This window comes from Neoarius graeffei, chromosome 22 (assembly GCF_027579695.1).
Source record: "Neoarius graeffei isolate fNeoGra1 chromosome 22, fNeoGra1.pri, whole genome shotgun sequence".
Classification (NCBI taxonomy): Eukaryota; Metazoa; Chordata; class Actinopteri; order Siluriformes; family Ariidae; genus Neoarius; species Neoarius graeffei.
Window position 1 is genome coordinate 735,367 of NC_083590.1, and position 72,089 is coordinate 807,455.

The window sequence follows — 72,089 nt, forward strand, 5'->3', positions numbered from 1 at the left end:
TAACCACTACACCACCGTGCCGCCCCCTATTGTCAGTCGAGTCACAAAATTTAATATTAAATATTTCTGACAGCAAAAAAAGTTGTGAACGTAAATTACATCCACTATGTCATGTATGTCCGTTACCGCGTCAACTGTGTTTACATCCTCGACACGAGTGCAGCCATTACTGCCGCCTGTGTTGCCAGATTGGGAGGTTTCCCGCCTAATCTGGGCGGTTTTAAGTGCATTTTGGCGGGTTTTGAACATATTTTGGGCTGTAAAACGTCAGTAGTATCTGGCAACATATTTTTTTACTTAATACAAGAAATTAATGGATGCCAATGTTTTTGCCAAAATTGTATTTTATTTTCCATTGTTTAGGCAGCTTCAGCATCATACTGTGAGATTCTGTTCAAATGTTTTTTTTTCTTCTATGAAGCCTGAGCCATTTATTTTATTAGTTTATAATTATTGTTTAATTTAGTCTTCAGGAGAGACTGCCTGCACACAGTACTAGTATTAATAGTTTTTTTTCTTACATGAAAGCTGAGGCATTTATATTATATTTTAAGGTAACTTCATGTTGTGCTGTGAGGTTCTCTGCACTTTAACTTTTGAACCAACAGGTGCATTTGGATAAGTAAAGCCTATTTTTCTGCATTTTTGTAGTCCTCGTAATCTTTTATATTGGTAAAGTTGTTTATAGGATCATTTCTCAGTGTCTGTTTTTTTAATCAATAGTTTTTCAGTAATAATTTAATATTTAACATATCACTAAATTTTAAAGGAACAGTCCACCGTACTTCCATAATGAAATATGCTCTGATCTGAATTGAGATGAGCTGCTCCGTACCTGTCCAAGCTTTGCGCGACCTCCCAGTCAGTCAGACGCAGTCAGACGCGCTGTCACTCCTGTTAGCAATGTAGCTAGGCTCAGCATGGCCAATGGTATTTTTTGGGGCTGTAGTTAAATGCGACCAAACTCTTCCGCGTTTTTCCTGTTTACATAGGTTTATATGACCAGTGATATGAAACAAGTTCAGTTGCACAAATTGAACCGTGGCGATTTTCTATGCTATGGAAAGTCCGCACTATAATGACAGGCATACTAACACCTTCTGCGCGCTTCGGCAGCGCATTGATACGGAGCTCAGATATCAATGCGCTGCCGAAGCGCGCAGAAGGTGTTAGTACGCCTGTCATTATAGTGCGCACTTTCCATAGCATAGAAAATCGCTACATTTCAATTTGTGTAACTGAACTTGTTTCATATCACTGGTCATATAAACCTATGTAAACAGGAAAAACACGGAAGAGTTTGGTCGCATCTAACTACAGCCCCAAAAAATACCATTGGCCATACTGAGCCTAGCTACATTGCTAACAGGAGTGACAGCACGTCTGACTGCGTCTGACTGACTGGGAGGTCGCGCAAAGCTTGGACAGGTACTGAGCAGCTCGTCTCAATTCAGATAAGAGCATATTTCATTATGGAAGTACAGTGGACTGTTCCTTTAAACAACCCCCGCACCTCCCCCATGGGCTGCCCCCATAGTCTCCAAAATTTCTGTGGGAAACACTGGCATGCGTAACAATGCTAATCAAGCTTAAGCTAGACGACCCGCCTCAAATACCCGTCCCGGGTAAATGTTATCCCAATTTTAGATGGCCTGTTCCAAACCATCCCACCCCATGAAAAATTCGTACTTGCATCTCTCTCTCTCTCTCTCTCTCTCTCTCTATATATATATATATATATATATATATATATATATATATATATATATATATATATATATATATATATATATATCCCTGCACGCTTTGCGTGCATTATGTCTGCCGCTGGCAGACATTTTACCATTTTGCACCCTGCTGTAAATTATTTGTACCCTGCTATTCTCCCAAACTTTGAAGCCCCTGATATATATATATAAAACTACCTCTTTGTTTCTCTCTCCATCTCTCTTGATTTTGCCTTGACCCCACCCTCAGGCCATATGCACAAGGTGCTAGCACATCTTGGGGTTCTTTTTGGTAATTTTGTTTCATGTTCGTTGAATGTTTCTTTTTGGTCTGCATATCAGGCTGGCAGTTCTTGTTTATTTTGTGTTTTCATTCATTTTCTTAGTTGCCTTTGCTAGGTGGGGGGGACTCTGGGTCCGACCTCCTATTGCAGGGGGGCCCAGACCTCTCCTTTTTGCTACATTTGTTGATTTGCTAACCAGTCTGTTTCAGTCTTTTCTTTGTTTTTGGAGACATTTCTTTCGTTGATAAAAGTAAGTTTTGGTGTTTATCTTTACAGCTCTGGTTTTCTTTGATTATGGTGGCTTTATCTTATGGCCAAGTTAAGACTATGCTGTAACAATTCATATACCCCACTCTCCTCATACATTCTCCACTTGTATACCCCCACTCTCATCATATACCCAACAATTAGCATATATCCCACTCTCTATATACCCCCACTCATCATACCCTCCTCATCTTATACCCACTCTCATCTATACCATGTATACAGAGTTAACAAAATGCCACCATAATATGACTATTTCAAATTTGCACTCTTGAGCTGAAGATAATTGGCTCCCTCACAGTGGTGCTAATTTCTTAGAGACTTAGACAACCTTTATTGTCATTCAGTATGCAACAAATATACACGCAACGAAATTTTGTTGCAATTAGGATCAGCACGGAATTAAATATGAAGTGTATTAAATTAAATTATGCAGCAGCAAAAATATTATAAAGTGCAATAATATAAAGTGACCTGTGGAATTAGGAAATGTTCACGTTATAAATAGAAGTTTAGAGTTTGGATTTGGAGTTCAGCAGTCTGGGGGGAAAAACTGTTACAGAACCTGGTGGTCCTGCACCTAATGTTGCGGAACCTCTTTCCAGAGGCCAGGATGGAGAACAGTCCATAATGGAGGGTGTGAGGGGTCACTGATGATGTTTCTGGCTCGAGACATGCAATGCCTTGGTGCAATGTCCTGAATGGAGGGAAGAGAAGTCCCAGTGATTTTCTCTGCTGTCCTCACCACTCTCCTCACAGTCTTCCAGTCAGAGGCACTGCAGCCTCCACACCACACAGAGATGCAACTGGTCAGAATGCTCTCTATAGTGCTTCTGTAGAATGTAATGAGGATGGGTGGGGGCAGGTGAGCTCTTCTCATCCTATGCAGGAAGTGCAGATGCTGCTGTGCCTTCTTGACCAGTGAAGCGGTGTTCACAGACCAGGTGAAGTTGTCTGTGATGTGCACCCCCAGGAACCTGGTGCTACTGACCACCTCCGAGGCCATGTTGTTGATGAGAAGTGGAGTGTGGCTGGGTTGTTTTTTCCTGAAGTCAACAATGATCTCTAGTTTTGTCCACGTTCAGGATTAGGTTGTTTTCCCTGCACCAGCCCACCAGCTGCTCCACCTTCTCTCTATAGGCCAGGTCGTCATTGTCCCTGATGAGGCCCACCACTGTTGTGTCATCCGCAAACTTCACAATGTGGTTGCTGGCAGCCCTGGGGATGCAGTCGTGCGTCATCACAGTGAACAGCAGAGGGCTCAGGACACAGCCCTGAGGGGAGCCTGTGCTGAGGGTGATGACCTCGGAGGTGTTCTGTCCGACCCGCACTGACTGTGGTCTTTCAGTGAGGAAGTCTAGCAGCCAGTTGCATGGGGGGTGCTGAAGCCCAGGGGACCCAATTTGTTCACCAGATGCTGTGGAATGATAGTATTAAACGTTGAACTGAAGTCCAGGACCAGCATCCACACATTAGTGTTCTTCTCCAGGAGTGCAAGGAACAGGTGAAGAGTGGAGGAGATTGTCTCTTTAGTGGAGCGGTTTGGCCGGTAGGCAAACTGGAAGGGGTTGAATGTGGGAGGGAGCCTGGAGGTGATGTACTCCTTTACCAGCCTCTCAAAGCACTTCATCATAATGGGAGTGAGTGTGACGGGCCGGTAGTCATTGAGTGATGTGATTTGAGGTTTTTTTGGCACTGGGATGATAGTGGCAGTCTTGAAACATAATGGGACTTTGGCTTGATCCAGTGAGGTGTTGAAAATGTCCGTTAGAACATGAGCCAGCTGGTCTGCACATTCCCTGAGCACCCCGGGGGGCTGCTTTGAATGCATCCTTCATATTGGTGTAGGTTAGATCTAATGTGTTCGCTCCCCTGGTTGCACAATCCACATGCTGGTGAAAATGAGGGGGAACTGTCTTCATGTCGGCCTGGTTAAAATCTCCAGCCACAATGAAAAAGCCCTCAGTGTGAGTGGATTGTAGAGAACACTCACAGCCTCCTCTGTGTTAGCACTGGAGGGCACATACACAGCAGTGATGGAAACTAAAGTAAACTCCCTGGGCAGATAGAATGGGCTACAGTTTACAGTCAGAAGCTCAATGTCCGGTGAGCAATGGCTTGAGACAAACTTAGCATTTTTACACCAACTGTTATTGATATAAATACATAAACCACCCCCTCAGGATTTACCGCTTAGTGCATGGTTCCTGTCGGCACGAACTGTAGCTAGCCCCTCGATTAGGGTGGCCAGACGTCCGTCTTTAGGCCGGACCGTCCATCTTTTCAATGTCTTGTCCGGCGTCCGGCGCAGCATCAAGCCGGGGGCACATTTGTCCTTTGATGATCTTCCTGGCGCGTGCCTAGTGCCCTGCCCCCCTGGCCCTGGCTGGGACTTGGAAACACGAGTCTGTCCGGTAGACCAGCTGCTCACAACTGAACTTGTTAGGATATGGATGACAGTGCAAATGCACATCTACTATATCTACCTTAAGTTTAATTTCAGTGGTTTGTTCCTCCACAATGTTTTAAATAAATATAAATATGGTGTTCTAGCCAATTAAGAGCTAATTCATTCATTCATTCATTCATTATCTCTAGCCACTTTATCCTTCTACAGGGTCGCAGGCAAGCTGGAGCCTATCCCAGCTGACTACGAGCGAGAGGCGGGGTTCACCCTGGACAAGTCGCCAGGTCATTACAGGGCTGACACATAGACACAGACAACCATTCACACTCACATTCACACCTACGGTCAATTTAGAGTCACCAGTTAACCTAACCTGCATGTCTTTGGACTGTGGGGGAAACCGGAGCACCCAGAGGAAACCCACGCGGACACGGGGAGAACATGCAAACTCCGCACAGAAAGGCCCTCGCCGGCCCCGGGGCTCGAACCCAGGACCTTCTTGCTGTGAGGCGACAGCGCTAACTACTACACCACCGTGCCGCCCCAGCTAATACATTAATTATAATAAATACTATGAATGCTTTAAAACATTTTATAATGTTGCTGGTTATGTTGCCTATTTGTTCTTTGAGAATCTACAAATGATGTGCTTTTTGGTACTCAGCACCTTAAGTTTAATTTCAGTGGTTTGTTAACTCCACAATGTTTTTAATAAATATAAATACTGTGTGTTCTAGCCAATTAAGAGCTAATACATGAATTATAATAAATACTATGAATGCTTTGACCTTACTCTTTTTTCCCCACAATCATAATCTTTAACCCTACAAAATTGCGATGTTGATTTCACCAAACTTGAGTGACTTGCATAAAAATAATCCATTCTCAATCTTGCCACTGTGGTTTACATAAAAATTTGAGGGCTATGAATCAGATGGGATTTGCCATTATTCACCCTAAAATTGATTAGAATGCAGGAAATTGCATCTAAGAAATACAAAATTTTCTGGGGGAGGGCCCCCCGTCCAAATAATGTCCTCCTTTTTGGTGTTATGGAAACGGTCACCCTACCCTCGATGCTAACAACATTGTCCGGGACTGAAGAGTTAAGCCTTGTCTCTGTCAGAATTATAGCGCAGCAGTTCCTCATCTCTCGTTTTGATGTTAATTCCAGCTGCAGATGATCCATTTTGTTCTCCAGGGAGCAAACGTTAGTGAGAAAGATGGATGGAAGCGGTGTTTTATAGGGGTTAGTGTTTAGCTTAGCTGTTAGCCAGCCCCCCGCCGCCATCTTGGTCCATCTTCTGGACTGAGAGGCTCACAGTGAAGAAATACTACAATGATACCACCATACTGTAACACCACTACCACAAAATGACTCATTGTTATTGTCTTTGTGCAGAAATAGGTCTGAACAGAGGAATGATGTTGACAAAAAAAGCAAAAACAGGATAAGTTTATAACATACTTTATTAAATACCACCATCTACAGGTGACTTAATACCACTTCAGACTAGTTTAAATGTGTAAATTCATATCGCACCACTCATACAATAACTTCAGTCTCTCAGGAACAGAGGTTTATTTTCTCCTCATATGGTGAAATATAGTGCAGTATAAATTAATAGGGAAATTATACTCTTCAAACCATTTGTTTAATATTTGTCTATATTTAAAATTTAGTTTTCTGTTAGTTTACTGTAGTTCATCACAAGAATAGAAATAATTACAATTATTAAAATAATACAAAAAAGGAAAAAAAAATCGTTTAATAAAAACGACTTAAAATCAGAGCCCATGTTTAATTTTAAAGCCATGCAGCTTGTTCTCAGGAGTTAATGCAGAAGAGTGATATGATGAATATATGCAGAAAATAGAATTAATAATGAAAAGAAATAAAAACAAGAGGTCAGAATTAAAGTAACATGCAGTATTGGGCAAATAAAAATAACAGTAAAACATAACTGTAAAATATATCATGAAAAGTGTGTGGGAATTAGAATAATTCTATAATAAATAAAAGTAGGATTTCATTAAAAGCTAATAATAAAAAGTGATAAACGCTAGTTGTCACATTTGAAGTGAATATTGTATATTTTATGTGTTTTGTTTGGGGAGATGGTCACTGAGGCCTCAGGCTCTGAGAGGGAGAAAATCAGCAACGGGAAGTAATGCGCATGCGTGTCGGACACCAGAGCTGCGTTACCAAGGCGAGGGGGTTCCGGTGAGTTGCCGGAAGTACACATCTCGAGAGGGATGGAACAGCTGGAAACATTTCTAATCTCCGCTTTTATTATAATTCAGAAGTAAAGGCGTGTGTGGTGATGTGTTAATAACCAGGGCTCGCTGCGCTCCGGATCCTCCGTCACCAGGCGGTTTACGGTAAGAGCGTCAGCAGGAATCACAGTGGAGTCTGACCGGCTCAGCTCAGCTAAGCGAGCAGATATGAGCGGGCTGAGGCTCGGCTCTGTCCCTCACGCTAACGGGCTGAGGCTCGGCTCTGTCCCTCACGCTAACGGGCTGTAACGGCTGAACTAGCTGCGGGTCAGACCCGAAGGCAGTGCGTGCAGTGTGATGGAATATAAAGCAGCTGTTGTCGGTTCTGTGAATTAGCCTGCTAGCAGTGTGCGGTTACTGACTGTGATTATGATGTGCAGGTTTTATGGAGACAACCCTGTACCCTGGAATGTACTCCGACATCATGGACTACGAGCTAGAAGAAGATAAGCTGTGAGTGAGGCTGTGCTCCCTCTCTCTCTCTCTCTCTCTCTCCCTCCTTCACTGTGAAACGCATCAGCGACGCCTCAGATTCACCTGTAACACGGCGGTCTGTAGGACCCCGCAGGCACGGCATCAGTTGTACGCATGCGTGAAAACAAGTTAGCAGAAGCTAACCTGACAGGATTTTTGAGGGACTCTAATGTTGTTAATTATATTAATAAAATACTTAACTCGAACTAGTTACCATGCGCTAATCTCACCAAAGCTTTTCGAATTGTTAATAATCTTTATAACCTTCACATGAGCTAACCTGACAGGATTTGTTTATAGAATATTAATAATTGTAAGTGTTAATGCTCACTAGCTAATCTGACAGGATTTTCCAGACGGTTATGGGGGAGAAAGAAAGTACACCTTCCTGCAGGTCTGTGTTTTTATCTACCAGGGCCTGAATAACATCTCTGTGGTCCTCAGTAACTTTTATAAACAAGCAAATAACCTCAGGTAACAAAAACAAAACAAAACCCCTATAAAGATCTGTGGCTGGTTGAAGAGAGCAACTGGACCTGCCCGATGATTCCTCAGTTCTCTCTGACTAATAGGGAGTATCCAGTATTTATCCTCTCATGGATCATCATAGAATCCGAATGCTGATGGCTGCATTGTAGGTGGCTGATAAAAAGATGTCATAGACACCCACCTCTGTTCAGTGATGGTCGTTCCAGGTTGACAAAAATGAACGATCCTCTCTGGCTAAGATGTCTGCCAGTTTTCTGGAAGTCCTCTCATACTCCCGCACCAGTCGAAGGGATCTCATCCCAAAGTGCGTAGAAACATATCTGTGAAGATACTCAGTCGTCCAGGTACATAGTAATCTGTGGCTGGTTGAAGAGCGTTTCTTCACAGATATGTTTCTACGCACTTTGGGATGAGATCCCTTCGACTGGTGCGGGAGTATGAGAGGACTTCCAGAAAACTGGCAGACATCTTAGCCAGAGAGGATCGTTCATTTTTGTCAACCTGGAACGACCATCACTGAACAGAGGTGGGTGTCTATGACCTCTTTTATCAGCCACCTACAATGCAGCCATCAGCATTCTGATTCGGATTCTATGATGATCCATGAGAGGATAAATACTGTATACTCCCTATTAGTCAGACAGAAGTGAGGAATCATCGGGCAGGTCCAGTTGCTCTCTTCAACCAGCCACAGATTGCTATGTGCCTGGACGACTGAGTTTCTTCACAGATAAACCCTATAAAGTAAATCAAAACTCCAAGAACATAACCCCCCCCCCCCCCCCCCCCCCACACACACACACACACAAAATAAGACCAGCAAACTGTAAAAACAGTAAACTCAATGTCTGTACAATGCTCTTTATAGAGATCTTGCAGTCACGTGACCGGAAAGTACACAACCGCCATCGTGTCGGTCAAAAACACCGCTAAATACTGCTGCACTCGTGTACAGAATGGATCAATTTCAACCGACAGACTACACGGCTCATTTTTCTAATGAACAGATAACTAGATATATGTCTAAAATAAACGATCTACAGATTTGTGACCCTTATGGCTTACCGGACGGAGTTTTCACGACCGGATTTTGAACTGCCAGCGGAATACCCGGACGTGTATGATTACCTCATCAACTTTCCCTCGCTGTTCAGTGGTGAAGCACTGCGTGCTTATAAATCTCTGGACAGTTATCTTTACAGAAATTCAGGATTTGTCAGCGACTCAGATGTGGCATCTTGTGAACAAGAAAATGATCCTCATTGGATGGGTAAGTCACTTAAGTATTGAGTATAGCACTGACCAGCTGATTATAGAATAAGGTAATTCCAAATCGTCCGTGTTGTTTACATGGATCTGGCGTTGGAGAGGTAGAGGTTTGGCAGTGGAGATTTGAGTGGCTGTTTTCTGAGCTTAGTCAACAGGCCGGCTCTGCCTGTAGCCTCGCTTTTGCTTCGGCTCCCGGCGCTGCCTCCTTCGCTTTGCTTCCAATAACAATCCACGGAGACCCCGCTGGTCTCGCAATCTGGTCTCGTCCGGAATGTTTGTTTTTTTTTCTCGTCCGGAATGTTGTGCATGCGATGGAAATCGCTACGAACCGTCATTTTCTGCTGGAAACCAATGTCCAGTAAGTCCATACGGTTGTAGTGGATATTGAAGTCCGGTACAGACGAACAACACGCAAAAATACACACAAAAAACATAAAAACCGTGCACAGGTAGGGAGAGCTTGTAGCCGCAGCCGTTGTAGTAGAATTGTATATAGTAGGGTTTTCCAGAAGAAAAGGTAGAAGTAAAAGTAGAAGTAGAAGGCGGAATATGGCGTTTGACCTACAAGATGGCGTCTGTCACAATCTGGATCGGCTGTGACGTCACATGCAAGATCTCTATATGCACATATGTCAATATTCTTTTTTGCACAAGAACATACAAGTTTACAATACTTATTTATCTCCATGCTGCTATTCTGCACCTTGTACTATTGCACCCCAGTAACATGCTTCAAACTTTACATTTCTGGAACTACAATTCTGGACTACATTACCTCAAACTTGACTACATTTCTGGATATTCTGGGAACTGTATGCCCACTGTCTGTCTATGTTGTGTTAATTTGCTTACCGTGGTGCTTGAAAGTTTGTGAACCCTTTAGAATTTTCTATATTTCTGCATAAATATGACCTAAAACATCATCAGATTTTCACACAAGTCCTAAATGGAGATAAAGAGAACCCAGTTAAACAAATGAGACAAAAATATTATACTTGGTCATTTATTTATTGAGGAAAATGATCCAATATTACATATGTGAGTGGCAAAAGTATGTGAACCTTTGCTTTCAGTATCTGGTGTGACCCCCTTGTGCAGCAATAACTGCAACTAAACATTTGCGGTAACTGTTGATCAGTCCTGCACACCGGCTTGGAGGAATTTTAGCCCGTTCCTCCGTACAGAACAGCTTCAACTCTGGGATGTTGGTGGGTTTCCTCACATGAACTGCTCGCTTCAGGTCCTTCCACAACATTTCCATTGGATTAAGGTCAGGACTTTGACTTGGCCATTCCAAAACATTAACTTTATTCTTCTTTAACCATTCTTTGGTAGAACGACTTGTGTGCTTAGGGTCGTTGTCTTGCTGCATGACCCACCTTCTCTTGAGATTCAGTTCATGGACAGATGTCCTGACATTTTCCTTTAGAATTTGCTGGTATAATTCAGAATTCATTGTTCCATCAATGATGGCAAGCCGTCCTGGCCCAGATGCAGCAAAACAGGCCCAAACCATGACACTCCCACCACCATGTTTCACAGATGGGATAAGGTTCTTATGCTGGAATGCAGTGTTTTCCTTTCTCCAAACATAATGCTTCTCATTTAAACCAAAAAGTTCTATTTTGGTCTCATCCATCCACAAAACATTTTTCCAGTAGCCTTCTGGCTTGTCCACATGATCTTTAACAAACTGCAGATGAGCAGCAATGTTATTTTTGGAGAGCAGTGGCTTTCTCCTTGCAACCCTGCCATGCACACCATTGTTGTTCAGTGTTCTCCTGATGGTGGACTCATGAACATTAGCCAATGTGAGAGAGGCCTTCAGTTGCTTAGAAGTTACCCTGGGGGTCCTTTGTGACCGCGCCGACTATTACACGCCTTGCTCTTGGAGTGATCTTTGTTGGTCGACCACTCCTGGGGAGGGTAACAATGGTCTTGAATTTCCTCCATTTGTACACAATCTGTCTGACTGGGGATTAGTGGAGTCCAAACTCTTTAGAGATGGTTTTGTAACCTTTTCCAGCCTGATGAGCATCAACAACGCTTTTTCTGAGGTCCTCAGAAATCTCCTTTGTTCGTGCCATGATACACTTCCACAAATGTGTTGTGAAGATCAGACTTTGATAGATCCCTGTTCTTTAAATAAAACAGGGTGCCCACTCACACCTGATTGTCATCCCATTGATTGAAAACACCTGACTCTAATTTCACCTTCAAATTAACTGCTAATCCTAGAGGTTCACATACTTTTGCCACTCACAGGTATGTAATATTGGATAATTTTCCTCAATAAATAAATGACCAAGTATAATATTTTTGTCTCATTTGTTTAACTGGGTTCTCTTTATCTACTTTTAGGACTTGTGTGAAAATCTGATGATGTTTTAGGTCATATTTATGCAGAAATATAGAAAATTCTAAAGGGTTCACAAACTTTCAAGCACCACTGTATCTGTTGATGTCTGTGTGCACTTTTATGTTTTTTTTTTTTAAATACTGTACATTTGGAGTTTGGGGAAACGCAATTTCAATCCTGTGTGTAATTCTGTTACATGGTCTGATTGACAATAAATTTGACTTTGGCAACATTTAGAAACCAGGCCTGAGAAAGTAAGTACACCCTATAATTCCGTAATGTGCAGAAGCACCTTTAGCGACAATTACTTAAAGTGCATGTCTTCTGTCGGAGTTTATCAGTCTCTTGCATCACTTTGGGGAAATTTTGGGCCACCCTTCTTTACAACTTTGCTTCAGTTTATTGACATTTGAGGTAATTTTGTTTATGCACAGCTCTCTGAAGATCCCACCACAGCATCTCAATGGGGTTGAGGTCTGAACTTGGTCATTACACCACCATGATTTTTTTCCCCTTCTTTAGTCATTCAGATGTTCATTTGCTGGTGTTTCTGATCATTGTCCTGTCACATGACCCATTTTCATCCCAGCTTAAACTGCTGGACAGATGGCCTCACATTTGTCTCAGGAATCTGGCATAAAGTGGAGTTCATCATTCTCTCAATAGCTGCAAGCTTCACAGGTCCTGTGGCTGCAAAACAAGCCCAGATCCTCACCCCTCCAACACCATGCTTTACAGTTGGTATGAAATGTTTCTGATGATGCATTGTGTTGGGTTTGGCTGTTCATGATGACCAAACGGCTCCATCTTGGTGTCATCAGTTGAAAGGATATTTTTCCAGAACTTTTATGGTTCGTTCAGATATTATTTTGCAGACCCAAGTCATGGTCCATGCCCTTTTTGGAGAAAAGGGGCCACCCTTCCATCAAATCCGTACTTGTTCAGTCCTTTTCTGATTGTGCAGTCATGAACATAATGTGCTTCCAGAGGCCTGTAGGACACATGATGTAGCTCTTGGGTTTTCTTTTAACATCTGAGCATTAAACAGTCTGACCTTGGACTGAATTTGCTGGGATGTCCACTCTTAGGAAGATTGGTGACTGTCTTGAAGATTCTCCAGTTGTAAACAGTCCTTCTCACTGTAGAATGGAGAATTTCAGAGTGTCTGGAAATGCAACACGTACTTCTCCTGAGGTCATAGCTGATGTCCTTTCTTCTTGGCATTATGTAGTCACACACCTGAGTGCTCCAGAACGGTGTTTCTCAATCTATGGGCCATGGACCGGTACCGGTCCATGAGAAGATTACCGTCGGGCCGCAAGCCTGCCTCTGCACCAGTAGTCAGTATTATAATTTCAAACTACTGGTCACTGTCAATCAGATTATGTAGAAGAGCGATTGGCTGGCTCTGCTGTCAGTGCTTTTGTCACTGTGTGCCACGTAGCGTAAGTCCCCCCCCCCCCCCCCCCCCGCCCATTCTAGAATGTTAAGCGTTCCCGCCCGCACAAGGTTGCACAGTTTCACTCACTCACTCACTCACTCATTCTGTCCCAAGTCCAGTCATTCGCGCGCACACGCTTTGAGAGCGATATCATAGCATGTTCAAAGCAAGCTACTCTTGACTCTTTCTTTGGAAAGCGCCAATCTGACAGTGCAGATGCACATGAGCCAGAGGCAAAAAAAAATATCGCCCATTCACTCGCAATTACGACCCTTCATACATACAGTTCGGCTTTATTTCAAGTGATAGTTGTCCCCCGAAACCAATCTGTGTTATCTGCCAAACCATGCTAAGCAACGAAGCTATGAAGCCATCCAAATTATGCCGGCATTTGGAAACTAAACATTCGCATCTCAAGGATAAATCGGAGGATTTTTTCAGAAGAAAACGTGATGAATTGGCCACCCAAACTAAAGTGTTGAAAAGTAATTTGACCGAGAATGAAAAGCTAACAAAGGCATCATACATGATTTCACACCACATTTCCAAATGTCAGGCACCCTTCACAACTGGGGAGAAGCTAATTATGCCTTTGATTGTTACTGCTTGTAGTGAGGTGTTGGGTCCGGCTGCTGCAGCCAAAGTAAAAGAGTTTCCTCTGTCAAATGACACGGTCTGTCGTCAAATTGACAATATGGCGGCAGACATCGAAATGCAAATTTTAGAAAAGGCAAAGTCATCTGACTGGTTTGCCATTCAATTGGATGAGACCACAGATCTCTCTAACTTGGCTATGCTTCTGGTCTACATCAGATATGCTCATGAGGGCCGGTTTCATGAGGATTTTTTGTTTTGTAAGGTGCTTCCAGGGACCACAACCACTGGAGAAATATTCCGTATGCTTGATGGGTACATCTCTGGGCATGGGTTGATATGGGGGCGTTGTGTCAGTGTCTGCATAGATGGGGCAGCGGCTATGACCGGCAGGCACAACGGAGTTGTTGCTCGGGTAAAAGCCATTTCACCATCAGTGCAGGCAACGCACTGTTATTCATCGAGAGGTACTTGCCTCTAAACACCTGTCCACAGAGCTTCATGACGTTTTAAATCAAGTGGTCAATAGTGAACTTCATTAAGGCCAATCCGACAAATTCCCGTCTATTTATAGCTCTGTGTGATGAGATGGGTGCAGATCATGTTCATCTGCTCTTGCACTCTGAGGTTCGTTGGCTGTCACGGGGTAAAGTGGTGAACAGAGTGTACGAGTTGAGGCATTCTTGACAAACAGTCCAATCTTGCCGATCACCTGCGAGATCAGTCTTGGCTTATAAAGGTAGCTGATCTTTCTGACATCCTGGACCATTTCAATATGCTAAACCTGTCGATCCAAGGCCAAGCGTGTGACATTTTTCAAGCCAATGATAAAATCATGGCTTTCAAAAAGAAGCTCTCAGTCTGGACCAACAGAGTTAAGAGGTGTGTTTGACATGTTCGGCTGTCTGTCGTCTCTGGCTGATGAAGGTGTGGCTTTGGGGCAGGTGCTGGCAGTGATCGCGCAACACCTTACCGAAACACTGCGTCATTTTGATTCATACTTCCCCTCAAAATGTATTTATTGATTCATACTTCCCCTCAAAATCCCATCTCATGGAAAAGCAGTGGGTAAGAGATCCGTTCACCAACCCAGAAACGAGCGCTCTGCCACCTGTGGTGCGGGATAAACTTCTGGAGCTTTCATGCGATGCTGGTCTGCAGTTTAGATTTGGTTGACTTTCTCTGTCTGAATTCTGGCTGTCATGCTGCGATGAATATCCCCAGCTGAGTGAGATGGCAGTGAAAACACTGATGCCTTTCCGTTCAACATAACTCTGTGAGACTGCATTTTCACATTTGACAGCCACAGAGACAAAATCCCGAAACAGGCTCAACTCAGAAAACACGCTCCGAGTGGCCTGGTCACCCTGTCTTCCTCGTTTCGACCTGTTGGTGGTGAGAAAGCAGGCACATCCTTCGCATTAGAATGCTGACTTTTCTTTTACCAAATCTCTGTGGGTGACTGGGCCTGTCATGTGAGGTTAAGTCAGCACGTAGCTTGCGTTCAGTTCTCCCTTCATACTGGGACTGTGTAATCAGTCAGTATTAGGGCTACAGTGGGTCTTTAGGTTTCTCGGTTTGAGGTCCCATGTTTCTGGTAGACCTTTTTATAAGTGTGTGTATGTTACTGAGGCACTGTTTGGCAGTGCTTCAAGTTCAAAGGTGTAGTTTAAAAAAAAAAAACTAAAACACAAGTTTAAAAAAAAATTCTTGTTTTAATGGTTTTTATGCAAATGGTAATAGTAGGTTATTTATTATTATTATTATTATTATTATTATCAAATTATTGGGCCTACATATCAGTATATTTTATGTAATTTGGCAATAATCTCAAAGTCAAAGCACTTCTGTTAGTTTCCCTTGTTTAATAGTTTAGGCCTAAGCAGCAATAATAATAATAGGCCTACTACTACTACTACTAATAATAATAATAATAATAATAATAATTAGAATGGCATATCTTTGGACAGTTACTGGTCATTTGGCAATTTTCTACAATTCTGCCAATGCACTCCTGTTAGGTCTTATTTAGCCAAAATATTATGCTGGTATAAGCCTGCTACTTGTAACAAATACTACAACCCTGATTCCAAAAAAGTTGGGACAAATTGTAAATAAAAATGGAATGCAATGATGTGGAAGTTTCAAAATTCCATATTTTATTCAGAATAGAACATAGATGACATATCATATGTTTAAACTGAGAAAATGCATCATTTAAAGAGAAAAATTAGGTGATTTTAAATTTCATAACACATCTCAAAAAAGTTGGGACAAGGCCATGTTTCCCACTGTGAGACATCCCCTTTTCTCTTTACAACAGTCTGTAAACGTCTGGGGACTGAGGGGACAAGTTGCTCAAGTTTAGGGATCGGAATGTTAACCCATTCTTGTCTAATGTAGGATTCTAGTTGCTCAACTGTCTTAGGTCTTTTTTGTCGTATCTTCCGTTTTATGATGCGCCAAATGTTTTCTATGGGTGAAAGATCTGGACTGCAGGCTGGCCAGTTCAGTACCCGGACCCTTCTTCTACGCAGCCATGATGCTGTAATTGATGCAGTATGTGGTTTGGCATTGTCATGTTGGAAAATGCAAGGTCTTCCCTGAAAGAGACGTCGTCTGGATGGGAGCATATGTTGCTCTAGAACCTGGATATACCTTTCAGCATTGATGGCGTCTTTCCAGATGTGTAAGCTGCCCATGCCACACGCACTAATGCAACCCCATACCATCAGAGATGCAGGCTTCTGAACTGAGCGCTGATAACAACTTGGGTCGTCCTTCTCCTTTTTAGTCCGAATGACATGGCGTCCCTGATTTCCATAAAGAACTTCAAATTTTGATTCGTCTGACCACAGAACAGTTTTCCACTTTGCCACAGTCCATTTTAAATGAGCCTTGGCCCAGAGAAGACGTCTGCGCTTCTGGATCATGTTTAGATACAGCTTCTTCTTTGAACTATAGAGTTTGAGCTGGCAACGGCGGATGGCACGGTGAATTGTGTTCACAGATAATGTTCTCTGGAAATATTCCTGAGCCCATTTTGTGATTTCCAATACAGAAGCATGCCTGTAACGCTACGTTCACACTGCAAGGCTTAATGCTCAATTCCGATTTTTTTGTGAAATCCGATTTTTTTGTGAGGTCGTTCACATTAACAAATATATGCGACTTGTATGTGATCCTCAGTATGAACGAAAAGCGACCTAAAAGTGTTCCGCATGCGCACTGCAGGATACGACGACGTCACACGCAGTGAGCATGGCCAGTGTTTACAGAAGTAAAACCGCCCGGTTGCGGTATGACTCATCCAATCTAGCTTGAATAGCTGCATCCCCCCAAATGGAAATCAGCTCCCTAACCTCTGCGTCCTTCCATTGAGAAGATTCAGAACCTTCACAGCCCGAAGCGTCCCTCGCATTGATGTCATGCGCAGGGGCGCAGATACGTTTTTTTGAACTGGGAGGGACAAAAATCTGGGGGGGGGGGGGACAAAGCTGCCAGCAAACCAACCCCAACCCCGATATGCCTGTCAAACTTGTTGTTAGTAACCATAGCAACCAAGCTCGAGCTCGCAACCTGTGCAGTCTGCGCAGCTCAACCAACCGAATATCAGTCTTTGTTTTGTTTTATGTGAGTTGTTGCAACTATGTATACACTGCTGTGCACCTCAATAAACCGAATGGTAATTAGTCTTTTGATTTTTCCATGAGGTTTGCCTTATGCAAAGAAAGACAGCATAGACGCTTTTTCCTCCCTATAAGTGGGGGGGACCGAACGAGGTGAATTTAAATCTGACTTGTCCCACCCTCTATCTGCGCCCGTGATTATGCGCCATGTTGTTGTAACTTTTTTGAGAGACCCGCCGCCTACTTCAGCGCAGAATAGTGACGTTTGTGGCTTGTTGATGACGTGTAAGTCGGATGAATGCGACCTGGCGGTTCAGACTGAAGTCGCATATGAAAAGAGCGGATAGGAATCGGAATTAGGACCACATATCCAAACGGCCTGGGTCGGATTTGAAAAAATCGGATCTGTGTCGTTCATATTGTCAATAAAAGATCGGATACAGGTCACATATGGGCGAAAAGATCGGATTTGAGTCACTTCAGCCTGCAGTGTGAACGTAGCCTATGTGATGCAGTGCCGTCTAAGGGCCCGAAGATCACGGGCACCCAGTATGGTTTTCTGGCCTTGACCCTTACGCACAGAGATTCTTCCAGATTCTCTGAATCTTTTGATGATATTATGCACTGTAGATGATGATGTGTTCAAACTCTTTGCAATTTTACACTGTCGAACTCCTTTCTGATATTGCTCCACTATTTGTCGGTGCAGAATTAGGGGGATTGGTGATCCTCTTCCCATCTTTACTTCTGAGAGCCGCTGCCACTCCAAGATGCTCTTTTTATACCCAGTCATGTTAATGACCTATTGCCAATTGACCTACTGAGTTGCAATTTGGTCCTCCAGCTGTTCCTTTTTTGTACCTTTAACTTTTCCAGCCTCTTATTGCCCCTGTCCCAACTTTTTTGAGATGTGTTGCTGTCATGAAATTTCAAATGAGCCAATATTTGGCATGAAATTTCAAAATGTCTCACTTTCGACATTTGATATGTTGTGTATGTTCTATTGTGAATACAATATCAGTTTTTGAGATTTGTAAATTATTGCATCCCGTTTTTATTTACAATTTGTACTTTGTCCCAACTTTTTTGGAATCGGGGTTGTACTAACAAAAAAGTAATAATAATAAACGTATCTATCTGTCTGTCTATCTATCTATCTATCTATCTATCTATGGAGGTGCACATTGTGCACTTCATTAGTACCACCTGGTTGTTAATAACTCTCTTCATGATTGTGGAAGTAGGAAGGGTGTACTTGTGGATGACTACATCTTGAAATAATCGGTTTTTGGTTTCTTCACCTGAGGTTATTTGTTTATAGAATTTTGTGAAAACCACGCAATTGTTATTTATGCACTGATGAATAAAAGCACAGACTTGAAAGAGCGTGTACTTTCTTTTACCTCTGACTGTACATGAGCTCCAAGACACACCCACTGATCCATGTATGATCTCAGACACACCCACTGATCCGTGGTCTCTCCATGACTCTGTAGCTGTGATGGTTGAGCACTAAGTAAGTGTGTGTATGTGTATACAGTGGGATTCCCACAGTTCCTGGAACAGTGACGCTGAAGAAGGATGCACAGAACCTCATTGGGATCAGTATAGGGGGCGGGGCTCAGTACTGTCCCTGTCTCTACATTGTACAGGTGAGTTATCACACATGCTGTCCCAAAACCGCACACACTGACCCAGGGTCATATGCAACGTTCCAAAATCATATCCACTGTCTGAGTCCGACAAGCTGTCCTGAGTGTCCTCAATCACTGAAGATGCATTTCTATCTAAAATAAACTCCACTGTAGCATTGTGCACTAAATGTGCCTAAATCATTACACACACACAGCTGTTAGCAATTTATTTAACGATTATCATTTATTTTTTCTGTAGCCATTTCATTGATCCACTACCATGTGGGTTAGTTGATAGAATGTTCTTTGTTGCTTGTCTTAGATTTAAAATGTGTAAAACAGCATTGGCACTGTTTGTGAAACTGCAATTAATTATAAAGCTGTGTGTGTTTCTCTCAGGTTTTTGATAACACTCCAGCAGCACTGGATGGGACATTAGCAGCAGGTGATGAGATCACGGGTGTAAACGGTAAACCGGTGAAGGGCAAGACCAAGGTGGAGGTGGCCAAGATGATTCAGACTGTCCAGGTGTGTGCGTGTGTATAAAACTGCTATGTGTACACTATCTGTACACCTTCATGTACATTACAAACACATGAAATAATTTTCATTAATGGAGTGTGTGTGTGTGTGTGTGTGTGTGTGTGTGTGTGTGTGTGTGTTGTAGGGTGAAGCAGTGATACATTATAATAAACTGCAGGCCGACCCCAAACAGGGCAAATCCCTGGATATTGGTAAAACACACACACACAGGACCACAGTGTGTGACATGAAACTGAGCTTGCTTTAGCCAGATAACTCATGGCATCATTCAAATATTCAACGTCTATCACGTCAGGGGCAAAATACTCAGGGTTTTGTAAATACGCTGATGTATACCTTCCTCCAAATCCACTGATCGGCGGGGCATAATTAATACTGACCAGTAATATGACCTCATTATTAATTCGGTGAAATCTCCTCGGATAAAGCCACTGTATTATGTGTCATGCTTTTCGATAGATAGATAACTTTGTCATTCACCTACACATTGAGTGCATCAATATAACTGCTGCATATAATTATTGCACAAAATTCGGTAGCCAAAAATACCAAATTTACAAGTAAATACTTAAACTAAATAAAATAATATTCTATGGAATAGAATATATGAGCTATACTAGAAATACTAAATATATTGCATAATAAAGAATTTATAGCAGCATGTAGGATATTGCACATAGTCCACATAGTGAGGTTCTTGTCCAGATGGGGATTATTTAGCGTTCAGGAGTCTGATGGCTTGGGGAAAGAAGCTGTTACAGAACCTTGCTGTTCCACACCGGATACTGTGGAACCTCTTGCCAGAGAGCAGCAGGGAGAACAGCCTGTGATGCGGATGGGTGGGGTCTTTTCATAATGCTCTGAGCCCTGGTCAGACAGCATTCGACTGCAATGTCTTAGATGGTGGTTATATACTTTTAAATGAGAAAAGACATTGTGCAAGGTGTGTGTGTGTGTGTGTGTGTGTGTGTGTGTGTGTGTGTGTGTGTGTGTGTGTGTTCTCAGTGTTGAAGAAGGTGAAGCACCGGTTGGTAGAGAACATGAGCTCAGGAACAGCAGACGCACTCGGACTAAGCAGAGCCATCCTCTGTAACGGTAACACACAGAGTCACGTTGTTCAGGAGTTAACAGCGCACTGTGACATCTTGTTAAAGCTTTTTAACAGATCTGATCTAGACACCTACCAATAATCAGATTATTCAGCACATGTACACTGTTAATCTGGTTTATTTCATACAGGTACTGAAACAGAACTGATTATTTTATACATATAAACACAATACTTATAATAACTGTGTGTGTAGATGGACTTGTAAAGAAACTGGAGGAACTGGAGAAAACTGCAGAGCTGTACAAAGGTAAACACGAGGTGTCATTATTTACACTGGCCCTGATGGAGTGTTTCTGTTCAGGATGAAAGCGTGTGTGTGTGTGTGTGTTGCAGGGTTGATGGAACACAGTAAGCGGTTACTCAGAGCATTCTTTGAGCTCTCACAGACACACAGGGGTAGGACACACTGCACAGTGGAATTATGGGAAAATTTGTGTTTGCTATTGATGAGTAAATAATATACTCCTATTAAATGTTATAATTTGATGGTAATAGAACAAACTCCCCCCCCCCCCCCCCCCTCTCTCTCTCTCTCTCTCTCTCTCTCTCTGTTTCTCTTCACCTTGGGTTAGCGTTTGGTGATGTATTCTCTGTGATTGGTGTTCGGGAGCCTCAGGCTGCGGCCAGTGAGGCGTTTGTGAAATTTGCAGAAGCTCATCGTAACATTGAGAAATACGGCATCCAGCTGCTCAAAACCATCAAACCTGTGAGAAACTCTCTTGTTTTTGTGATGAACACATTCACATTTGCAACCTTGGTTCCAAAAATGTTTTGAGCCTGTGTAAAATGTAAATAAAAACAGAACACAATGATTTTCAAAATCCTTTTCAATGTGTATTCAGTTAAATACAATACAAAGACAAGATATCTAATGTTCAAATTGATAATCTTTATTGCTTTTTGTAAATGTACGATTATTCTGAAATTGATGCCTGAAACACGTTCCAAATAAGTTGGGATGGGGACGTGTTTAGCACTGCGTTGCATCACCTTTTCACTGAACAACACTCTGTAAGCGTTTGGGAACAGAAGTTTGAGTGTGAAATTATTTCCCATTCTTGCTTGATATATGACTTCAGCTGCTCAGTTTAACACCCACGCTCTTTTACTATGAACCCACACTGTTGTAACACATGCATAGTGTAGCTAAGCATTGTCCTGCTGGAATAAACAGGGACAACAAAAGACTGGAAAACTTGTGGAATGTTCAAAAAACACCTGTTTGGAACATTCTACAGGTAAACAGGTTCATTGGTCAGTGGAAACGCTCAGTCATTCACAAGCAAGGACGGGGTGAGGTTCACCAGTTTGTGAAAAAATGCATAGAGACACAGTCCAACAGTTTAAGAACAGTTTCGCAATGTAACCTTGCAAGGAATTTGGGGATTTCACCATCAACAATCCATAATATTATCAAAAGATTCTGAGAATCCAGAGAAATCTCTGTATATAAGGGGCAGGGCAGAAAGCCAACACTGAATACCTTTGACCCCTCAGGCGGCACTACACTTAAAAACCCACATGGATGCATAAAGGACATTACTGCATGGGCTCGGGAACAGTTCAGAAAACCCTTGTCTTTAAAACACTGTTCGTTACTGGGCCTGAGCTCATTGGAGACGGACTGACTCAGAGTGAAACAGTGTGCTGTGGTCTGACGAGTCCACATTTCAAATTATTTTTGGAAGTCTTGGACTTTGTGTCCTCTGCACTAAAGAAGAAAAGGACCATCCAGATTGTTGCCAGCATCTGTGATGGGTGTGGGGGTGTGTTAGTGCCCATGGCAGGGGTAAATTGGACATTGTGAAGACTTCATTAATGCTGAGAGGTACAGACAAGTTTTGGAGCGACTCATGCAGCTGTCCAGATAATGTCTTTTTTCAGAGACGTCCCTGTATTTTTCCAGTAGGACAACGCCAAGCCACATTCTGCACATGTTACAACAACATGGCTTCATAGTAAAAGAGTACAGGTGCTAAACTAGCCTGCCTGCCTGTTGAAAATGTGTGGTGCATTATGAAGCACGTTATTGAGCAACTGAAGCTGTATATCAAGTTAGTGTAGGAAATAATTTCACTTTCAAAACTTCAGCAACAATTAGTGTTCTCTGTTCCCAAATGCTTAGTGTTTGTTCAGAGAAAAGGTGATGTGTAACAGTGGTAAACGCGCTCCTGTCCCAACTTTTTTGCAATGTGTTGTAGGCATCAATTTCAGAATGAGTGTATATTTGCAAAAAGCAGTAAAGTTTATTGCTTAGAGACATTAAATATCTTTGTATTTATTCAATTGCCTACAGGTCAAAAAAGAAACCACTGCATTCTGTTCTTACTTACATTCTACACAGCATCCTGTGTTTTTATATTTATTTATATCAGAGGGAGAGCTGACATTTACACTAACGCACAAATGCACTGTGTGGTGCTGTCTTAGGAAAATAATCATCTGCAGGGTGGTGTGATTGAAGTGGAGTTACTGTTACCACCCTGAAGTTGATTACTTTCCTATAATAGCACGTCCCCAACTGTTTTATTCCTCCTTTACCGCAGCAGTTTACCAACAATTACAAGTTTTATTTATTAAAGAACATCATAATTTTTTATCCATGAATAGTTACATTTATAGTTGAGACGTCAGTGAAACAAGTCGGTTCCTGTTCTTGCTTCCCTTTTTTTGTTCTAGTCAAGTTAATAGTAATTTAAAAAAAAAAGCAGTTTGTCATGTGACCAAGAAATCACAAAAGTGTAAACTCCTCTGTGCTGAAGATGTTAAACAGTTCCAGCTTTACCTCTGACTGTTACAAAGCACTGACACTGGAGACTCCTTCCAGAAATGTTACAGAAATCTTCACTGTATCGTCAGAGTTTTAATCCATTTATATGGCGTCTCTGCTGTACACATCCAGGGGCGTATCACCCGGGGGGGATGCGTATGTTTCACCCCCCCCACTTTTGTTGAAACACAATTTCATCCCCCCCACTTTTGTCAGATTAAAATGACATCATTATGAAAATTATACAGCTACTATAAAATGTGTAACAAGGAAGTAAACTATTGCCATAACGTTAGACAAAAAACAGGCACGCAACGGACTCAAAACAGTTTTTCTCACCCGACCACTCAGCAGTTGCGTGAATATAATAGCCAGTTTGCGTAGCATGCCGAAAGTGCTCAATAATACAGTATCTGTCTGCAGAGCCAACACCAGTTTTACCGCTCCTGATTCACTGTTCCAGGTTTGACGTCGCATGCGGTGCTTACTGTGCCTGGCTCTGCGGCTCTGCACACAGACCCTTTGTTCAAACAGTTGTCCCGGGTGCCATGCCCTAAAAGATTGTGTTAATAGTAGTTACTAGTTGTAAAGTCAGTTGAAGCAAGTTTTTTATTACGTGTGTGTGTGTGTTTGTACCAAGTCTACTTTTCATGCATTATAACTGCTTATCACTTTTTAGAAGAGTTTTTCAATTGAGATTTAAAGGCATTGCAAATCGAATGAATGTTCAATAAATGTTGTACAGTAATGTTATTTGGCCATTAAGTGTTTGTTGTATGTGTAGTCTATTGCATCATTTTCAAATGTTATGCATTAAACCTGATGTAATGCATGATGCAAACAAGTTTTGTACACGAGTTTGATTAATTAAAGACATTAAAGCAGGAACTGCCCCGTCTTATTTGAATGCTAAGGTCCTTCCAGGATGCTGCGCTTCTCCAGCATGAACTGATTAGCCATGCCTCCTGCTCACACAAAGCGATCCCAGTCCAAACTGTTATGCATGATGGTGTATGATCGATACACTGTGTATGACTTCTTGGGCTATGTGAAGTTTTTGGTTTTGTTTAGATCAGTGTATACCAGTGTAGGCAGCAATACTGACATCTCTGTTATAGAACAGTATCCTGTTACCTAGAATTATCACTCAATACTTTTTGCCTTCACTTACTGAATAATTACATAGCCCTGGCAGTAACAACACCAAAACCCAACATGATAGATCTCTGCATGAAATGCAGAACTTGGCTGGAGTCAACCGGATTTACAGGCTTTCTGCTGTCCTCCCTTTCATTTGCATCCATGGACCATGGGTATGAAAAAGTTCCATATCGGTCATTGCCGGGCGTGTATATAGCCATAAACCGATTTCTAATGATATGGCTTCCCCATTCCAGAACACCCCCACTTTTGAAAAGCTTGATACGCCCCTGTACACGTCCCTATGTAAGGGGTATAGAAACAATAACCTGTTAGAGCAGGGGCACCTGCACTATTGTCAGAGCTGCTGTTAGAGAGAATTAATCAACACCTTCTGAACAATCAGAGTGCAGAAATATATAAACACGAACCCTGTACTGCTTTTTTTTTTTCCCCCTCGTCTGTGTGTGTGTGTGTGTGTTTAGATGCTGCATGATTTGAATACGTACCTTCATAAAGCGATTCCAGACACCAAGCTGACCATCCGCAAATACCTTGATGTCAAGTTCGAGTATCTGGTGAGAAACAGAACTGGACCAGTCACGAGCTGTATTTATCTCCCGTCCCATCACTGCTTACCGACTGCTGTGCACCATCACTGTAGATAAAGTTTAAAGGTTGAGCCACACTTCAGTCATCTGCTGTTCAGAGAGAAATGTGTGTGGGGCAGAAAAATAGCTCTTCACTTTCGTCAATAAGCTATTTAAGTTTTTTGTTTGTTTCCTTGCGGTTGGATTTTACCTGAAATGTTTCCATGATGTGTTTATCAGCTGAACTCGAGTCTCTGCCTCCATTGATCAAACTCTTTATTTACACAGCAGCAGTTAGTAAGTGTGGGCGGGGTTGGGATTGGTCCAGTACATAATCCTAAGTGAAATGTGCAAATGAATGTGGACATGTTTACATAGCAGATAATGCAGCAGTGTAATTTTGTGGATTTTTTATTTTTAACAGTCATACTGTCTGAAGGTGAAAGAGATGGATGATGAGGAGTACAGCTGCATCGTGAGTCCCCACCACACACACACACTGTGTTCCAGTCCCAAATTAAACATGTCCTCCTCAACTTCCCCTTATGACCTGTCTGTGTGTGTGTGTGTGAGAGAGAGAGAGAGAGAGAGAGAGAGAGAGACCCCTACAACCTGTGAGAATGTGTACACTCTGTATGAAGTCGTGTTGCTAACTCACTAACGCACAGCTCCAGCAGTGTCACCAGGCACAGTTTAATTTAACATGGTCAGTATGGGAGAAGATCATGTCTCAGTGACTGTGTTGGTGTATCTTCTCTCCACACAGGGAAGGAGGATTAGAGAAGCAGCGTTACAGTGTGGTTAGTGTCGAATAAACTCCTGAGGCTTTAGTTTTACTGTTAGTTGTTCTGCGGAAGCTGAGCAGTCAGGACTGGCTGTGGAGTGACCCGTGAGGTCTCATGGTGCTGTCTCCATCCCCATCATTAAAACATGCAGAACACTTCAGACTCCTCCACGGTTCCCATCAGCTCTCGTTCTGTGCTAGTGTTCATGTCACTGTAAACTTCAAGTAATAATGAGCCAGAGTTACAGAAACATGCAGTTTTTTTTCATAATCTGAGCTCAGAAACTGTGGTGGCGTGTCGACACAGTGGGGGTAGCGTTGTCACCTCACAGCTCCAGGGCACCACAGCTTGGCCCTGGGCTCCGGTTACTCCCGTGTGGGGCTTCTCTGGGGCCTCTGCTTTTCTCCCACCTCACAAAAACCTCCCAGTAGGTGAACTGGTGTGAATGAGTGTGTGACGGCGTGTGTGCATGATGCCTTGTGAGGGACTGGTGTCCCATTCTGGGTGCATTCCCACCTCACACCTAGTGTTCCCTGGATAGGCAACCGGACACTGAAGGGGAGTAAGTCAAGGCTGCTTTTCAATCAGAGAGAACTCTGAATTTAATGGAGGACTGTGACACCTGTAAAAAGGAACACAACCTGTTTTTTTTTGTTTGTTTTTTTAAAAACTTATGTTCCTCAGTAAAGTCTTTTAAAAAGATGGCAAAAAAACAGAATTTACAGTATGACTCATCACTGTGTGTGTGTGTGTGTGTGTGTGTGTGTGTGTGTGTAGGCACTGGGAGAGCCACTGTACCGGGTTAGCACAGGGAATTATGAGTATCGTCTGATTCTGCGCTGTCGACAGGAAGCTCGTTCTCGATTCGCTAAAATGCGTAAAGATGTTCTGGAGAAGATTGAGCTGCTCGACCAGAAGCACGGTGAGTTACACCACATGAGCACACGAGCAGGTGCCAGTTCACTTTTGTTGTTTTGTCTCTTGTGGGTGTGAACTAACTGCTGTTTTGAATTGTAGGTGTGGCATGTCCAGCGTTTTTGTAGTTCTGATCAGAACCAGTAGTAGCAATATAATATAATAAATACATAAACTAATTAAACAGGCCACTAACAGTGCACTAATGGCACAGAATTGAGAAAACTGAAATTGATTGTGAGTGAGACTGTAGGGTTTCCACCTCATGGTCATGTGTGTTTCCTGCGGGCCTGCCCTGCTGTTCTGGTGTGTGCGCAGTTCAGGACATTGTATTCCAGCTGCAGAGGTTCGTCTCGGGGATGTCACGTTACTACGATGAGTGTTACGCTGTGCTGAAGGAGGCCGACGTCTTCCCCATCGAGGTGGACCTCTCACGCACTACCCTCAACTACACCGGTCCAAACTACGAGGACGAGGATGAGGAGGGCGAGGAAGAGCGGGAGGAGGAGAAGAGTGAACAGACCGAGAATGGAGCGGAGAAACTGATCGATGATGAATGAGTGAAGAACAGTGTGGGGGGGGGAGAGATGTACTGAGGCAGAACAGTTGTAAAGAGTGTGTGTTTGTTATATTTTCTCACATTCCTGCTGTGTGTGCGTTTAACTGTAATCACAGACGAGGTAATGAGCAACCCTTCATCCATGACGCTAACAATTAATCAGTCAGGACATACATGTCCTAAATCCCTGTCCCACCCTGTGGAGCTTACTCATTCCCTCACTCTGCCCTGCTGGACCACACCACCTTCTCTCACAGGCCATGTGCTGCACTGACAGACAGTTAGGGATGCATCAGTACCGCTGGTTTTAGTGAACTGGTACTGAAATTAGTAACTCAGCATTAATGAGTCAGGGACGGCACTGAACATTGTACAGAGCTGTGTGTGTTGGCGTAGAGCAATGCCACTGAGCATGGGCATTAAAAAAAAAAAAACCACGAGTGTGTGTGTGCTTTTAGAACTGAGGTGCTCTCAGGTGCAGCTGGCCACGCCCACTGACACTCCTCCCACTTCTTCCCCAGTCTGGCTATTGATGCGTCCTTCCAGTGTGAGATTTGGGATGGAACCTCACTCACACTGCAGAAACTGAAGTTTGCAGAAAACACGTTAAATGGTTGTGTTCATTTCCTAAACTGGGATGCACCACGAAATGACTTTCTCTCTCTATTTCTGTCTGTCAGTTTGACACCAGCAGCTCCAGGAAGGTGGTCTGTGTTTCCCAGCTCTGTCCTCTCGGTCCTGCTCATGGGCTTTGTTCCGAATGTCAGCATACCCTAGTGTACTGTATGCAGTAACCCTAAAGAGGGTCGTGTCCCCCGGGTGGAGGAGGATGAGGTGTTGGCTCTGCACTGTTTGGGACGCAGGGCTGGGTGTAAATGGCTTTGTCCATGTACAGATTTAGAACAATGGGTTATCAATTTCAGAATGAACATCAGCGCTTTAATTCCTCTTTACTGTGTTGAAATCAGTCTCTATTATTATTATTATTATTATGGGTTTATTTTCTCTCTGCTGATTCCTGTGCCCTATCCCTTGTTTATGAAATGTTTATTTCTGATCTTTGTGTCTGAATGTTACAGGTATGATGTTACTGTAATGGAAAACATGCTACTGATTTATGAAAAGTTACAATTCTATAAGAAATTAAACACATTCATGGCAAATTTGTGTGAGAGAGTGAGAGAGAGGAAGAACAAAGGATAAGAGTATTTTAACAAATACATCTGGAGTTAAAAAACAAACACAGCTAGTCAGGGCGCTTTAGCTCCATGCTAACACCTGATATCAGCTGTTTGTGGTGAACACTGAGCCTCACACAGACCAGCAGTAACGACACGTGACCAATTAACTGCAGGAAAAGAACGAGTGTGAGAGATGGAATTTACTTCCGGGATCAGGATTGACTTTATAAGACTCCGCCCACCAGCTATACTCGAAAAGCCCCAGTGGCCTAATGGATAAGGCACTGGCCTCCTAAGCCAGGGATTGTGGGTTCGAGTCCCATCTGGGGTGTGGTCATGTTTTATGTCCATCATTATATATTAATGTAAAGTAAGATGTCCTTTATTGTCTCTTTACGGAAATGTTTCCGAGACTCAGCACTTTGAATGACAACATACACAGTTCAACAGTATATCACACACACACACTGTTTTTCACAGCCTGGAAAGTTTAACCGTGTGCTGACTGCACAGTCCTGTGACTGTTTCCCAGTGACACATTAACCCATGATCACTGCACAATCCAGTTTTCTGACACTCCCATAAGCAGTGTGGGTTCGGGTTACTTCCTGCACAGTCCTGCAAATATAATGCATTCAGCACGATTATAAATTAGACACGTAAAATAATTTTTTGTGGGTTGTTTGTTTGTTTGTTTGTTTTACTATTGCAATTAAAATACGATTCACGACGGACACATCTGTAAAGGCACTGCATCAGTGGGGAGTTTAATGTAATGTATTATTTAAAAACAACCCCCTGTGAGGTGTTTGGGAAGTGAGGAGCAGGATGTGTCTCCTCCCCTGGAGAGTTTCACTTCTGCTCCGTCTCTGCTGCTGGATGTGAAAGCCCGCCATGCCGGAGCGGAGCGTCTGCGCTGTTTCTCTGCTGCTGTGTGCGGCCGCTGCACTCAGAGCGCACTGTGAGTTTAACTCCACTTTACTTTACTTCTTTCTCTCTGTTACACGAACTCCAGCGCGTGTGTGTGTGTGTGTGTAGATTTTCTGCAGTTTATTATACACTCACTCCAACCTTGTGGTTCACCTTGTGTGTGTGTGTGTGTGTGTGTGTGTGTGTGATATTCCTCCTGTATCAGAAAACCTTTCTTCATACACAGTGTGGTAATGTTCTTCTACACTTCAACAAGGTGCACTGTGCAAAACACACACACACCAGTGTACACTGTTGTTGCAGATAAGTATTCAGCCTCTAACAGTGTGTTGCTTCCATTTCTTCCTTTAATGGTTCATTTCACTCCAGCTGTCTTGCATTAAGTTATTTTAGTTGATTATTATTCATCTCATCTCATTATCTGTAGCTGCTTTATCCTGTTCTACAGGGTCGCAGGCAAGTTGGAGCCTATCCCAGCTGACTACGGGCAAAAGGCGGGGTTCACCCTGGACAAGTCCCCAGGTCATCACAGGGCTGACACATAGACACAGACAACCATTCACACTCACATTCACACCTACGCTCAATTTAGAGTCACCAGTTAACCTAACCTGCATGTCTTTGGACTGTGGGGGAAACCGGAGCACCCGGAGGAAACCCACACGGACACGGGGAGAACATGCAAACTCCACACAGAAAGGCCCTCGCCAGCCACGGGGCTCAAACCCGGACCGTGAGGCGACAGCGCTAACCACTACACCACCGTGCTGCCCCTATTATTATTATTATTATTATTATTATTATTATTATTATTATTATTATTCCTCCAGACAGCCTAAAATGCTCATTTCCAAGTTTTACTGACATAATAAACTTTATTTCATGTGTTTTTTTCCTTTATATGAACATCCACAGACTGTGTTGCTCAAGAAGACTTCTGTTACAATTCGAGAGATAAAGCAGAAGCTTCTAGAGGAAATTAGATACTTGACTATTAGAAACTTTATTGACTTCCTAAACTGTGGTGAATAAGCTGAGATGGAAAAACAGAAGTGGTGTATAAGTGCACAGAACACAGCACTGTGATATTTTCAGAGTATCATGCTGACAATGAACTCATGCCAAAATGGCTCAAAATGGAAACGCCATTAGACTAAACCCTATTAAACACCTTTGAGTCGCTACTTTCATAAAGAAATTTTAAGTTTAAATGTGCCCTCAGTAATGAATAAAATCCATCCATCTGCTACCCACCCACCTGCCTTCCTGCCCACAGGTTAAAAAGCTCTGCTCTACCACCATGTTTATTTATAGCCAGGTTATAAAATTATCTGAAATGTTAAACTCGAATGTTGCAGTCTGTTTGATCGTAACGATCATACTTTGATATGATGTGACCAGAGAATCATAAGTGTTCTCTTCCCCCTCTCTTTCTCTTTCCCCCCTGCAGCTGTACACAAGGCCACAGTGTTCTGGGACCCTGACAATAAGACGGTCCTGCTGAAGGATGGGGTTCTGGATGACACAGGAGATGCATACGGTTTCTATAACGACTCGTTCTCAGAGACAGGATGGGGCGTGCTGGAGATCCGCGCCGGGTATGGGCCAACACCTCGGGCTGATGACAAAACCTTCTTCCTGGCGGGGTATCTGGAGGGATTCCTGACTGCACGGTGAGAGCCATTGTCACCCTGTAACTAATCCCTCAATGTTTGTATTCCCCAGTGCAGGAACCACTCTGTCTCAGCTGAGACAGAGAACCAGTGGAGGATTGAATGTTTGTAGGATTTTGGAACTGACTGACTTGCATTAATGTTGGAGCTACTGTAGGTTAGTGACAATACAGAGATCCATCTTACATTAAATCTAACAGTGTGTGTGTGTGTGGAGAGAGAGAGAGAGAAGATGGATGGGGTTCAGATTCAAGAAAATTAGTCATGTTCAGGTATACAGGTTCTGACAGCTGTTAAACATCACCGATAAACATTAACCTGCAGGGTCAGCTGTTTAATCTGGGTCTCGAAGAGATATTCACAATAACGTCTGGAAGTTGTATTGGATCGGGGGTTGCCATTAGAGACAGTAGAGGTTCAGAATACTTAAAAAATGTTGGAAAAGATCTGAACATTTCCTAACCATAACGTGTCTAGTCTTGCTCAGAAGAATGCATCTGCTGGTGTTGGGCAACGAGACTGAACAACACAGAACTGTTATTAGGAACATGAAGGGTCAGGAGTGAACCAAAGTCCATCAGGATGAGAGGAGAGCAAGTCAATAAACACGATGAAGACACTGACAAATCAACCAGCGGCTTCGGACTGTGACACGCACTGAACCCAACCCAACCCAAATACACCCGAGTGGGATGTGCACTAAAAGGCACCATGTGAGACTAAGGACAGTACCTGTGTAGACTGTGAGATAGGGACATCTAGTGCCCAGTGCTGGTATTACAGTTTGTAACTTCAGAGGAAATAAAAATACAAGCATCAGGTCAGGCAGTTTCTTCCTCAGAGTCTCTGACAGATTTCACATCTCTCAGACTGGGAACAGAAGGACATTTATTTGTATTTAAACAGACATTTTAATTAAGTTTTCTAAATAAATAGGTTAAAAGTCAATATTGTGGTCAGAGGGGCTAAGTCTCCCAATAATCACACACATCACATCACATTATCTCTAGCCGCTTTATCCTTCTACAGGGTCGCAGGCAAGCTGGAGCCTATCCCAGCTGACTACGGGCGAAAGGCGGGGTACACCCTGGACAAGTCGCCAGGTCATCACAGGGCTTCTCCCAATAATAATAATAATAATAATAATAATAATAACTAGAAAAGCACTCGGAGAGCGCAGACCTCCGCCAAGCAGCTCATTTCACCACATATTGAGACTTACACCTAAAATGAGATACTAATTCTCACATACAAGATATTGTGTCATATGTGTGAGATAAAAAGTCATAGAAAAATGAAAAAATATATATATTAATTTATTCATCATATTCAAAAGTTATATACCAGTAGGTTACAACATTACATAAGCATACATCAATGTATACATATCGCACAGCAATAAATCTACTAAATTCAATCCAATGAAAAACAAAAAAAATCTTTATTATATGAAAGATAGCATCAAAATTATTGAATCTTCAAAGAAACACACATTGTATCGTGGTCAGAAAAATAAGTGTCACAAACTTTGACTTCTGCATCCATAGAACCTCTTATGTACACATGGTCAAGAAGGGTTCCATAGTCAGTAGTTGGTACCAGCACTTGCTGACTGAAACCCAGCCTTTCCATGATTGAGATGATGATGTGCTGTGGTGTTTCCAGCAGGTCGAAGTTGAAATCTCCCAGGATCACAGTGGCTATGTCCTCAGGGAGAGACCTGATCAGGGCTTGTAACTTCTGGGTGAAGACAGCAGGGGCAGCAGAAGGTGGTCTGTACAGGGTTACTATGTTAACTTGTGTGCCAGATTTTGTCACAGAAACTGCTGTGTGTTCCAGTCCAGTGACAGCCAAGTGAAGGTTCTTGGGCAAAAGTTCCTGTTTGGCAACTGTCATCACGCCACCCCCTTACAATTTGGTGTTGGTTGCATGTCTGTATCTTCATTTGTTACCTTACAGCATTAAAAATTCTAACGACCCCCTCATTTTTGTGTGTTCTGGATCATAGTATCCAGAATTTTGTCTGGATCTGGATCAAACTTTGATACTTTATACAACTCACAAAAGAACCCTTTTGTGTATTTTTTTTTACCAAACACTCTGGTCATCATTTGTTATGGAGTTATATGCAAAAATTCCAAAAATGGGCCTATCTCGCAATGATAAAGAATCCTTTAAAAAAATCCTGGATCCAGACGGTGATCCGGATCACCGCCAAAATTTAATGGATTGTTACTTGTGCCCAGTCACACCTCTGGAAAAAATTTCAGAGCAATCCGTTCATAACTTTTTCCGTAATGTTGCTAACAGACAAACCAACAAACAAACCAATGCTACCGAAAACATAACCTCCTTGGCGGAGGTAATAAAAATGGATTGTTACAAAGTGCTGACACTGGACACTCCTTTTGTAAATGTGAAATAAACATCTCCTTACAGAAAAAAAGTGACATCTGTATAAGAAAAGGGACATAAGGGATGTTATAGAGAATTAATCAACACCTTCTGACCAATCACGATCCAGAATGGAGCTGCAGCATGGTGTAATAGTGTAATAGGGTGATGTACACTGCAGTGTAATAAGTGAGTGTGAGGTCTGATGTCATAGTGTTCAGTACAGTGCTGTGAGAGTGAGACAGCTGTCTGTGTGTCCTGCAGGCAGATGATCGATCACTACACTAACATGTTTCCTCAGCTCATTACCAGGCGTGACGTCTTGCAGGCTGTCAAGACCTTCATGAGGTGAGTGATTCTTTTACAAATGATTCCATGATGTGTAGAATCTGTGGTGAGGAGCCATGACTCTGTCCTGGAGCTTCTGAGCAGTGGCGGCTCCTGAATTTTTTTTCAGGGGGGGCAATTTTCCCCTGTTATGTCTACCCGGACCATAAATGTCCACAGGACTGAAGTAAATTGACCTAGGTAGCAAGTCAATTGGCCGAACTTGTTTTTGCCTGGTAAATTCAGATATCAATATAGACAATATCTCTTCTCTCCACTAGGTGGCAACACTGAACAAGTTAAAGGTGGCAAACTAAGGTAGCCTAGTAAACTAGACCCACCCGCTTAGTGGCCAAAAATATTTTTGCCTACGAGTGGGTCTAGCCTCGGACCATATCAACAACACACCCCGGGCATCAAATCGTGCCCGCCAATCACAACGCAAGGTTTTTGTTTGGATTCTTTGGGCGGGCTTTTGCAGGAGTGACGACAAGGCTGCATGACGCTGGAGAAAGCACAACAGGAAAGATGGCTACGGCTATTGAACAGCGCTCGTTTGACTTTGCTTTGGAATCAGTTTTAGAAGAATTAGACTTGGAGTTTTCGTTGAAACATGAGCAGGAAGAGGCTCTCCACTCATTCCTTTTCAAGAAGGACGTTTTCGCTGTTTTGCCGACCGGCTATGGCAAAAGTCTGATCTACCAGCTGACTCCGCTTTCTGTTGCTCTGGTCAGAGCGTTGGCCTATACGCACAGAGACAGTTTGAAAGACAACGGGTTGTTCCTACCCACACCCTTCGGAAATGTCTACGACTGAGACCAGACTAAATATTCACATTTAGTCTGGCTTGCCAGGCTAAAACTAAGGAAGATTCATTGTGAAGCCTTCAAAGCAAAACATTTGGCATCACAATCAATTAATATTACATTACTCATTTATTTTTTCATATTTTTCCAGTATTCTATAATAAGTAGACACAAATTCTTAATTATAAACATATTCTAATTTCTTCATTCTAAATAATGCAATTAAAGTGGCAGGATATAAATCCAAAACAAGTGTTTATTTAAGTTTTGAAAAAGATGAAGAAAAGCATAACCATCAAACAAACATGTGCAGCTTAATTATGTTTTTTTATATGGAATTGCACCATTTTAACAACAAATAAATAATTCTAAATAAATTCTGCAGTTTTTTTCCCAAAGAATTCCTCCAGAAAGCCATGCCTTAAAAGGAAATTTAAAGTATTACAAGCATGTCAATGAACACAAAAGGCTTTAGTTATTTAGCTATATACACACAAGGTTACACAAGGTTTTGTAGTCAGTGCAACTTGGCTTAACAAGTTGGAAAAAAGGTAAGGTGCTGCTGGCTCCAATGAACACATACTGTACAATATATAAAAACTGAAAATATGCTTCATTTACACCAAGTCAGAGAGAACTTGGGCGGCACGGTGGTGTAGTGGTTAGCGCTGTCGCCTCACAGCAAGAAGGTCCTGGGTTCGAGCCCCGGGGCCGGCGAGGGCCTTTCTGTGTGGAGTTTGCATGTTCTCCCCGTGTCCGCGTGGGTTTCCTCCGGGTGCTCCGGTTTCCCCCACAGTCCAAAGACATGCAGGTTAGGTTAACTGGTGACTCTAAATTGAGCGTAGGTGTGAATGTGAGTGTGAATGGTTGTCTGTGTCTATGTGTCAGCCCTGTGATGACCTGGCGACTTGTCCAGGGTGTACCCCGCCTTTCGCCCGTAGTCAGCTGGGATAGGCTCCAGCTTGCCTGCGACCCTGTAGAAGGATAAAGCGGCTAGAGATAATGAGATGAGAATGAGAGAGAACTTGAGGCTACTGAAATATTCCAAGCATGGCAATGTTAAACTGCCATTGGTAAAACAAAAACATGGCAATGTTAAACTGCCATTGGTAAAACACACACACACAAACTTTTGCCTAGTAAATTCAAATATCAGATATCACTGTACCGTCTGCTGTGCTACTTCCAGGGTGTGAGAACGCAAGGGTCGCAAAAAAGAGCTACATCACAGCCAGCTAGCCAAGTTTTCTGGTGGTACCAGTTCTTGTTAAAACCTCTTGAGTAGGTCTTCTCCCCCTTCGTAGACACTTGCTTGATGTTTAAATTCGGTCTAGGAGGTCCTAGCTGTTTGATTGCCATTTTCTCCTCATTGGTACAACGACTAAAGGGAACTTCTTTCAGAGACGCTATCGTATTGTTGCACTCAACACTCGCCGCCATCTTCTTAGAATGTTCACATATTTCCCGCGCAAATTGCGTTTTCCAGCCCAAAATTATGTTCAAAACCCACCAAAATGCACTTAAAACCAATTGGGCGGGAAACCGCCCAATCTGGCAACACTGCGCGCGACAGGCGTATGACGTAAGCACGCTGCTTGTGCTAGCACATAAAACCTAATAGAAAATGTATTGGGAGCATGATTTTCGAAAAAAACGTACGTACCATTAGTGTCAATGGGAGATTTTGGGGCAAATCTGAACCTGACAGAAATTGCCCCAAAAGGGCGTGGCTACACCAGGCGTGACCTTAGCCTGATTGGACGATGGCATTACTGTTGCCATAGTAGTAGGAGTAGATAAAAAAAAATCTCCCTGTTTGGGAGTGTGTCGCCCAAATCGCCCCTATTAACGAGCCGCCAGTGCTTCTGAGTGGTCTAAACACCACTAACACACCTCAGGGTGGGCTTTCTTCAAAGTTGTCACCCATATTAGTGACAAAATGGTTATACTTAGTGGTACTGATGACATGTAACTGTGTTGCCTTAGCCTGGTGTGGGTGTGTTATTTGGACCCTGAAAAATATTAGTGGGAACAACATGAACTTTCGGAGAAGGTGTTTGTTTTTTGTCTTCTTACTGTGGTGTGTGTGTGTCAGAAAGCAGAGTGCCTGGTCTCGTCAGCAAGTGAAGCTGAATAAGACGTCTGATCCTCTGTGGGCTCACACTGGCTTCATTCTGGCTCAGCTGGACGGACTGCAGGCTGGAGCGGCCGAGTGGGCCAAACGTTCGGGGAAAAAGGTGAAGGAAAGGAGAATACTGACACAAGTGTGTGATGTAGTGATGAGCTCTGACATCAACAGCTGGCCAGCTCATATAATCAGTTAAAGCTGGAGTAAAGCTCGAATATGACATGACATAAAAACACAGGGCTGTTATTCATGTCTTAATAAACTGGATTAAATCATGGTGTTATTGTCATATAAAATTATACAGCAGCAAATTTTCTTCATAAATAGAACTGCTAGTGTCAGGATGGAGCAGGCAGATTTGGTGTGTGTGTGTGTGTGTGTGTAGGCCCTGTCGCGGTTTGAGGTGCAGTTCCTGAATGCGGTTGGAGATCTGTTGGATTTGATACAGATGCTGGTTCCTGAGGCCAAACTTTCACTGAAAGGATTTAAAGAGCCCCCAATGGGCCACTGCTCCGCTCTCATCAAGGTAGGGGAGGGCGGGGAGACTGGGGATGAGTTCTCAGCTTGTGTAGATTGTGTGATATTCTTTACAGGCCACATCACATTCATACTGCATTCGAGAGTATTTACTACACCCTCTGACCACAACATGAGTTTCTCAGCTCAGCACATATACTGACCTTCAGGACTCACTTTTACTGTCAGTATTTTATTTTTTTTTTTATGGGGAGACATGGGATTTTGGGAGACTTGGGGCAAAAATAAAACCCCTAGCTCCTACATGTTTAATTTTTTATTTATGATCAAACCCTGTGCCATATGAACTGTATGAACATACAATGCTGGTACAGCAAGAGAAAAATGTTTGTTTACCCAAAACCTGACTCGACTAAACTTATTCATTCTCAAGAAGGAATGAAATAAACTTCATCCTCATGCAGGGACACGCCCACATTTTTAACAAACCTTTAAAACAATTTTAGATTTATAAACCACAATAATAAACGTGTAACATGATGAACTGTCCCAACTCTCCCCATCTGGGCATTTTGGGAAAAAATTCCTGAAATATTTTTTTTCTCCAGAATTTAAGTTTAATAAATAATACTATATCTGGTAACTCAAGGCTACATACTTTAATTCCTAACAAATCCCCAATTCAGCGGCATGGTGGTGTAGTGGTTAGCACTGTTGCCTCACAGCAAGAAGGTTCTGAGTTCAAGCCCAGTGGTTGATGGGGGCCTTTCTGTGCGGAGTTTGCATGTTCTCCCCGTGTCCGCGTGGGTTTCCTCCGGGTGCTCCGGTTTCCCCCACAGTCCAAAGACATGCAGGTTAGGTTAACTGGTGACTCTAAATTGAGCGTAGGTGTGAATGTGAGTGTGAATGGTTGTCTGTGTCTATGTGTCAGCCTTGTGATGACCTGGCGACTTGTCCAGGGTGTACCCCGCCTTTCGCCCGTAGTCAGCTGGGATAGGATCCAGGCCGCCCGCGACCCTGCACAGGATAAGCTGTTACAGATAATGGATGAATGGATGGAAATCCCCAATTCTCCAGCGTACATTACACCATAGAATGGAGGAGGAGGTGAAAAGACACATTCTAGTTGATAAAATATTGAACTGCACAAACCTTACTGCAGTGTCCAGCTTCAGCTCCAAAGGAAGCAGGTCACTCTCAAGTCAAGTCAAGTTTATTTGTATCGCGCTTTTAACAATAAACACTGTCGCAAAGCAGCTTTACAGAATTCGAACGACTTAAAACATGAGCTAATTTATCCCTAATCTATCCCCAATGAGCAAGCCTGTGGCGATGGTGGCAAGGAAAAACTCCCTCAGACGACATGAGGAAGAAACCTCGAGAGGAACCAGACTCAAAAGGGAACCCATCCTCATTTGGGCAACAACAGACAGCCTGACTATAACATTAACAGTTTTAACATGAAGTCAATTTTGTTGATGTTATAAACTCTTCATTGATGGAAACTTGAGTGCAAAACTGTTCATGACAACTGCAGTCCTAAAGTTAGCAAGTCAACTGTAGTCTTCAGCCATAAAAGCATTACTGTAAGAGTCCAGAGCGTCCTCCAGGTGTGACTTTCAACTGTCCACATGGGGCCGTCCTCCACAGGAGCGATGCGATGAGACTCCAACCAGACACAGGGCACCAGGATGGATCAGGCAGGTCCGAGGAGCAGAAGAGGTTCAGCATCTCGATCCCAGGACCGACATGTAACTCAGAGGGACAGATTGGGGGGAAGAGAGAGAAAACACAGGTTGTTAGGTATGCCCAATGTCACCTGAATAAGTAGGAACAGTATACATATTGCACTGAGTACAAGCAGGGACTCCGGCAACTAACTATGACAGCATAACTAAAAGGAGAGAGCCAGAAGGTAACACAGGCATGAGGGGCCCCGGGACATAAAGCAGCAGCCACTACACCGTCAACAAACTCGAGTGAGCAAGCGAGTGGGGACTGACAGCATCCATACATCCCAGTTTACCAAAACACTCTGTCTGAGGATCCTCCAGATCTACTCCTTTACCTCATAAACACCATTAACACAAGGCTTGACTAAACAGATATGTTTTCAGCTGAGACTTAAACGCTGAGACTGTGTCTGAGTCCCGAACACTACTTGGAAGGCTGTTCCATAACTGTGGGGCTTTGTAAGAAAAGGCTCTGCCCCCTGATGTAGCCTTCACTATACGAGGTACCAGCAGATAGCCTGCACCTTTTAATCTAAGTAGGCGTGGCGGGTCATAGAGGAGCAGAAGTTCACTCAGGTACTGTGGTGCGAGACCATTCAGTGCTTTAAAGGTCAATAGTAGTATTTTATAATCAATACGAAATTTGATTGGGAGCCAATGCAGTGTGGATAAGACAGGGGTGATGGGGTCATATTTTCTAGTTCTAGTAAGGACTCTTGCTGCTGCGTTTTGAACTAACTGGAGCTTATTTATGCACTTATTGGAACATCCAGACAGTAAGGCATTACAATAATCCAACCTGGAGGGAACGAAAGCATGGACTAGTTTTTCTGCGTCATGTAGTGACATTAAATTTCTTATCTTAGCAATATTTCTGAGATGAAAGAAAGCTATCCGGGTAATGTTATCAATGTGAGTTTCGAATGAAAGACTGGGGTCAATAATCACCCTGAGGTCTTTTACTGCTGCACGTGAAGATACAGAAAGGCCATCCAGAGTTACTGTGGAATCAGAAAACTTACTTCTAGCTGCATGTGGTCCGAGTACAAGTGCTTCAGTCTTGTCAGAGTTAAGCAGAAGGAAATTAATAAGCATCCAGTGTCTAATGTCCTTCACACATTCCTCAATTCTATTAAGCTGGTGTCTCTCATCAGGTTTTGCAGAAACATACAACTGTGTGTCATCAGCATAACAGCGGAAACTAATACAATGTTTACGAATAATATCACCCAGAGGGAACATATATAAAGAAAAAAGCAGTGGACCCAAGACAGAACCTTGTGGAACACCAAACTTTACCTCAGTACGTCTAGAAAAATCACCATTTACATCAACATACTGATAGCGATCAGTTAAATAAGACCTGAGCCAGGAGAGGGCCGTTCCCTTAACTCCCACAACATTTTCTAGTCTATCCAGAAGAATGGAATGATCAATGTTATCAAATGCTGCACTAAGGTCAAGCAACACAAGTAGCGAGACACAGCCCTGATTAGACGCCAACAGTAGGTCGTTTACTACTTTAACCAGTGCTGTCTCTGTGCTATGATGAGGTCTAAATCCTGACTGATACATTTCATGGATGTTATTCCTATGTAAATATGAGCATAACTGCTGTGCCACAGCTTTTTCAAGGATCTTGGAGATAAAGGGGAGGTTTGATATTGGCCGATAATTGGACAGCTGACAGGGATCAAGGTCAGGTTTTTTTTAATCAAGGGTTTGATAACTGCTAGTTTAAAGGATTTGGGTACATAGCCAATCGTAAGAGAAGAATTTATTATTTTTAGAAGCGGTTCAATTACTTCAGGTATTATCTGTTTGAATAGATGTGTAGGTAAGGGATCTAGGACACAAGTTGAGGCTTTTGATGTGGAGATTAATGAAAGTAATTCAGTTTCTCTAAGGGGAGTAAAACATTCTAATTGCTGATCTGATACAGTTATATTGTTAACTACAGGGTCACTTACATTGTCTGACCTTAAACTAGTAGTTTGAATTTTTTGTCGGATATTCTCAATTTTGTCATTAAAAAAATTCATGAAGTCGTTGCTACTACATACTGCAGGTGTGCATGTGTCTATAGTGGACTAATGGTGCGTTCATGTGCTATGGGAATTATGGTAAATACCAAACGCCGACATGGAAAGCACACATGAACGCCCCCTCTTGTGGTATTTTCCACTGGGCAACTCATAGAAAATTTTGATACACGAGTTGCCGAGATGAGATGAACTTTAACCTTTTCAACATGGCGGCGAGCGGTACAAGACTAGTTTATGAACCAAGAAAGAAGTGGTTTTCACCTACGGAAAGCTGACTCTCACCTTTTAAACGAGTCATGTTATGGATATTATATTATTATAATATGCATATTATAGCCTAATACAAAATATTCTGTGGCTGTCCAAAGAACGCCAACAATGATCTAGATACTGGCTACTCTCATTGTGGCTACAGCCAAATTTCCAAAAACTGCGTGGCATTCAATGTGTTAAGAAAATCTCTACTTGTCATGATCAGGAAATATTCAGCATTATTTACCTTTTGACTTTTGATAACTCATATTCCTGCTGCAGCTGATGAACAAGGCAGTCTATAATTGTTTTAGCCAAATAACAGGCCTGATTCTGAATCTGGTCCACCATCTTTAATTTGTCAACAACAACAAAAGCATGTGAACACAACACACTGGTAAATACCACTTCCCAACTGGAAAATATCATCTTCCCATAGCACATGAACGCAGCATTATTCCTCAGGGGAACATCGAACTTCTGATTAATCTAAAACCTGATTGGGTGAAATTAATTTATGGGAATGCAAGCTGTCCCAAATGTCCCTGCTCCCCCTACACATTTCATACCACAACTCACTGAGGTACACACTCTGTACGCAGAGCCACTCCCCCTTCACTGAGGTACACGCTCTGTACGTAGAGCCACTCCCCCTTCACTGAGGTACATGCTCCGTACGTAGAGCCACTCCCCCTTCACTGAGGTACATGCTCCGTACGTAGAGCCACTCCCCCTTCACTGAGGTACATGTTCCGTACGTAGAGCCACTCCCCCTTCACTGAGGTACATGCTCTGTAAATACAGCCACTCCCCCTTCACTGAGGTACACACTCTGTAAATACAGTCATTCCCCCTTTCCCTGAGGTACACACTCTGTAAATACAGTCACTCCCCCTTCACTGAGGTACACACTCTGTAAATACAGCCACTCCCCTTTCACTGAGGTACACACTCTGTAAATACAGCCACTCCCCCTTCACTGAGGTACACACTCTGTAAATACAGCCACTCCCCTTTCACTGAGGTACACGCTCTGTAAATACAGCCACTCCCCCTTCACTGAGGTACACACTCTGTAAATACAGCCACTCCCCCTTCAGTGAGGTACACACCCTGTAAATACAGCCATTCCCCCTTCACTGAGGTACACGCTCTGTAAATACAGCCACTCCCCCTTCAGTGAGGTACACGCTCTGTAAATACAGCCACTCCTCCTTTCCCTGAGGTACACGCTCTGTAAATACAGCCACTCCCCCTTCACTGAGGTACACACTCTGTAAATACAGCCACTCCCCCTTCAGTGAGGTACACACCCTGTAAATACAGCCATTCCCCCTTCACTGAGGTACACACTCTGTAAATACAGCCATTCCCCCTTCACTGAGGTACACACTCTGTAAATACAGCCACTCCCCCTTCACTGAGGTACACACTCTGTAAATACAGCCACTCCCCCTTCACTGAGGTACATGCTCTGTAAATACAGCCACTCCCCCTTCACTGAGGTACACGCTCTGTAAATACAGCCACTCCTCCTTTCCCTGAGGTACACGCTCTGTAAATACAGCCACTCCCCCTTCAGTGAGGTACACGCTCTGTAAATACAGCCATTCCCCCTTCACTGAGGTACACACTCTGTAAATACAGCCACTCCCCCTTCACTGAGGTACACACTCTGTAAATACAGCCACTCCCCTTTCACTGAGGTACACGCTCTGTAAATACAGCCACTCCCCCTTCACTGAGGTACACACTCTGTAAATACAGCCACTCCCCCTTCACTGAGGTACACGCTCTGTAAATACAGCCACTCCTCCTTTCCCTGAGGTACACGCTCTGTAAATACAGCCACTCCCCCTTCAGTGAGGTACACGCTCTGTAAATACAGCCATTCCCCCTTCAGTGAGGTACACACTCTGTAAATACAGCCATTCCCCCTTCACTGAGGTACACACTCTGTAAATACAGCCACTCCCCCTTCACTGAGGTACACACTCTGTAAATACAGCCACTCCCCCTTCACTGAGGTACACGCTCTGTAAATACAGCCACTCCCCCTTCACTGAGGTACACGCTCTGTAAATACAGCCACTCCTCCTTTCCCTGAGGTACACGCTCTGTAAATACAGCCACTCCCCCTTCAGTGAGGTACACGCTCTGTAAATACAGCCACTCCCCCTTCACTGAGGTACACGCTCTGTAAATACAGCCACTCCCCCTTCACTGAGGTACACGCTCTGTAAATACAGCCACTCCCCCTTCAGTGAGGTATGCGCTCCATACTTAGAACCACTCCCCCCTCACCAAAGCGCGTATCCTTTGTACATCGTATGACTCCTCCCTGACTAAGGTACGTACTCTCTGATCACAGAACCACTCCCCCTCATCAAGCTACGGTGCTTTGTACATAACACTGCTCTGCCCTCTTCATAATTAGCATCAATAATTTTACAATAGGACATTAGTTTTCATTACTAAATCAGATATGTGTGTGTGTGTGTGTGTGTGTGTGTGTGTGTGTGTAGATCTTACCAGGCTATGAGAACCTGTTGTTCGCTCACTCCAGCTGGTACGTTTATGCTGCCACAATGCGCATCTTCAAACACTGGGACTTTAAAGTGAAGGAACCACACACTGCTACTGGGAAACTCTCCTTCAGCAGCTACCCTGGTGTGTGTGTGTGTGTGTGTGTACACACACATTTGGTCACATATGCGTATATAAATGCACCCCTCTGCTGTAGAAATCTCTCATGTGTGTGTTTCTGGTGTGGTGCAGGCTTCCTGGTGTCTCTGGATGATTTTTACCTGTTGGGCAGTGGGCTGATGATGACTCAGACCACCAACAATGTTTTTAACCAGTCACTCTACAAGTCAGTGTCGCCCTCCAGCCTGTTCTCCTGGCAGAGAGTCCGGCTAGCCCACGCCCTTGCACACACTGGCCAAGAGTGGGCGGAGACATTTTCACGTTTCAACTCTGGTCAGAAAGCACATGATAACACACATGATAACACACAGAGCTAGGAGCCTTGGGGGTCTTTCTTGTGCAGTCAGGTTCAATGTTGTCCCTGCCCTGGATAGGAAAGAATGACAGAAGATAAAGACAGACAGGGACAGGACATCAGAGATGGTTAGATGAACAGAGACAGACATGCTCAGATAGCTAGATATACCGTATGGATTGATAGAGACAGATAAATCGGTATAGGGAAATGGACAGGAAAACCAACCGATAGTGAGAGAGATCAGCAGACAGACAGATGGGTAACTCGACAGGAAGATAGTTGAAAGACATATGTGGACAGATAGACAAATGGAGAGCTAGATGGGTAGCTGGAGAGGTTTACAGAGAAACTACCAGGTCAACACACTGATGGCTCGATAGACTGGTGGCCAGATGAATGCGTAGCTGGACAAGTCAAGAGAAATAGATCTTCAGAGTAGAGGGAACCACTCAACCAGGATTAAACACAGAATTTCAGGAAGGACTAATGAAAGTGTTCTGAGAGAGCTACAGCGCCCTCCACAATTATTGGCACCCCTCGTTAAGATATGTTCTTAGGTTTCTAATGAATTCATTTTTTTTTAATAATATAGGACAACAATGCAAAAAAAAAAAGGAAAAAATCCAACCTTTAATTCAAGTGCATTTATTCAGTGGGGAAAAGATCCCACATTAAGAAATAATTCTTTTACATGAAATCATGTGTGCCACAATTATTGGCACCCCTGATGTTAATACTTTGTACAACTCCCTTTTGCCAACAAGACAGCACTTAATCTTCTCCTATAACATTTCACAAGATGGGAGAATATTAGATGGGAGAGGGATATTAGATGGGAGAGGGATATTCGACCATTCCTCTTTGCACAATCTCTCTAAATCATCCAGAGTCCTGGGTCCTCTCCTATACACTCTCCTCTTCAGCTCACCCCACAGGTTTTCAATTGGGTTGAGGTCTGGGGACTGAGATGGCCATGGGAGGAGCTTGATTTTGTGTCTGGTGAACCATTTTTGTGTAGATTTGGCCACATGTTTAGGGTCATTATCTTGCTGAAAGACCCAGTGACGACCCATCTTCAGCTTTCAGGCAGAGGCCAACAGATTTTGATTTAAAATGTCCTGGTATGTCCTGCTGCCTTATGTGTTGTTATTTGTGTATTGATGGTAGTGTTCTGTGTAGGTGTGTTGTTTTTGTGTCATTGTTACATGTTGTGATGTTGTGTTGTCCTAGTATGATGTTGCTGTTTTTAGTGTATATTTAGTCGTAGTGGCAATAGTAGTGTATGTATTGTCCATATTGTTTTATTGTTTGTTTGTTTGTTTTAAGCCCCCTGCCCAAGGACCACAGATGAAAATTAGCTGTATAGACCCTTTTCACTCACGTGACCTTCGTAAGCGCGACCACCATTTTGGACATGAAGAAATAACGGTTTATGGCACAGACCCTTTCGGTTCTCGCTCATCTAGCTGCTACAATGACTGCTTAGACTGCAACAATAACACCTAACGCACATTTAAGTATCCGTCGTAAAGACGTGAAACTCGTCGAGTGACGAGTGCGTTCATTGATAAGCTAACACAATCTAAAAGTAGACATACCATCACACTGCCCTGGCGCTGTGTACAGTTTACCTTCTATGGTTTGTGCACTCACTATTTGCCATTACTTTCTCCAACCCAGTGTTCGAACTATGCCGATATTTTCGGGGGGGTCCCTTTTTTCCCGGGGGTGGGGTGGTGGTGGTGCTTGCGCTGGTCTCAGAGCGCGGATCTCCAAACACATGAGAAGCCTATCTTACGCACATATCACACGGACTCCACACCTCCACACACGCATCGCGTCTGAAGTCATAACTCATCAGGGGAAATCGTGTCCGCATTGGCATGTTCAAAAAACAACCTCGCGTCAACAATGATACCACACGCAAGAAAAAAAAAACTAGTCAGGCTACTCAACACATCTGATCCACAGCAGCACCAAAGCATCACTGGAAATCATGTCAACAACCAATCTTCCATTTCAACACGCGTCAACAAACAAATGGCACCACAAACATGAACGAATCAGTCAGGCTACCGATTCCAAACCCACAGCAGACGAATAATTAAATGCATCTTACCTTAAAGCAGAATCGACCACAAAGGAAGTGTGTTGGCACTGTTGGCACACTTCCTTTCTACTAGTTTGTGTCCCCAACCTGGCAGCAGCAGTCGTTGTCATATCGGTTTATTTTATCTTTGATGTAAACACAACACTTCGGATATGCAAATGCTTCCCGTTACACACGATTGCTATGTCAATAAACATCATTTTGCCAATATTTTAGAGACCATCCATCTTCTCCGTTGGTCAGCATCTGTCGGGATCCGATAAAATGATAAATCTTGCCTTGTGTGTTGATGGTTATTACATCCAGGTGCACAACAATATAATGGCATGATGGAAGTCTTGCTGAAAGTAAAAACTTTCTTTGATGGCTATATTCCTTTCGATGCTTCGCCGTCGTTCCTCGTTGTTGGCTGTGGTAGACTACTGGTAGTGCATGTCCAAAATGGCGGCCGTGTTTGTCGTGACGTCACGTGAAAAGGGTCCATAGCTAACTCTGGTATGGGATTTGTTCTGTACATGGCCCCTGTTAAATAAACTAACTAGAAAAGCACTCGGAGAGCGCAGACCTCCGCCAAGCAGCTCATTTCACCACATATTGAGACTTACACCTAAAATGAGATACTAATTCTCACATACGAGATATTGTGTCATATGTGTGAGATAAAAAGTCATAGAAAAATGAAAAAAAAAAATTAATTTATGCGTCATATTCAAAAGTTATATACCAGTAGGTTACAACATTACATAAGCATACATCAATGTATACATATCACACAACAATAAATCTACTAAATTCAATCCAATGAAAAACAAAAAAAATCTTTATTATATGAAAGATAGCATCAAAATTATTGAATCTTCAAAGAAACACACATTGTATCGTGGTCAGAAAAATAAGTGTCACAAACTTTGACTTCTGCATCCATAGAACCTCTTATGTACACATGGTCAAGAAGGGTTCCATAGTCAGTAGTTGGTACCAGCACTTGCTGACTGAAACCCAGCCTTTCCATGATTGAGATGATGATGTGCTGTGGTGTTTCCAGCAGGTCGAAGTTGAAATCTCCCAGGATCACAGTGGCTATGTCCTCAGGGAGAGACCTGATCAGGGCTTGTAACTTCTGGGTGAAGACAGCAGGGGCAGCAGAAGGTGGTCTGTACAGGGTTACTATGTTAACTTGTGTGCCAGATTTTGTCACAGAAACTGCTGTGTGTTCCAGTCCAGTGACAGCCAAGTGAAGGTTCTTGGGCAAAAGTTCCTGTTTGGCAACTGTCATCACACCACCCCCTTACAATTTGGTGTTGGTTGCATGTCTGTATCTTCATTTGTTACCTTACAGCATTAAAAATTCTAACGACCCCCTCATTTTTGTGTGTTCTGGATCATAGTATCCAGAATTTTGTCTGGATCCGGATCAAACTTTGATACTTTATACAACTCATGGAGATCCTTTTGTGTATTTTTTTTTACCAAACGCTCTGGTCATTATTTGTTATGGAGTTATATGCAAAAATTCCAAAAAATGGGCCTATCTTGCAATGATAAAGAATCCTTTTAAAAAATCCTGGATCCAGAAGGTGATCCAGATCACCGCCAAAATTTAATGGATTGTTACTTGTGCCCAGTCACACCTCTGGAAAAAAATTCAGAGCAATCCGTTCATAACTTTTTCCGTAATGTTGCTAATAGACAAACCAACAAACAAACCAACGCTACCAAAAACATAACCTCCTTGGCGGAGGTAATAAACTAAACTAAACTAAACTAAACTAAACTAAACTAAACTAAACTAAACTAAACTAAACTAAGAGTTCATGATGCCATGCACCCTAACAAGGTTCCTGGGGCCTTTGGAAGAGAAACAGGCCCACAGCATCACTGATCCTCCCCCATACTTCACAGTGGGCATGAGGTGCTTTTCCGCATACTCATCTTTTGTGATGTATTAGAGTGTTTGTTGCCAAAAAGCTCTATGTTGGTCTCATCTGAACAAAGCACACGGTCCCAGTTGAAGTCCCAGTACCGCTTAGCGAACTCCCGACGTTTACATTTATGCTTGTAAGTGAGAAAAGGCTTTTTCCGTGCATGCCTCCCAAACAGCTTGTTGGCATGTAGATAGCGCCTGATGGTTGTTATGGAAACTTTGTGGCCCCAAGATGCTACTCTTTGATGCAATTCTCTAACAGTGAGCTTTGGAGAACTTTTTACTTCTCTTCCCATCCTCCTCACTGTGCGTGGTGGCAAGATAAACTTGCATCCTCGTCCAGGCTTGTTTGCCACTGTTCCAGTTGTTTTAAACTTCTTGATGATTCCTCTGACTGTAGATATGGGCCAGTGTAGGCGAGCGGCTATTTTCTTGTAGCCCTCACCTGACTTATGAAGGTCAACACACATCTGCCTTACTTGAATGGTGTGTTCTCTTGTCTTTCCCCTGTTGAAGAGTGGATAAGAGAAATAGGCCTCTGTGTCACATCATATTTATACCCCAGGGAAACAGGATGTGATGAATTACTAATTAAAGGTTCCTAGATACTCTGATCAACTTTATAAACTACAGTAGAAATGACAGAAATGCTTCAATTACATTTATTTTGTAGGAATTGTTATGGGTGCCAATAATTGTGGAACAGGTGATTTTATGAAAAATAATTATTTCTTAGGGATTTTTTTTTAATTCACTTGAGTTAAGGGTTACATTTTTCTACAATTTTCAGTGTGAGATTATGCTTCTGCAATAAAAATTGAATTTATTTTAAGGCTTTTAACACATCTAAACCAGGGGTGCCAATAATTGTGGAGGGCACTGTATAACCTTTCTGTAAGCATGCTGCCTGACTGCCCTGTCTCTCACTGTACCGTGATTTCTAACTGCTCTGTCTCTTACTGTCTCCTCAGGGACATATAATAATCAGTACATGGTCGTGGATGTAAGTAAAGTGTCCCTGGGCTCGAGACTCAACGATGGTGCTCTGACTATAGTGGAGCAGATCCCTGGACTGGTGGAATATTCAGATCAAACGGAGGCTCTGCGCTTCGGTGAGGTTCCACTTTACATAACACAGAAAGGGAATACTGGGCATGTGCCCATCATCATTTAGTGAACATGCTCATCTACTTCTACCCTCTCAATCCAATCAGGAAAGGCCAAAGTGGGAAGGCAGGCATAAGCAAGAGGGATACAGGATGGTGAAGTGGGAAGGGCTATGAAAGGCTGTTAGCAGGAAGGGTTATGGCAGGAAGTGTTCTAAGTTGTTGAAGTGGGAAGCAGAAACTTTATGGAATGCCCAAGTGGAAAAGATTATGGAATGCTGAAGTGGGAAGAGGTCAGCAAATTTCTGAAGTAGAAAAATTGGAGAAGCCCTTGGTGGGAATGGCTACAGGATCATGAAGCAGGTTGGGAAAAGCTGGAAACTTCATCTGGCGCAGCGTCTGGGAATTGTACCAGGACATTTCTATTTGCCAGTATGGTAGAAGCAGTGGACATCATGTTGGTGTATTGTGATTTTAATATTCTGTCAGTAATAAGCGATGTTCAGCCTGGGAGGTGGCCCAGAACAGGACAGACTGGACAACCTTGTGCCGAGGTGCCATGCTCCTGCAGGAGCACGTGGACCAGTGAGTGTGTGAGTGAGTAATAAGCAATGTCCTGCAGGTTACTGGCCGTCCTACAATGTGCCGTTCCACCAGAGGATCTACACCCTGAGCGGTTATGAGGAGATGTGGATGGAGTATGGAGAGGATTATTCCTACGAACTCTGTCCTCGAGCCAAGATCTTCCGCCGGGATCAGGCATCCGTCACTGATCTGCCGTCACTCAAACACATCATGAGATCCAACGGTACTGTTCCCCTCATGGCATGTCGATCTGTCTGTGTTTGTCTCTCAGTAGTCTACATGTCTTACTTTCTGCCTGTCTCTCTTTCAGGATCTATTTTTCTATTGTACGTGTCCCTACATCCTGCAGTCTGTCTGTGTACTTTTTCTTCTGATTTCTCTCTGATGCTTTGTTTCATCCCTGAGCAGGTGTGTGAAATGATCTTCAGAACATTCTATTTTTACAGTGAAACATTTTAAATATTTTATTAGGAATACCTTTTTGTTTTCTTTTTATCCACATTTGCTTGCCATGTGTATTGCTGTAACTCAGCACCACTGACAGTATATTCGTGTGAACACACATCCCACTGTGAGCATGCGTTCCTGCTGTGGTGGGTGAACAGACATTCTGTTGTGTTCACAGACTATAAGAAAGATCCGTACTCGAAGGGTGACCCCTGTAAGTCCATCTGCTGCCGCGGTGATCTGCGGGAGTCCAACCCCGTACCTGAAGGGTGTTATGACACCAAGGTTAGTGTATAATAAAGTAAATATACTGTAATTAATAACAGCCTCTTTCGGTTGTTAATTATGGCCTGAACTGGGCTTTATGCCGTAGTGCTGTTGGGTTTAGCCGCTGGATCTGTGCCAGTGATGCACTGAAGCAGATTCACAGAGCTAATCACATGATGGTGATGTGCGGTGATGGGATAAGGGTACTTCCTCTCATTAATTTACTGGTACGAATGTAGACACTGAGTATACAGAATCCCTGTACATTCACCAGCTTTCTACTCACAGTCTATGCCCCCCCCCCAGGTGACTGACTTGCGCATGGCTCAGCACTTCATCTCTGAGGCTCTGAATGGGCCGAGCACAGAGGGCGGTCTTCCTCCTTTCACCTGGGATGGATTTAACAGTACAACACATCAGGGCCTGCCACGCCTCTATAACTACACCTTCGTCACCATGCACCCAGTGCTGTTCACTCCCTGAGCCACCTATGTAGGGCAGGAAGTGAGCAAAGAGCAGGGCAAAGAGCAAAAAATTTTCCTGTTTTTTTTTTTTTGTCACCTTCATTTCATTTGTTAATGTACAGCCATTCCTGCATTTCAGTCCTGCAACACATTCCAAGGAAAAGTTGTAATGGGGGCAATTTAGGGCGAGTAATGAGGTAAAACAATTAAATAATGATGTCATTTGAAGATGATATCAACAAGTGAGTCTAATCATGATTTGGTACAAAAGCAGTATCCAGGAAAGGCCGAGTCTGCGTTCCAATAGTTTTATTGTTTAGGAAGGTTCCTAACTGAGTGAAATGACCCAGAAATATCAAAGTGGCAGCCATGATGAGAGTTCCGTGGATTCGCTAAATGCTAAGGAAAGCTGCTTCAGTGCTGCCTTTCATGTCTCCTTCAGCACAGAGCATCATGATTCCTTAGAGCAGCAACATTTTAAAGCAATGCACCATTCATTGAAATAAAGAAATAATTATATAAATAATAAAATATGAAACAATAAATTATTAATAAATCAAATAATCATATAATATTTGGGATTCATGTCGATGAAGATGAGTGGACAGGAAGATGAGCGTGAGCAAGCATTCTCAATGTGATGATCATTTCATTTTAGTTCTGTGACTGGTAACATTTATTCCTTTTTTATTTCAATTCCCACTTTGGTCATGAAGCCATATTTTTCACAGTGTTGTCCACATTTATACAGCCTGCACGAAACAACACAGTAAGAACATAAGGGGAGAAGATGTGCTTTTTCTCGCTGATCTTCAGAACATTGTAGTTTCACACAGCAGACCCACATCAATAACATGTGCTATCGCTAGCCTAGTGGAAGTGCAGCCCGATTCTCTGAGCACCACAGTTACCTTTTCCTACATCCTCATGAATTCTCCTTCACTCTTGTTCTTGACCTCATTATGTTTTCCATTGAGGTCAAGGAAAAGCAGTTAGGAAAGGACAAAGGATGGACGATTGGAATGCAGCTCTCGTCTTTGAGGAGTAAAGATGGGCCGATCTTCAGTTTGTCAACAGACGCATGATAAAATTATTGAGATGTTTAAAAACAATGTTCCTCAAAGAAAGATAGGAAGGGATTTGGATATTTCACCCTCTATGGTGCATAATATCATTAAACCATTCAAGGAATCTGGAGGAGTTTCAGTGTGTAAAGGGCTCAAGCCTAATCTGAACCCCTGTGATCTCCGATCCCTCACTGCATCAGGAACCGTCATTCATCTACAGCTGATAGAACCACATGGCTCAGGATTACTTTGGAAAACCTTTATTAAGCTATAATACAGATTTACATCCACAAACACCAGTTAAAACTTTACTGTGCAAAAAGGAAGCCTTATGTTAACTGTGTCCAGAAGCGCCGTCGACTTCTCTGGGCTTGAAAGCATCTGGGATGGACCATCACACAGTGGGAATGTGTACTGTGGTCAGATAAATCAGTGTTCTAGGTCTTTTTTGGAAGAAATGGACGCCATGTGCACTGAAGAGGAAAAGGACCATCCAGACTGTTAGCAGGAACAAGTCCAAAAGCCAGGGTGTGTCATGGTATGGGGTTGGGTCAGTGCCCTTGGCAAAGGTAACTTACATTTCTGTGATGGAGCATTAATGCAGAAAAGTACACTGAGATTTTGGAGCAACATCTGCTGCCTTCAAGACGACGTCTTTTCCAGGGAGATTTCAACAAGACGATGCAAAACCACATTCTCCACACGTTACAAAGGCGTGGCTGTGGAAGAAGAGGGCGTGTCCCCTCTGTCCCCAATAGAGAATGTGTGGAGAATTTAGAAATGATAAATATGACAGTGACGACCCCGAACTGTTACACACCTTAAGACCTGTTTACGGGAAGTACGGGACAAAAATAGCACCTGAAACACTTCATCACTTGGAGTCTTCAGTCCATCAACATCTTTTAAGTGTCGGGAGAAGGAACGGGAACATTATAAAGTGGGAAATGCTTTACTGTAACAACTTTTTTTTTTAAATGTGTTGCAAGAATCAGAATTGAAATGGGTTTATTAAAAAAAATGAAATTAATGAGGTAAAATAACGTGCTGTTGTATTGTTAGAGTGAAATACAGATCAAAGGTTATTATTTACAAATCACTGTTTTCAGTTTTAATTTCAACTTTTTACTTTCTGTGTCTCAACTTTCTCTGATTTGGGTTTGTACTAGATTTATTATTCTGCTGCAATTAAAAGAGCCTGTGAAATAGTGTGTGTTCATGCTGGATAAATTAACACTGTATGTTCAGAAAATTTGGGTAAATGTGTCACAGCTCTCACTGAAGTTAAACGTGTTTGTTTTCATATCAATCAGTAAAGACTCGATGTTTAAATACAATAACTGGTGTTTTCTTTAGTATTTATTCCTTTTTCAATTAAAATAGCTTACAAGAGAAAAGTTGGAGTACAATCGAAACTGAACAATTATCTTTTTTTATTTGCTTTCGTTTATTTAAAAGGGACAATGCACATTAATCAACATCTCCATCTGAATTAAAAATGTAAATGTGCCAGAGTTAGCAAATTAGCTAATTTTCATCTGTAGTCCCTTGGCAGGTCAGTACAGCAACATAAAACAACAACAACAAAAAAAAACAATACAAGCACCCAGCACAAGAATGAGTAATTTTGTATAAGAGTGATGTGCGACCTGAGGGCTATTCATGGTTACAAGACTGGTTAATTTTGATCTATCTCTTAAGCCTGGTTTTAAAAGTTGTATAATTTGAACTTTCCCTTACCTCACAAGGAAGACTATTCCAGTAGTTAGAGGCCCTTACTGAGAAGACTGTATGCCCAAGTTTACTATATCTGCGTTGTATCATACAGTCTCCTCGGGTGGTTGCCCTAGTTACCCTGCCACTACCATCCATCTGCTTCACAAATTCACTCAATAGGGGAGGTGCAAGCCCATGTAATATCTTAAAAATTAGGCAAGCATCTAAAAAATGTAAAAAACTATCAAAATTAAATAAATTGTACTTCTTAACAATATGACAGTGGTGATAGCTGATTGTTTTTTTGTCAAGAACTTTTAAAGTTTGCTTATATAGGACCTCTGTTGGTTTCAAAGTTGTCTTATTAGCTTGAGACCAACTTGTGAAACAATATGAAATGTAAGAAAAGATCATGGCATGCATAAAGAGGTTAGCTGCCTCTATTGTTAAATATGGTCCTATGTGTCTAAAATTCGCCAGGTTGGATTTAAAGGTGTTGATCACCTTTTTAACATGTTTTTTGAACGTTAGGTTAGAGTCTAAAATGATTCCAAGATATTTAAAATCAGATACAGCCATGAGCTTTTCTCCACCAATTAAAACATCAGGTTGATGTGTCTTAACATGTTTCTGTGAAAAGAACATACAAACTGTTTTATTTATGTTTAAATGTAAGGATGAGTTTCTTAACCACTCAGAAACATGGACCAAGGCTGCAGTTCACTTGCTTGCAGCTTGTTGTTTGTTTTTTGCATGTACATAAAGAACTGTGTCATCAGCATACATCTGTATGTTGACAGATGGACATACTGATGGCAGATCATTAATGTACAGACTAAACAAGATAGGTCCCAACACTGATCCCTGTGGCACTCCTATATTACAGTTTTGATAAGTGGAATGAGTATTGCCAATAAGCACACTTTGTTTCCTGTTAAGTAAATAAGAACTCATCCATTTAATGGCATCTATTGAAAAATTAAAAAAAGATAGTTTTGCTATTAGTGTTTGATGGTTCACAGTGTTAAAAGCCTTTTTAAGATCTAAAAACACTGCGCCTATTTCACCACCTTTATCTAATTGGGATTTAACACTTTCCAAAAAATAACAATTAGCTGTTTCTGTGGAGTGGTTGGTGCGAAATCCAAATTGTTTTGGATGCAGTGGGGTATGGCCCAGATTTAGGTGTGCTGTCAGCTGTTCCGCTACTCTTCTCTCAGCCACCTTGGATACCACTGGTAGGATGCTGATAGGTCTGTAATTTGACACAGATGTTTTATCACCAGACTTATGGCCCTTTTCCACTACCCTTTTTCAGCTCACTTCATCTCGCTTCAGCTCACTTCAGCCCGACACGGCTCGTGTTTCGACTACCAAAACCCAGCACGACTCAGCTCGCTTCAGCCCTGCTTAGCCCCTAAAACTCGCACCGTTTTGGAGTAGGGCTGAAGCGAGCCAAACCGTGCCGAGTGAGGTTGGGGGCGTGAGCAGACACTCCCCTGTGCACTGATTGGTCAGGAGGAGTGTCCTCACATGCCCACACACGCCCCGCGAGCACGCCGGGATCTGTAAACACCGCAAACCCGGAAGGAGAAGAATTACGAGAATTTCTGAAGCCTTATGCGCCTCGCCTCATCTATACGCTCTTGCCAGTATCTGTTGGCGTTGTCGGTGACAACAAGCCACAGCACCAAGACCAGCAACACTAACGACTCCATGTCCTCCATGTTTATTGTTTACTATTCAGGTCGTGAGACTACCGCTTAAAAGATCACTGATGTCACTGTTTGACCTGCTTAACGACATCACCTGACGTCCACCCACTTTCGCTAACTCCACCCATTGTGTCCACCCACTTCCAGCCAGCACGGTTCAGCACGGTTGTAGTCGAAATGCAACTCCAACAGCCCCACTCAGCCCGACTCAGCACGGCACGGCTCAGCCCAACTCAGCCGCGTTTGTAGTGGAAAAGCGGCATTATAGACAGGAGTTATGACTGCTATTTTCCAGATACTGGGAAAAACACCACTTTTAACTGAAAGATTGATCGTATGAGCAATGGGATGAGCTAAAACATCCTTATGTGATTTTAGAAATGTGGTATCCAAGCCATAGGCATCCTTTGCTTTTGAATTTTTCAGAGATGCAATGATTCTTTTCACTGCTAATTCAGATACCTCCATTATTCTAAACGATGGTTTTGTGTCATCAATAAGGACACATGGTGTAGTTCCAGTTGGCAAGCCTTGGGCCAGCTCCTCAACTGAGTTTATAAAAAATCATTAAAAGTGCTTGCTGTCATACCTTCATCTTGGATCATTATACCGTTTACCTCAAGTTCAGATACAGTTGTTCGCTGTTCATTATTCCTATTAGTTAATTTAAGATTTTTCCAGATAAGTTTCCCCATTACCCTGTGCCTGGTTGATAACTCTTAGCCTTTCTTATGCCCCTTAAAACCTTGTTTCGAAGAGTTGTGAAAATATGCCCGTCACTTCTATGCCCTGATTTAAGTGCTTTCTTCAGAGAAAGATCTCGCTCTTTCATTTGTTGCCAGAGAGTATTATTAAGCCATGGTAAGATGTTCTTTTGCCTGTGTTTATATTTAACCTTCCTGCTAAAGGAGGATATTACTTTCTTAATGGTTGTTAAGAAAGTGTTACAGCTGTGCTCAGTGTCAGTACTGGATATGAGGTCAGACCAGTCTATTTGTTTTGTGTGTGTGTGTATGTGTGTGTGTGAGTGTTTAGTCTACGTCTAGTTCATATCTAGAGTGTTTTATACTGTTTATATTGTCTGAGTGTTTAGTCTGTCTTGTTCTTATCTAGTGTTTATACTGTTTATTTATTCTGTTTATATTGTTTGAGTGTTTAGTCTGTCTAGTTCCTATCTAGAGTGTTTATACTGTTTATATTGTTTGTTTTTTCAATGATTCTATTTTTATTTATTGCATTGTCTGTTTGCACCGTGGGTCAGAGAGGACTGAAATTTCATCTGTGCTGTATGTCGAGCATGTGTAGCATATTTGACAATAAAGTTGACTTGACTTGACTTTATAGCATTTTCCAAATTGGCCATTTCATTTTTTGGGATTCTCTCATGGTATTGATTTGTTTTGGTATTATTTCTCAATAGTTTTTTGGTTATTTTCTGTACCATTAATGTGATATTATGATCTGACAGGCCAGTTAACATGTTGTATGTCTTAGTGACTCTCTCTGGTCTGTTAGTAAATATCAGATCGGTTTGGGAAGAGTTATACCCTGTCCACACTAGGGATTTTGTACCGATACGATACTACTTTCGTACCGCAACACCTGTCCACACTAGCAACTATAGCGGTACTGTAGCGGTATAACTGTATCGGTACGAAACCCACAAATGTATGGGTTTCATACTGGTACAGTATCGGTACTGTAGCGCTTCGCTGTAGTGTGGACAGATGAAGCGGCTCTGCATCGATACAAATATAATGCGCATGAGAAAACGAAACGACCGTGGAGCTACATGGAGCAAAGAAAGGGGGGAGGGAGAGGGGGAGGAGGGAGGGGGAAAGGAGGAAGAGGGGAAAAGGGAGAGAAAGGGAGGGGAAGAGAAAGGAAGAGGGAGAAAGTGAGGGGGGAGAGAAGGGAAGAGGGAGAAAGGGAGGGGAAGAGAAGGAAAGAGGGAGAAAGGGAAGGGAAGAGAAGGGAAGAGGGAGAAAGGGAGGGGAAGAGAAGGAAAGAGGGAGAAAGGGAGGGGGGAGAGAAGGGAAGAGGGAGAAAGGGAAGGGAAGAGAAGGGAAGAGGGAGAAAGGGAGGGGAAGAGAAGGAAAGAGGGAGAAAGTGAGGGGAAGAGAAGGAAAGAGGGAGAAAGGGAGGGGAAGAGGGAGAAAGTGAGGGGAAGCGAAGGAAAGAGGGAGAAAGTGAGGGGAAGAGAAGGGAAGAGAAGGGAAGAGGGAGAAAGTGAGGGGAAGAGAAGGGAAGAGGGAGAAAGGGAGGGGAAGAGAAGGAAAGAGGGAGAAAGTGAGGGGAAGAGAAGGGAAGAGAAGGGAAGAGGGAGAAAGGGAGGGGAAGAGAAGGGAAGAGGGAGAAAGGGAGGGGAAGAGAAGGGAAGAGGGAGAAAGTGAGGGGAAGAGAAGGGAAGAGGGAGAAAGGGAGGGGAAGAGAAGGGAAGAGAAGGGAAGAGGGAGAAAGGGAGGGGAAGAGAAGGGAAGAGGGAGAAAGTGAGGGGGAGAGAAGGGAAGAGGGAGAAAGTGAGGGGGAGAGAAGGGAAGAGAAGGGAAGAGGGAGAAAGGGAGGGGAAGAGAAGGGAAGAGGGAGAAAGTGAGGGGAAGAGAAGGGAAGAGGGAGAAAGTGAGGGGAGAGAGAAGGGAAGAGGGAGAAAGTGAGGGGGGAGAGAAGGGAAGAGGGAGAAAGGGAGGGAGAGAGAAGGGAAGAGGGAGAAAGTGAGGGGAAGAGAAGGGAAGAAGGAGAAAGGGAGGGGGGAGAGAAGGGAAGAGGGAGAAAGGGAGGGGGAGAGAAGGGAAGAGGGAGAAAGGGAGGGGGAGAGAAGGGAAGAGGGAGAAAGGGAGGGGGGAGAGAAGGAAAGAGGGAGAAAGGGAGGGGGGAGAGAAGGGAAGAGGGAGAAAGGGAGGGGAAGAGAAGGGAAGAGGGAGAAAGGGAGGGGGAGAGAAGGGAAGAGGGAGAAAGGGAGGGGAGAGAAGGAAAGAGGGAGAAAGGGAGGGGGTGAAAGGGAGATTCGTTTTCTGTTTCTTTCTCAACTGCCTCGCGTGTTTTATCCGATTCGACTGAATAAATGGCCGCCAGAAACGCAGACTGTACACTGACAACAAAAAGCACACACACGCTGTTTCATCCGCCATATTCTCGGAAGGAAGTTACTCGGTAACCACGGAAACATTTCGCGCACTCGCATTTCAACTACCATGAAAGAAAACCGCAAACGTTTCTCGCTAGTGTGGACAGATGCACTAAACTGTACTGCTATACTTTGTATCGATACAGTTACACCACTATCGTACCGGTATAAGTGTGAACACGGCATTAGTTACTCTTGTTGGTCCTTGTACCAGCTGAGTAAGATTAAATTTATTTACTATCTCTTTTAATTTTTTTCTGTCTGCTTTTCTGTCCCAATTTATATTAAAGTCACTCATTAGTATTAATTCTTTCTCACTGTCACATTGCTTAAGAATATTGTGAAGATACTCAAAAAACAGGAAATTGGATGATGGTGGGTGATATACACAAATAACAATAAAGGACATTTGAGGAGATACGGAGACATTTAACCCAATGCACTCCAGATCTATTTCTTCTGCCCATTCAATGAGATTGCATTTAATTGTGTTTTTGACGTAGAATAACAATCCCCCTCCCCTGCCCTTATTTCTATCTCTCCTAAATACATTATACCCAGAAACATTAAAAGCAGCCACAGGAGAATATTTACTAAGCCAAGTTTCTGTTATGCCAAGAAAATCCAAATTGGAGCTGTGAAGTAAATGTTCTACTTGATTACTCTTGGAGACAATACTTTGAATAATTAAATGTCCTCCTAGTAATCCTTTAGGTTTGGAGCACGGATCACAAATAATTTTCACAGGATTAAGAGTTTGAAAAAAGTTCATTCTTCAGTGTTTCCTAATCGCCGGATTCAAGCCTTGCTGTTGTCGTTGTCAACCTGGAACAGTCTGTTTATTGAGGTTCGTGAATTGATTGGTATTCCTTAGTGACAGTGGGGCAGTCAAAGTTTGGAACTCACCACTACCGGGTATTTGTGGACATGAGTTTTTTCCACACTGAGCCCGGGGGAAAACCACCACCGGGGCCGCCGTGACATCCAGAACAGGGAGAGCACTCCGCGGGCTGGCAAAGGAAGATGTAACCGCCAAATCGGGAACGCTGTTCCTCAACCGAGGAACAACCAGGGTACTCCACCCGCCATCGTCGCCCTCCAGCAGCTGCCAGCATCTCCCGCAGGCCATCCGACCTATCAGCATAGGGCGAGAGTCTATTGCATCCGGAGAGTCTCCAGTGGCCAGACGATGGGGCCCTGGGTTCAGCTGGACATCACCAGCCAGCAGGAGAATTGCCATCAGGTAGATTATTTTTCTGTGCGGTCGATGAAATCTCTCTGTCCCTCGGATCTTAAGCCCGGTAGTTGGTGGAGTTGCTCGGCCATTGTTTAAAAGTTTTGCATACACGTAGACTATGTATTGACTCCAAGAATTGAGATTTGAGCTGCAGTGGAGAGCGCACTCAGTGTCGCCATTAGGCCGTTGTTGGTTAGAGTAGCAGCAGCAGCGCACGGATAGTAGAAATAATGCAAACACATAATTTAAAACAGAAAGTCTTTTGACTATGTCTGTCACTCTACGAGCTTTGTGTGTAACGTTATTAGTATAACACAAACCAGGTTTATGATGGTAATTGGCGAGCTTGTTTGCGTGCACTTCAGCAGGACCTGCCAGACTGCCGGTATGCACCGCCATTTTGTATCCACCGCCATTAAGGTTAGCAGGTTAAGGTTAGTGATTTGGCATTGGAACTCATGGAATTTGATGGGATTTGAGCTCACAATCAACTGATCACTCCTCCATAATATCAGCATTTCCTCAGATTTGTTGGTGAATTACTAAAAAAACAAATACATTTTGCTTTGAACTCTGAACTTTCTGCAAATGTCTGACTTTCCCATTACTGCCTGCTTCATTATTCCCAGAATTCCCAGTTCACCATTCCGTAACCCAGTCTATTCCACTTCAGGGATTTCTGTACAGCTGCTTTGGGTCCATTGCTTCAGAAGTGCGATATAAATAAAACTGAACTGAAATTTGATGGGATTTAAACTCTCAAACTGCTGATCATTCTTCTGTGTTTGACTCTGCGTCCTGCTGCAGTGCCACTCGAGTCAAAACGTTTCTGAAGCGTGTCTACAGGTTGGGATATGTTCACGGCTTACTGACCAAATTTATGTCTATTTTTTCCCCTCTAACTGTTGTGTCCTTCCTGTTCACATGTTCACTCCATCACCCCCTTTCCATCTCTGTCTCTCTCTGTCTGTCTCTCTCTGTCTGTCTGTCTCTCTCTCTGTCTGTCCATCTCTCTCTCTCTATCTGTCTGTCTGTCTGTCTGTCTCTCTCTGTCTGTCTGTCTGTCTCTCTCTCTCTGGGGAGCAGCTCTGTGATTCATATGTTCCTACCTTCCTGAAAGCAGAAGTGAAACGTTCTGTTATCACTCGCTCTCCTCCATCACCATCCTTTTCTGTGTCTGTTTTGGTTCATGATGTGCAGTTTTAACTCGTACCTCAGTGAACCACTTTCTTTTGGAGTATTAACATTAGCATTAGCAGTGTTGGCAGGTTTCTCAGGTGATGGATAAACAGCAGTGTCCTCCTGGATTCGTCCGGGACTCTCTGTTGAAGGACTGCATCTCCCTCGATGCTCTGTGGCAGGAACACAATCCAATCACTGGTGAGTGCAGTCCAACCTTCATCCAGCCATCATCTCCATCATTTACACAGCATGCAAAACAGAACAGGGTGCCGTATGGTGAGGTTCAGAGAGAAAGATTACCAGTTACACCAGTAATTTACATTCAGTCAGGGAGAGAGAGAGAGAGAGAGAGAGAGATTACCAGTTACACCAGTAATTTACATTCAGTCAGAGAGAGAGAGAGAGAGAGAGAGAGATATTACCAGTTACACCAGTAATTTACATTCAGTCAGAGAGAGAGAGAGAGAGATATTACCAGTTACACCAGTAATTTACATTCAGTCAGAGAGAGAGAGAGAGAGAGAGAGAGAGAGAGATATTACCAGTTACACCAGTAATTTACATTCGGTCAGGGAGAGAGAGAGAGAGAGAGAGAGAATACTAAGTTAGTTAAAATAGTTCTGATTCAATCGATGAGTGACCTGCCAGTGTGAACTCCACCTCTCACCCAGAGTCAGCTGGGATTGGCTCCAGCTTTCCCCACAACCATGACAGATAAGCACTACAGATAATGGATGGAGGGATGAAGGGATAGTTCTGGTTCAGTTTCCATCAGAAATGAGTTGGATTAGTTGCCTGGAGTCAAGCTGTGTGTAATTAAAGTGTCACATGACCTCACTATAAACATGCCTGTTCCTCTGGAGTTTGCTGGAGAACATCGCTAACCACACAGCATCATGAAGACCAAGGAGCAATCAAAACAAGTCCTGGAACTCTATCAATCAGTGTTTGGTCATTTAAAAAAACAAACAACAACAAAAAAAGAACTTTGAACACCTTGAACAACAACATTTTGTTAAAACTTAAATCCAACATTAGATCCTCTATTAAAATTTGTAAAGAAAATCACAGAACTGCAAGTCGGTGTAGAGGAGACTGTCCATCAAACATCAGTAAGTGGGTAAAGAGGGGATCAGTCAGAGACGCAACAAAGAGGACAAGGGGACGTATGAGCATGATGCTACCACCACCATGTTTCACAGTGCTGTTATCAAGGTGATGAGCAGTGCTGGGTTTCTGTTGAGGACTGAACATCCAGTTTTGGTCTCATCATAATGAAGAACAGTTTCCCACACTTTCTCCCACACATCTTGTGGCAAGCTCTCTTGGACTGGTGGTTAAAGACAGGGGTATATTAATCCAGATGGATAAACAGCTGGATAAATGGAGAGATGGACAGGCTGTCAGATGCTTTACTGATTCTCTAAAGGAAAGTGCAACCAACAACAAATGAGTGATAGATTTTAGAAGTGATTTTAAATACATCAGTAAATGAAGTCTCATCTCATCTCATTATCTATAATAATAATAATAATAATAATATTATTATTATTATTATTATTATTGTTGTTGTTGTTGTTGCTGCAGAGGCAGTGATGAGTACGGTTCCTCCGGGTCAGTGCTGGAACGTCGCTGTGTGGATCAGTGTGTGTGTCGTTGTTGTACTGAGCAGCTCAGTGCTGGTCCTCCTGCTCTGGGTCATCATCTACAGACGACAAACTCCTGGTAAACACAGGACACACACTCTCTCTCTCTCTCTCTCTCTCTGTAATGCATGTCAACAGAAGCCCCGCCCCTCATCCAACATCTATTTTTAGTGATGTCATAAGTTGTGGTTGGTTAAAAAGAGGTCCTGACCCCATACACACACACATTTAGATGACTTTCTGTTCCTCTTTTAGGGAGGTCCTCAGGGATGTCCCTTTGTACAAATGTGACAAATGTGTATTTTACACACACACACACACACACACACACACACACACACACACACACACACACACACACACACATCTATAAAAGCTCAAATACCTAATGGCAAAGTTAACACATTACACAATAAGTGTGTGTGTGTGTGTGTGTGTGTGTGTGTGTGTGTGTGTGTGTAAAACCTTAAAGTGCTTCACACATAAAAGATTAATCAAAGTATTAATGATAATCTACAATCAATTAATCAAATCTGTAAGAATTTTAACTCATTATGATCTGAGTTAAACATGCTTTTTCCAGCACATCCTGAGCTAAAGAGCAGTTTTAGAGATTTTTTTTTAGAAAACCTGTCACAGTGGTGCTTGAAAGTTTGTGAACCCTTTAGAATTTTCTATATTTCTGCATAAATATGACCTAAAACATCATCAGATTTTCACACAAGTCCTAAAAGTAGATAAAGAGAACCCAGTTAAACAAATGAGACACAAATATTATACCTGGCCATTTATTTATTGAGGAAAATGATCCAATATTACATATCTGTGAGTGGCAAAAGTATGTGAACCTCTAGGATTAGCAGTTAATTTGAAGGTGAAATTAGAGTCAGGTGTTTTCAATCAATGGGATGACAATCAGGTGTGAGTGGGCACCCTGTTTTATTTAAAGAACAGGGATCTATCAAAGTCTGATCTTCACAACACATGTTTGTGGAAGTGTATCATGGCACGAACAAAGGAGATTTCTGAGGACCTCAGAAAACACATTGCTGGTGCTCATCAGGCTGGAAAAGGTTACAAAACCATCTCTAAAGAGTTTGGACACCATCAATCCACAGTCAGACAGATTGTGTACAAGTAGAGGAAATTTAAGACCATTGTTACCCTCCCCAGGAGTGGTTGACCAACAAAGATCACTCCAAGAGCAAGGCGTGTAATAGTCAGTGAGGTCACAAAGGACCCCAGGGTAACTTCTAAGCAACTGAAGGCCTCTCTCATATTGGCTAAAGTTAATGGTCATGAGTCCACCATCAGGAGAACACTGAACAACAGTGGTGTGCATGGCAGGGTTACAAGGAGAAAGCCACTGCTCTCCAAAAAGAACATTGCTGCTCATCTACAGTTTGCTAAAGATCACGTGGACAAGCCAGAAGGCTATTGGAAAAATGTTTTGTGGATGGATGAGACCAAAATAGAACTTTTTGGTTTAAATGGGAGGCATTATGTTTGGAGAAAGGAAAACACTGCATTCCAACATAAGAACCTTATCCCATCTGTGAAACATGGTGGTGGTAGTATCATGGTTTGGGCCTGTTTTGCTGCATCTGGGCCAGGACGGCTTGCCATCATTGATGGAACAATGAATTCTGAATTATACCAGCGAATTCTAAAGGAAAATGTCAGGACGTCTGTCCATGAACTGAATCTCAAGATAAGGTGGGTCATGCAGCAAGACAACGACCCTAAGCACACAAGTCGTTCTACCAAAGAATGGTTAAAGAAGAATAAAGTTAATGTTTTGGAATGGCCAAGTCAAAGTCCTGACCTTAATCCAATGGAAATGTTGTGGAAGGACCTGAAGCTAGCAGTTCATGTGAGGAAACCCACCAACATCCCAGAGTTGAAGCTGTTCTGTACGGAGGAATGGGCTAAAATTCCTTCAAGCCGGTGTGCAGGACTGATCAACAGTTACCGCAAACGTTTAGTTGCAGTTATTGCTGCACAAGGGGGTCACACCAGATACTGAAAGCAAAGGTTCACATACTTTTGCTACTCACAGATATGTAATATTGGATCATTTTCCTCAATAAATAAATGAGCAAGTATGATATTTTTGTCTCATTTGTTTAACTGGGTTCTCTTTATCTACTTTTAGGACTTGTGTGAAAATCTGATGATGTTTTAGGTCATATTTATGCAGAAATATAGAAAATTCTAAAGGGTTCACAAACTTTCAAGCATCACTATAAGTGTCACATCTGTGTGTATTTGCTTTAGGAGTGTGCATCACACGCTTCACACTGCTCCATGTGTACAGCACTGGGCTCAGACTGATCACCACATGCCTGTTCCTGATCAGCGCCATCAGGCCTGGTGCTTCAGCACAGAGTTCAGAGTTTGTGAATTACACACTCCGTCCCCTGTGTCTGATGGGACTGAGCCTTTTATTATTGTGTTGCTTTTCTGATTTTGACTCTCATTTATATTTTTGGATTTTTCCCCTCTGTCTTTGCCTCTGCTATTCTGTCTGTGCCTTGCACGTCCATTGCCTGTTTTTCGACACTGTCGTGTTTTGGAACTGTTTGCCAGCGTGCCTTCAATAAACTCTTTCAGCACTTATATCCGTCTAACCGCTCGTTCATGACGTTCAGCTCCAGAGTGAAATCAGTAACAACCTCACTGCAGACACACTGAGGACCAGCAGCAGGTTTTCTATTTTATCACAATTTAAAAGAAAGCTTCTATTCATCTGAGTTTATTTACTGCTGAATCAATCTGAACTGAGCAGTAAATTAATATAAGCTAACGGCAGTGAAAGCCAACATGACATCTCTGAATTAAACGAGTGACAAGCAGAGTGTAAAAAATTGTTTCCTTTTAAAGAACTTTGGCAATGGATCCAAGAGGAGATAATTTCAACCAAAATTTTTGTCTTCCATGAATCATAAATTCAAATCACAGTAACAAAGCAGAGAATTTCAGATCATAAAAGATGAGAGAAATGAAATGATAAAATATCTTCAGCTTTAGGTTTGACAGAAGATCCAGGCTGGGCTCATCGACCGGACTTCGGACACAATTTCCAACATCACTGTTTCTATAAAGTTCCTATTAATCTGAATTTATATGTGCTGCTGAATCAAGCTGAACAGAGCAGTATGCATTAGTACAGTGGAGATAAGTTTACACCCCCTGGTTAAAATTACAAGTGTTTGTCATGTAAAATAACAAAAGGAAGCTCAATCAGTCAGATCTTTTTTACACTTTTAAGGTGAAACAGCAACCAACAAAACTGATGCTGTGAAAGTGAACATCACTAAGACGTTTTATTTCTTGCGCAGGAAAGAGAACCGCAGAGAGTCCAGCATCTCATCATCATCGCAACGTTAACACAAACTCACACAGCAAAGAAGATTCCTGTCCACACACGAATGGCAGGAAACAGGAAATGTCTGACTGTGAAATGGGCTGGGGGCAGGGTTTCTGCAAAGCGAGGGTGGAGCCTGCAGTCCCATTACCAGCTACAGAGCTGGGAGACTCCGCCCTCGTCACTACAAAAACTGTACAAATGGTCAATTATTCACACTGTGATGCTTCATAAAAACCTTCATGCAGGATGAATTTTATTTTATTTTAGAAATGACCCAGAATCCGCATGCATGAAGAAATGCTGTTTATGATTTATGATGCTTTTAATTTGAGAAATTGGTGACCATAAAAGTCCAAAACACAGATGACACTCAGTTTAAGCCAAGAGGGTTTTTATGAAGATATCTGTTAGAACTTTACATTGAGCATCTGATCAGTCATTAAATCCTGAATGTGATCTTTTCTTCCACTGTATGTGTTGGAGTTGCCTGGCTTTTGTACTTTATCAGGGTTTGGGTTCGATGCTCCAGAGATGTCATGTTAATCTCCCTGCTCGACGATTTTCAAGAGGGTTCTGATTGATTGTACAGGAACTGGCCCAAACTTTGTTCTTAAAGGCACAATGTGATATAAATGTGATTCTTTACAGCAATGTCAGAGTTGGAAAAGTTACTTTCAATTAAATACAGTACTAGTCTAAAGTTTGGACACCCCTTCTAATTCAGTGTTTTTTCTTTATTTTTATTAATTAAAAAGTCACTTCCTGTTTTAAAGTAATGACAGATGTGGTTTCTCTTCACTTAGTTGTTCAGTACTTGACATAATATGGATTAATGAAGTAAATAGTAAATAAAAAAATAGAGTAAATAGCCCGATTTCCCAACTGTACTAATCCAGATTATATGAACCAAACAACTAAGTAAAAAGAAACAACATCCATCATTACTTTCAGAGATGAATTGACTCTTAATTAATAGAAAATGTTTATTGTTGAGTGTTTGGACACCTGCCCATTTCCCTGCATAACTGAGCTCTTCCATCTCATCCTTCACCTGTCCTGCCTCGCTGAAGGTCCAATCTGAGATTAACAACAGCTTCAGGGGAAAAAAAACAACAAAAAACAACAACAACAACAAAAACTTATCCTGGAAATACACCACTATACAGGAACTAGTTCATTAAAGTATTAATGTCATCAGTTTGCCATTTGTAATGGATTTGTTTTGATGTTTTTTTTTGAAAATGGAGGCTGGAGATCCTTTTATTGTCATTGCACTGGTCACTGATCCAAAAACACCACGTATAACACACCAGACTACCATCACATGCACCTATGCCCCAACTTTGAACACAGACCCGGAATGCAAGTTTAAATTCTATGAAGACCTGAGCCAAATTACAGTGGTGCTTGAAAGTTTGTGAACCCTTTAGAACTTTCTATATTTCTGCATAAATATGACCTAAAACATCATCAGATTTTCACACAAGTCTTAAAAATAGATAAAGAGAACCCAGTTAAACAAATGAGACAAAAATATTATACTTGGTCATTTATTTATTGAGGGGTGGCATGGTGGTGTAGTGGTTAGCGCTGTCACCTCACAGCAAGAAGGTCCAGGTTCGAGCCCCGTGGCTGGTGAGGGCCTTTCTGTGTGGAGTTTGCATGTTCTCCACGTGGGTTGCCTGCGGGTGCTCCGGTTTCCTCCACAGTCCAAAGACATGCAGGTTAGGTTAACTGGTGACTCTAAATTGAGCGTAGGTGTGAATGTGAGTGTGAATGGTTGTCTGTGTCTATGTGTCGGCCCTGTGATGACCTGGCAACTTGTCCAGGGTGTACCCCGCCTTTCGCCCATAGTCAGCTGGGATAGGCTCCAGCCCGCCTGCGACCCTGTAGAACAGGATAAAGCAGCTAGAGATAATGAGATGAGATTTATTTATTGATGAAAATGATCCAATATTACATATCTGTGAGTGGCAGAAGTATGTGAACCTCTAGGATTAGCAGTTAATTGGAAGGTGAAATTAGAGTCAGGTGTTTTCAATCAATGGGATGACAATCAGGTGTGAGTGGGCACCCTGTTTTATTTAAAGAACAGGGATCTATCAAAGTCTGATTTTCACAACACATGTTTGTGGAAGTGTATCATGGCATGAACAAAGGAGATTTCTGAGGACCTCAGAAAAAGTGTTGTTGATGCTCATCAGGCTGGAAAAGGTTACAAAACCATCTCTAAAGAGTTTGGACTCCACCAATCCACAGTCAGACAGATTGTGTACAAATGGAGGAAATTCAAGACCATTGTTACCCTCCCCAGGAGTGGTCAACCAACAAAGATCACTCCAAGAGCAAGGCATGTGATAGTCGGCGAGGTCCCCAAGGACCCCAGCGTAACTTCTAAGCAACTGAAGGCGTCTCTCTCATTGGCTATTGTTAATGTTCATGAGTCCACCATCAGGAGAACACTGAACAACAATGGTATGCATGGCAGGGTTGCAAGGAGAAAGCCACTGCTCTCCAAAAAGAAGTCAAGTCAAGTTTATTTGTATCGCGCTTTTAACAATAAACATTGTCGCAAAGCAGCTTTACAGAATTTGAATGACTTAAAATATGAGCTAATTTTATCCCTACTCTATCCTCAATGAGCAAGCCTGTGGCGACGGTGGCAAGGAAAAACTCCCTTGTCCTACAATAAGACGATGATCCAAAACACACCTCAAAATCTACAATGGAATACCTCAAGAGGCACAAGCTGAAGGTTTTGCCCGGGCCCTCACAGTCCCCTGACCTAAACATCATTGAAAATCTGTGGATAGATCTCAAAAGAGCAGTGCATGCAAGACAGCCCAAGAAACTTGCAGAACTGGAAGCCTTTTGCAAGGACGAATGTGTGAAAATCCCCCAGGTAAGAACTGAAAGATTATTAGCTGGTTATAAAAAGTGTTTACTAGCTGTGATACTTGCCAAAGGAGGTGTTACTAAGTACTAACCATGCAGGGTGCCCAAACTTTTGCTTTGGGCCCTTTTCTTTTTTTGTCATTTTGAAAATGTAAAAGATGAAAATAAAAAAATGTTTTTGCTTAAAGTATAAAGGGAATGAGTCATCTTTAACGTTATGCCTTTTGGAGATCATTTCATCTTCAACTTGCTTAACTGTTCACAGTAACAGCAATTTTGACCAGGGGTGCCCAAACTTTTGCATACCACTGTATGGTGTTTGTGTGCGCTCATGATTTTTCTTTTTTTTTTGAGGAAGGTCCTTGTATAATGGATTTGATGAGTTGTAGTAATGAATGTTTACAAATGCACTTTTTCTTCTATATTTTTATTTAGTTTTTACTTTCAGTAGATAAGAACACAAATGGAAACTGAAGTAATTAAAGATGTTTTTAAAAGTCTCTCTCTCTCTCTCTCTCTCTCTCTCTCTCTCTCTCTCTTTGCATGCCCAAAAAACAACCCACACACTCTCTCTGCTTTCTCACAACAAAAAGCGCTTTCTCAAAACACTTAATCCAGAACACAGGTCAGGACATTACTGTGGTCACACACACACACACACACACACACACACACACACACACACACACACACACACACACACTGTTCTTCTCCATCAGGCAGAGGATGACGCATATTCTGAATTTTAAGAATCTCTTAACCATTCAGCTCTTAAAAATAAAAAAGTGTTCCACATCCATGAAATAAAATGTTGAATGGAACTGTAATATTTCACTCAGTTTTAATGTACAGAACCTGAACACAAATTAATATTCCACAACTTCATGCATGATATTTTATTTCAACACAACACTACAGAAAGGAAAGAACGTAACCTTCGATTCTTGAGAATGATAATGATCTACTGTTTCAGCTCAGTTAAACACACAGATTCTGAAAGTGATTTACAGTTAATTAGCTAATTACCAGTATAATTAAATTTAATTAGCTAATTACCAGTATAATTAAATTAATTAGCTAATTACCAGTATAATTAAATTTAATTATCTAATTACTTCTTTCATCTTAGATACCATTGATCACAGTATATTATTAAGTGAACTAGAAAAGTGTGGTGTTAGGGGAGTTGGGTGGAGTTGGCTGTCGAGCTATCTAAGAAACAGGCAACAGTTTGTGCAGATAGGTGACCATAAATCTTATTTCATGAACATTACATGCGGGGTACCACAGGGGTCAATATTAGATCAGAAATTATTCATATTATATATCAATGACATATGTAGAATTTCGCAAGTACTGAAATTTGTTTTGTTTGCAGACAACACCAATATTTTTTGTTCCGGTGAGAATTTGCAGCAGACTTTAGAGATAATCACAACTGAAATAAATAAACTAAAACTATGGTTTGACAAAAATAAATTATCATTAAATCTAAGCAAAACAAAGATCATGTTGTTTGGGAGACACAAAATAGATTGTAATGTAGAATTGATAATAGACAATGCTAAGAAATGGTACAGGAAATTAAATTTCTTGGTGTGATTTTGGATAATAAAGTCTGCTGGAAACCTCATGTAGGATACGTACGAGCAAAACTGGCAAAGTGCTCGGCAATTCTGTGGAAAACAAAATATATTCTTGATTGTAAATCTTTGCATACTCTATATTACTCATTATTTTTGCCATATCTGACTTACTGTGTCGAAGTCTGGGGAAACACCTACAAAACCACTCTGCAGCCGATATGTACAATACAGAAAAGAGCAATAAGGACAAAAAACAAAACAGGATACAGAGATCACACAAACTCACTATTCATAAAATCACACATGTTGAAATTTATGGATCTGGTCAAATTCAGAACAGCACAAATAATGTACAAAGCGAGAAATAATCTATTGCCGAAAAATATACAAGGAATGTTTAGTGAGAGAGAGGGGGGATATAATCTAAGGGGAGACCTAAATTTTAAAAAACCAAAGGTTCGAACAAATATGAAAAGCATGTGCGTATCGAGCTGTGGGGTGACTTTATGGAACAGACTGGAGACAGAAATAAAACAAAGTGCAAATATAAATCTGTTTAAAAAAGGTACAAAAATATTTTTAAACAGGTATATTGAAGAGGAAGTATGTTAACAGAGGATGATGAGGGATAAATAGAATAGGGTTGATTGTTATATTAGAACTAACTTAGTATATGGTATATATTTATTTATGGGGATAGTTTATATCTTCATATTTACAGGGATAGGTATGTAGTAGATATTTATTTTCGTAATTATATATTTATATAGATATTCATGAAGTGTATACAGTGGGACAAAAAAGTATTTAGTCAGTCACCAATTGTGCAAGTTCTCCTACATAAAAAGATGAGAGAGGCCTGTAATTTTCATCATAGGTACACTTCACCTATGAGAGACAAAATGAGAAAAAAAAATCCAGAAAATCACATTGTCTGATTTTTAAATTATTTATTTGCCAATTATGGTGGAAAATAAGTATTTGGTCAATAACAAAAGTTCATCTCAATACTTTGTTATATACCCTTTGTTGGCAATGACAGAGGTCAAACGTTTTCTGTAAGTCTTCACAAGGTTTTCACACACTGTTGCTGGTATTTTGGCCCATTCCTCCATGCAGATCTCCTCTAGAGCAGTGATGTTTTGGGGCTGTCGCTGGGCAACACGGACTTTCAACTCCCTCCAAAGATTTTCTATGGGGTTGAGATCTGGAGACTGGCTAGGCCACTCCAGGACCTTGAAATGCTTCTTACGAAGCCACGCCTTCGTTGCCCGGGCGATGTGTTTGGGATCATTGTCATGCTGAAAGACCCAGCCACGTTTCATCTTCAATGCCCTTGCTGATGGAAGGAGGTTTGCACTCAAAATCTCACGATACATGGCCCCATTCATTCTTTCCTTTACACGGATCAGTCGTCCTGGTCCCTTTGCAGAA

At 42.4% G+C, this 72,089-nt stretch overlaps 2 protein-coding genes and 1 non-coding gene across 5 annotated transcripts; all 3 read left to right on the plus strand.

Moving 5' to 3' along the window:
* Positions 1-6,904: 6,904 nt before the first annotated feature.
* On the plus strand, positions 6,905-28,427 carry pick1 (protein interacting with prkca 1). 2 transcript variants are annotated; one of them, XM_060904146.1, is made up of 13 exons: positions 6,905-7,067; positions 7,343-7,415; positions 18,758-18,869; positions 19,251-19,379; positions 19,519-19,585; positions 20,400-20,489; positions 20,699-20,752; positions 20,839-20,901; positions 21,078-21,211; positions 24,901-24,993; positions 25,430-25,480; positions 26,568-26,712; positions 27,024-28,427. In XM_060904146.1, exons 2-13 carry the CDS (start codon positions 7,348-7,350, stop codon positions 27,263-27,265), a joined length of 1,248 nt encoding a protein of 415 aa, XP_060760129.1. In that variant the 5' UTR covers positions 6,905-7,067; positions 7,343-7,347; the 3' UTR covers positions 27,266-28,427. The 2 variants fall into 2 exon arrangements, with proteins under 2 accessions (XP_060760129.1, XP_060760130.1); XM_060904147.1 differs by lacking the exons at positions 6,905-7,067; positions 7,343-7,415 and adding an exon at positions 7,755-7,830.
* Positions 28,428-28,703: 276 nt separating this feature from the next.
* Positions 28,704-28,776, plus strand: trnar-ccu (transfer RNA arginine (anticodon CCU)). The gene has a single exon. It is a non-coding gene; the product is annotated as a tRNA-Arg (tRNA).
* Positions 28,777-28,934: 158 nt separating this feature from the next.
* Positions 28,935-53,524, plus strand: plbd1a (phospholipase B domain containing 1a). 2 transcript variants are annotated; one of them, XM_060904144.1, is made up of 11 exons: positions 28,959-29,406; positions 30,826-31,048; positions 33,707-33,790; positions 36,671-36,812; positions 37,089-37,229; positions 43,736-43,880; positions 43,989-44,189; positions 49,220-49,360; positions 49,977-50,162; positions 50,565-50,671; positions 50,960-53,524. In XM_060904144.1, exons 1-11 carry the CDS (start codon positions 29,340-29,342, stop codon positions 51,134-51,136), a joined length of 1,614 nt encoding a protein of 537 aa, XP_060760127.1. In that variant the 5' UTR covers positions 28,959-29,339; the 3' UTR covers positions 51,137-53,524. The 2 variants fall into 2 exon arrangements, with proteins under 2 accessions (XP_060760128.1, XP_060760127.1); XM_060904145.1 differs by lacking the exons at positions 50,565-50,671; positions 50,960-53,524 and adding an exon at positions 50,250-50,413 and having other exon boundaries at positions 28,935-29,406.
* The last annotated feature ends 18,565 nt before the right edge of the window (positions 53,525-72,089 follow it).

Excerpts from the sequence above, each read along its gene's own strand:
- pick1 (XM_060904146.1), top strand. The coding sequence starts at position 7,348 with ATGGAGACAACCCTGTACCCTGGAATGTACTCCGACATCATGGACTAC. Across the intron at positions 20,490-20,698 it reads CAGAGCCATCCTCTGTAACG|ATGGACTTGTAAAGAAACTG; the intron begins GTAACACACAGA and ends CTGTGTGTGTAG. Across the intron at positions 24,994-25,429 it reads ATGTCAAGTTCGAGTATCTG|TCATACTGTCTGAAGGTGAA; the intron begins GTGAGAAACAGA and ends TATTTTTAACAG.
- plbd1a (XM_060904144.1), top strand. The coding sequence starts at position 29,340 with ATGCCGGAGCGGAGCGTCTGCGCTGTTTCTCTGCTGCTGTGTGCGGCC. Across the intron at positions 36,813-37,088 it reads CCAAACGTTCGGGGAAAAAG|GCCCTGTCGCGGTTTGAGGT; the intron begins GTGAAGGAAAGG and ends GTGTGTGTGTAG. Across the intron at positions 43,881-43,988 it reads CTCCTTCAGCAGCTACCCTG|GCTTCCTGGTGTCTCTGGAT; the intron begins GTGTGTGTGTGT and ends GGTGTGGTGCAG.